The sequence below is a fragment of the Haliotis cracherodii genome, unplaced genomic scaffold (assembly GCF_022045235.1).
Source record: "Haliotis cracherodii isolate W230 unplaced genomic scaffold, xgHalCrac1.p SCAF_14, whole genome shotgun sequence".
Taxonomy (NCBI): Eukaryota; Metazoa; Mollusca; class Gastropoda; order Lepetellida; family Haliotidae; genus Haliotis; species Haliotis cracherodii.
Genome location: NW_027266269.1, coordinates 3511359 through 3583447, shown reverse-complemented (window position 1 = coordinate 3583447; position 72089 = coordinate 3511359). Strand labels below are relative to the sequence as shown.

The window sequence follows — 72089 nt, the reverse complement described above, 5'->3', positions numbered from 1 at the left end:
AAACTAACGGTCTCGATTGACGAGATAAGTGAGAAATTTACAGTTTATAACGGAACATTTTCAAGAGAAAAACAAACGCCATGAAGCGATATTAACTCCATAAATGACAATCTGGAACGTGGAAAGAACGTGAAAAGGATGTAAACAGTTTGTGAATGGGCCAGACACTTACAATAAAGGGAGACAATTTTAGGGGACGTCATTCTTATTTGACAGTATTTCCGTGAAAGTGTTATGTTCACTGCCGTGAAATATCAATTTTTCATGTTCACTGCCATGGAAATATCACTTTTCTCAACTTAAGTAAATAATACAAACTATTTCTCTCTCTCATTGACGGTGTGTATATATTCACATGTGGGGTTTTATTATATACTTAAAAGATGTATTTGATATGAACGTATCAGTGTTATTCGGAGATTAAATTAACGTGTTTGTTGTTGTCAAGACCATATAAACCACATAATTAATTGCGACGCAAAGTTGAACTTAAAATACTGAAAAAGAGTGCATTGTTTGATATTGTTTGGAATATTATTTCTGAATCGGCCTAAACGGCGAATTGAATTGAAAATTATATTTCATGTATGCCTTATTCTTCGGCGATGTACTCTGCTTGCTTGTCGTATCCAACACTTACCCAGCTCTAGCCCTCACATCCCCGTCATATCCATATCTTCCCAGCTCTATCTCTCCCCTCCCCTCCCCCGCCACATACCACACCCATCCAGCTCTAGCCCTCCCCTCCCCTCCCCTCCCCCGCCATACCCACACCTACCCAGCTCTATCCCTCCCCTCCCCTCCCCGCCATATCCCACATATACCAATCTCTATCCTTCACCTCCCCGCCATATCCCACAATGAATTCAGACACAAGTGTCCGTCTAAAGTACGTACACTTACGTGATATGATGTCAAAATGTACACACAATTTACAAACGTTACACTGATGTAAGTATGTGTTTATTCACATACAGTACATGCGTTCAGGGTTCCCCTTCTAGCCCCAAATCCCAAGCGCCCTACATGAAAACCCACACAGACCCGAACAAAACATTACATAAAACTAAACTGCTTCCCACTCAAGTTATCAAAGCTTCCCCTACAAATAGTATTGACAGCACTGTTTCTTTTGCACTTTCAATGTTATCGAAACATAGTGTTTTATGTTTCCTGTTTTGTAAAAGCCTATACAACGAAAATAATTCACATATCATTTATGTTTTGATACTAAAGGAGTGTTGATATTTTTTTATATCAAAAGACACGAGTTGAGATTTTATTTATCATCCAATGTAATTCTTCCAGCTTTTTCAGTAATAAACGTCTTAAATGTAAAAAAATACTTCTAACAACTTCAGTAGCAGAGCCATTATTGATGTCATTTGATAATGACATCAGGGTAATCAATGGTGTCAAAATGGTCTGCAAAGCCTTGTGATGCAATTTCATTGCACCAATATCTACAATGTAGATATCGCTTGATCTTACGCAAGTGATATATCTTGTGGGAGCCAGTTTTGGATGATGAAATATGTAAACAAATAAGCTATAGAGTGTATCATTGTATTGAGCCTTGTGTAATCCCTACACTAAACAAACCTGATCAACTTGGTAACATGATTCGTGCAAACGAGGCCGCCCACCAGTAACTATTTTCAGGCTCCATGCATCAATGCGAAACCAATTATTTCTCAATAAACTATTGACGAACGTCCCCATTATGCTAAGATAGTTTTTTGGTCCGAACAAAGGGACAAACATGGCCGCTTGTCATTTTGCGCTACATGATAAATTAGCTGGTTCACTAAAAACTGATGTTCATACACAATTTCTTTTGTTTCTTCATTGAGTGAAATTATGTCTTAGCATCTGTTATTTAAAAAATGACATTTGAAACAGATATCATTATCCACGTGTGTTTCCGTGTCGTAAATACAATATATTAGGAATAAAACGACTTGCGTAATGCATCTTCTATTTCTATTATAAGATAGACGACAACACACTTGACTGATAATCCATGAAGAAATAAGTGGCTGTCACAGCAGGCACAAAGACAAATTGTTGTCGGTTCATGTTTATAGAGACAAACATTAGGGTAAAAGAGAAGATTATCCTGCATCCATGATCAGCGAATCACATGATGTTACAGCCACAACAGTGATTTATATAATAATAATTACCTCGCGTTGAGTCACATCAGTTGACATTTACAAGCAGCAGTCCTCATGTCCAAACACAACTCCCTCAAGTTAGTACACACACCAGTTATCAAATGCAAGCGGTGGTTCTCATATATACACACAACTACATGAATTTTAGGTAACTTTCCAGACAGAACCACACTCCTCCTTCTGACACCTGTACTGCGTGATATGGGACACAGTCAATCACGTGATATGAATACCGTTAAACGAAGGTCACATTGTTCAAGATCAATGCAAGTGAATAATCTCCGCCTTTGTCACGGCGACCCAGTCGTCCGCGCCGTCAAGGTGTACCATTCTTTTCATATACAACCTTACCACTATCAATACCTTAAGTATTTGTTCTGTATAGAGAGACTATCTTCTGACAGCAGGTTAACGACGTTTCATTGAAAGTCAATCATGGTGTATTGGTTTCATGAATGGCCATGCTGACATAGCTACATTGATATGTTAATCTAAAATCTCTCTCGGGTGACATTTTCCTTGTGAGACGTTGAATAAAAATACTATAGTCCGTATAGGACGAGGGATTTAAGGCATGGGGTAGCAGATGAAGGAATGGATAAACTAAAACTAGCTCACTACTTTAACATCTTGAAGAAAAGATATACGGGGACCCAGATAGAAATAATCAATAACACTTTAAAAAATCATAAAGTACTTTTAACGTTTCAGCTTCAAATGTGCAGTTTAGTTAGAAGTTATTGTTAGATTGATTAGAAACACACAGGACACAGACACATGTGAATACCCAGTTTCTTCACTCACTCAATTAAACAGCATTAGTGGTATCCCGCACCCACCCAACACCGAACCACATGTATACCTCATTTTTGTATATATATATATATATATATATATATATATATATATATATATATATATATATATATATATATGTATACATGTGTGTTTAGGACTACTTAATGCCTATCTCATTGCGTCATGCTAAACCGACACATACTGAGTGAGTGAGTATGGTTTTACGCCGCCTTTAGCAATATTCCAGCAATATCACGACTGTGGACACCAGAAATGGGCTTCACACATTGTACCCATGTCGGAATCGACGAGTGAACGCTTTAACCACTAGGTTACCCGGCCGCCCCCGACACATAGTGGAAATGAACAGGAGTCTCACACTAGGCAACCCGACCGCCCCCGACACATAGTGGAAATGAACAGGAGTCTCACACTAGGCTACCCGGCCGCCCCTGACACATAGTAGAAATGAACAGGAGTCTAACACTAGGTTACCCGGCCGCCCCCGACACATAGTGGAAATGAACAGGAGTCTCACACTAGGCTACCCGACTGCCCCCGACACATAGTGGAAATGAACAGGAGTCTCACACTAGGCTACCCGACCGCCCCCGACACATAGTGGAAATGAACAGGAGTCTCACACTAGGCTACCCGACCGCCCCCGACACATAGTGGAAATGAACAGGAGTCTCACACTAGGCTACCCGACCGCCCCCGACACATAGTGGAAATGAACAGGAGTCTCACACTAGGCTACCCGACCGCCCCCGACACATAGTGCAAATGAACAGGAGTCTCACACTAGGCTACCCGGCCGGCCACGTCACATAGTGGAAATGAACAGGAGTCTCACACTAGGCTACCCGGTCGGCCCCGTCACATAGTGGAATTGAACAGGAGTCTCACACTAGGCTACCCGACAGCCCCCATCACATAGTGGAATTGAACAGGAGTCTCACACTAGGCTACCCGGTCGGCCCCGTCACATAGTGGAATTGAACAGGAGTCTCACACTAGGCTACCAGAACGCCCCCGACACATAGTGGAAATGAACAGGAGTCTCACACTAGGCTACCCGGCCGCCCCCATCACATAGTGGAAATGAACAGGAGTCTCACACTAGGCTACCCGACCGCCCCCATCACATAGTGGAAATGAGCAGGAGTCTCACACTAGGCAACCCGACCGCCCCCGACACATAGTGGAAATGAACAGGAGTCTCACACTAGGCTACCAGACCGCCCCCGACACATAGTGGAAATGAACAGGAGTCTCACACTAGGCTACCCGGCCGGCCCCGTCACATAGTTGAGTCTCACACTAGGCTACCCCACCGCCCCCGACACATAGTGGAAATGAACAGGAGTCTCACACGACGCCACGTGATCTTCCTTCACTAGACTAGCAGGGGCTGCAACATTTGAGTACTTGTATTTATCCATAAAAGAAATAGACAACTGCACAGAGAATCTGCCTTCGGCCAACCTTTAAAGATCCAACGTAGAAGAGGTTGTCAGCAACTCATGCTTGCCGTAAGAGGCGACTAAGGGGATCGGGTGGCAGGCGCGCTGTCTTTATTGATGCATGTCATCGTATCCCAATTGCGTGGATCGATGCTCATGATATCAATCACTAGATTGTCTGGTCTAGACTCGATTATTTGCAGACCACCATCAGATAGCTGGAATATTTCTGAGTGCGGCGTTAAACAACAAACAAAATAAAACCCTAGCACGGTTATTTAGAGCTAGGAAATCCTTGTCGAGACTTTCCTGTTTTCATTTTAAATATGGACAAACATTTGCTTGTTAAAAATGGCGCAACAGAAATCGCGTCCCCGATCTCTTGATTTGATATTTACGCTTCACTGTACGTGCCTTATGTTGTGATATATTGACTTGTCAAAGCTGTTGAGGTGACCTGGTTTCCCGGTAAAGAGATCGTTACCCAGGGCCTTATCAGCTCATAACTGTGTGACATGCGATCTGAGAAACTGTGCCTGGTAACACGACCATGTTAAACTCATACATAATATGAGCAGCGTTTGGAAGAGATTCAGGCAGCATAGATTCAGTCGAGGGCCATGTTATCAATGACACTTGTGGCTGCACACAAAAACACGAAGCTGAATGTTTACTTATGTCCATTAAGCATCAACCACGTGTGTTGTACTGTATGTCAATCGATGACGACCACATAATAGATTGCATGTACATAACAACCGTGAGTCATACGTAGAGGACTTGTCACCAATGTTTAAAAAGTCTAAATCGGACATATTCATGTCATGATATGGAGAATTTAAAAAAAAACACACCAGAAGATAAAGTCACCAATACACCGTTTAAATATGTGCATAAAATCACAATCATAAGTACATACCATTAAAGGTGAATTCTACCAATTCTGATTGATTAATGAACAAAATGATACCTAATATTTGGTAAACACTTTATGTACATTCCAATGACAGGAATTGATAATGATACCTTTCAGAAGACTAGTCTTTTGCCACTGGTGGGACAGGATACGTTCATCTTTTCGCGAACACCTGGTGTCGTTACTTTTTGATAAAAAATCATAAACACATACTCACGATATCATCGGAATTGTACAAGCGACTCTAATTTATGCTCTATGTGAAATGTCAGTGATATATTTTGTGTTCTGTTTGCCCGCGGTTTGCCAAATTAAAGCGAATGTAAAAGTGTATGTACCCCCACAAATGATGAACATGAACAGAGTGTCAGTGGGGGTTAGATTAGGATGGGAAGAGAAGGTCTTGAAAGACTGCTGTCAGGCAAGATCGATGAGTACTTAACATTTCTGTACTAGGACTGAGGGACAACTTCATTACTGTTACAGGTATCCGACTTTAGACATCAACGATATGAAACAGGTTGAAAACTGCGGATCTGGAATCAGGAGGGGACGTCATACGTAATATCTGTCTTCCGACATGTCCGAAAAGGTCTCCTTGAAGCGGTTTATATTGGATACAACATATCATCTCTATTTCTAAAATTTATTTGGTTAGGTTGCCTTGGAAACCAAACTTGGCGTTGTAGGGAGTTGCTTGTAACAACAGTGAATGACACTGTCGATGGGATTGTTTGTGAGCAGACTGTGAACTGTACACATAACCGTGAAGGAGAAACTGCACAGCAAGTTTCAGTTGGACGGACGGGGGACGTTCAGTTCAGGCATTTCCACGTACATGTATGTGCGATGTAACCCTAGATGTGGCAATGCCAATGACCTAGATTGTAGATAAGGGAGCTGCAGCCTCCTGTCAGACTATTCAGAAGGTACTTGACCCTGGAAATCGTAAAAATCCTGCCCAGAACCCTTCTTCGCAACAGTTACACTTAATTGTTGAAATACAAATTCTATATATGTGTTTAGGGAATGCCAAATGTTCAAATAAGCATTCAGTATTTATGTCGGACGTGCCACGGTTTTACTCACCAGAATAACATGAAGAAAGCTGGTTCCGACACCGTCACCCACACATCACCTTCACGCAAAGCATCCAGTTGGTCTGTAGCAATTCCCACTCTTTCTGTTGCTGCACTACCCAATTGAACAAGGTGACTCGTGCTAGAATACCTCAAATATGATTCTGCATGGTCACCATGTTAAGGTCATAGTGAACTGGGGTGGTGTCTCATGCACTACACGTCACTTTCCCCTGAACGCAGTAAACTGGATCCCAGACAGTTCAATAATGATCAGATCTGCTGTCGTGATGTTGACATAAACGCGAGTCACTGATAAGGTTGTTTGTCTTCGTCCCGCACTCACTGTGTGGTTGACTGGGGTGGAGTTTAGTTAACAACACACTGTGAGTTATATCACGGCATGCCAGCTTAGTGGGGAGGCATTTTGAGGAAGTTTAGCACTTTGTGAAACATATGAGCTGACACTGCAAGGATCACATGACAATCTGACAACGCCACAGCCCTGTGTCCTTCCTCATCATCATACCCACAATGTATCTCTTCACCTTACATCTACATCTAAACACCACTTCTCTATCCGTTCATCCTTACATCCACATCTGCCCACCCGTACATCCACATTTGCCCACCAGTACATCCCCATCTGTCCACCAGTACATCCACATCTGCCTCACCCGTACATCCACATCTGCCCACCTTTTGATCCACATCTGCCCACCCGTACATTCACATCTGCCCACCGGTACATCCACATCTGCCCACCCGTACATCCCCATCTGTCCACCCGTACATCCCATCTGCCCACCTGTTGATCCACATCTGCCCATCCGTACATCCACATCTGCCCACCCGTACATCCACATCTGTCCACCCGTGCATCAACATCTGCCTACCCGTACATCAACATCTGCCCATCCATACATCTCCATATGCCCACCCGCACATCCACATCTGTCCACCCGTACATCCACATCCTCCCACCGGTACATCCACATCTGTCCACCCGTACATTCAAATCTGCCTACCCGTACATCAACATCTGCCCATCCATACATCTCCATATGCCCACCCGCACATCCACATCTGCCCACCCGTACATCAACATCTGCCCATCCATACATCTCCATGTGCCCATCTGTTCATCCACATCTGCCGACCCGTACATCAACATCTCCCCATTCGTACATCCACATTTGCCCACCCGTTCATCCATATCTGCCTACCCGTACATCCTTATCTGCCCACCCATACATCCACATCTGCCCACCCGTTCATCCATATCTGCCTACCCGTTCATCCATATCTGCCCACCCGTACATCTACATCTGCCGACCCATACATCCACATCAGCCCACCCGTATATCCGCGTCACCCCACCCGTACATCCTATCTGTCCACCCGTACATCCACATCTGCCCACCCGCTCATCCATATCTGCCCACCAGTACATCCACATCTGCCGACCCATACATCCACATCAGCCCATCCGTATATCCGAATCTCTCCACCCGTACATCCACATCTGCCCACCAGTTCATCCATATCTGCCCACCCGTACATCTACATCTGCCGACCCATTCATCTCCATGTGTCCGTCCGTTCATCCAAGGTTTAGTTTGTTTGTTTCTTTGTTTGTTGTTTGTTGTTTAACACCGCACTCAGCAATATTCTAGCTATTTGACGACGGTCTGTAAATAATCCAGTCTGGACCAGACAATCCAGTGATTGACATCATGAGCATCGATCCATGCAATTGGAATAAGATGACTTGAATCAACCAAGTCAGCGAACCTGACCACCACCCCTTAGTCGCCTTTTACGGCAAGCATAGTCGCCTTTTACGAAAAGCATAGTCGCCTTTTACGGCAAGCATGGATTGCTGAAGCATCACAGAGTACAACAAAGTTATCCAGAAAAAGAAACAGACACTATCAGAAGCGTAACAGGTCAGGGCCCAGTTCCACAAAGCAGTTGTAGCGTTATGATGATCGTCACCCCCATACTTTAACAAAGGCTTACGACTATTATCGCTTTGTGAAACAGAGCCCAGGTGACCTTCCTGCATCACCCTCGCGAGGCCCATCAAGTAGGGCAAACAGAGTTGTCTCCCATTACACAGTCAGCTTCAAGTGGCATACCAACAAGTGTGTGTTTTTTCTCAGTGCTCAGATCAGTGTGTAGGCGTTATGGCTCAGATCAGTATGTAGGCGTTGTGGTGATGGGGAGGCTGGGTGGGCGTTATGGCGATGGGGAGGCTGGGTGGGCGTTGTGGTGATGGGGAGGCTGGGTGGGCGTTGTGGCGATGGGGAGGCTGGGTGGGCGTTGTGGTGATGGGGAGGCTGGGTGGGCGTTGTGGTGATGGGGAGGCTGGGTGGAAGTTGTAGTGATGGGGAGGCTGGGTAGGCGTTGTGGTGATGGGGAGGCTTGGTGGGCGTTGTGGTGATGGGGAGGCTGGGTGGGCGTTGTGGTGATAGGGAGGCTGGGTGGGTGTTGTGTTGATGGGGAGGTTGGGTGGGCGTTGTGGTGATGGGGAGGCTGGGTGGGCGTTGTGGTGATGGGGAGGCTGGGTGGGTGTTGTGGTGATGGGGAGGCTGGGTGGGCGTTGTGGTGATGGGGAGGCTGGGTGGGCGTTGTGGCGATGGGGAGGCTGGGTGGGCGTTGTGGTGATGGGGAGGCTGGGTGGGCGTTGTGGCGATGGGGAGGCTGGGTGGGCGTTGTGGTGATGGGGAGGCTGGGTGGGCGTTGTGGTGATGGGGAGGCTGGGTGGGCGTTGTGGTGATGGGGAGGCTGGGTGGGCGTTGTGGTGATGGGGAGGCTGGGTGGGCGTTGTGGCGATGGGGAGGCTGGGTGGGCGTTGTGGTGATGGGGAGGCTGGGTGGGCGTTGTGGTGATGGGGAGGCTGGGTGGGCGTTGTGGCGATGGGGAGGCTGGGTGGGCGTTGTGGTGATGGGGAGGCTGGGTGGGCGTTGTGGTGATGGGGAGGCTGGGTGGAAGTTGTAGTGATGGGGAGGCTGGGTAGGCGTTGTGGTGATGGGGAGGCTTGGTGGGCGTTGTGGTGATGGGGAGGCTGGGTGGGCGTTGTGGTGATAGGGAGGCTGGGTGGGTGTTGTGTTGATGGGGAGGTTGGGTGGGCGTTGTGGTGATGGGGAGGCTGGGTGGGCGTTGTGGTGATGGGGAGGCTGGGTGGGCGTTGTGGTGATGGGGAGGTTGGGTGGATGGGTCTAATGGTGATGTGTTGTTTGATGTTTAACGCCACACTCAGAAGTCCAGCACTAGGATGGCGGACTGTCAATAGTCAGCCAGACACTATACATAATGAACTCTGCGATATTTGTGTTAATAACAAATACAACACAGGGCACTGGACGAACATGGTTAAAGACAAAGCATTTATAGAAACTCCAAACTCGTTTAGAGGAGACTCTAGATCAGTGAGTCCTCATATCTTATGGTAACTAAAGACACGAATTCAACAAGTCCATGTCTATTTCAAACAGAAGTAAATAACAAATACTTTACGACTATAGGGAATAGTTTTAAAATGACAGAAACGTCCCCAGTGTGATAAAAACAGATGTTTTCTCAAGGTAGGCCATGATCCTATGATCGTGGGTTCGAATCCCAGATCATTATTCTTATTCGCCCACCTTATTGTAGTTGGTTCGTCTGACCCTACCCTGGCAATGAGTTTAACGAGACAGGTACGATTCATCTCAGTATTTTTCGTTTTCAAGGGGGCACGGTTGACCCAGTCGTATAAGGCGTCGCGATTCGCTGTGCAGAGTTGCGTCCCTTGGCCACGCCAGAAACCTATGATTGTGGGTTCGAATCTCGGTTCGCCCCGATAATGTTTTTAGGTTTGTCAGAACCATACCCGTGCTCGTGGGTTTTCACCGAAGTGGTAAACGTCCGAGACCTGCATCACTTCGGGCTTCCCTCCCACATTAAGCTGACACACCGTGATATAACTGTAAAGCTGTTAAAAGCGGCGTTAAACCCAACTCACTCACTCCTTTTTCAAGTACTCATTCTGCACTATAAGTTGAAAAACATATTTGAAAGTGCCACAATGCAATTCACAGCCTACACACGACTAGCTAAATTCACCAAGTAACATTGATTGACAGTGTAACTGACAACACGCGGAAACAAGTCAAGTATGGGACACTTAGTAAGAGAGTGAAACAATCTCCTTTATTATCTGTTTTTTGTGTAATGTCTTCATGAAAATTAAATTATTTCGCAACGAATGTAAAGCCTTGAAACGTAAATTGTCCCTACCTAACACGCAGGGTCGTTTCACCACCTTTTGTAATTGCGTTATAAAACGTAGTTCCGTGTATTCACAAAAGTAACAAAAAACATATTTGAGGTCAATAAAGTTAGTTATCATACAATTGCATATGATTATATACAACATCAGATTCAGCGATATTAACTCCATAAATGTCCTGTGTCATTATTTTGTGTTGTTAATGTGGAACTAACGTAAACATGAAGTTAACAGTTTTTGGAGGGGCATTAACGATAAGGGGGAGATACTTTGTCGTGTATGACAATAGTTCCGTGAAAGTGTTGTGTTCACTGCAGTGAATGTCAAGTGTTGAGGAAATCAAAATGTCACTTTTCTCAACATCAGAAAATTCAGTCTTTCACACTAATGATTATGATGATGTATATGCACATGGACTGTATTGATGCCAAAAAGTCACATCAACATAATTTCACTGACTAGAATAGGAGTACAACTGTATTGCAATAAGTAACATCCCCATATTGATTACATATCCACATTAAACTTTAGTTGTGTTAACATAATATGCGAGTATATAATGTACTCCAAGGTGAGCTGTCTCGTATCTTCACATGACCTTTTTGTTTGCTGTGACACAATGTCACTATGGTTACGTGACGTAATGCGAATATTTGTCTCCCGTTAATATGGTTTATATTTGCTGAAAAGCCTGTTGTAAACAAGTAACATCAAACGTCCCGATAGTGTGTTTCCTCAACTTCCTTACCTTAACACAAGCAAGGAGGAGACAGTTTTCACTTCCACGTTGTTTGTGGATTGAATAATACAATTACTACTTGCCGGGTGGTTTGTCAAGCTTGCAATCGTCCAAGGCCTTGGTGTCGCTGGTTTCTTGTCAATCTTGGCATGTGGTAGCAATTCAATAACGAATGAATGTTATCCGATCTGGGTGGATTTTTATAGGGCAAGAAATTGGGGAACGCATGTGCATTTCAATTTGCATGGATCCCACGCACAACGGGTTACCATGGCCGTTGTCGTTATGCGTTTGGGCCATCGGTTTTAAGGTAATGTCAGATTTTAGAAACTTTGACAAAAATTACCAAGATATTTAATTACAACTTTTCAGAGTGAAGTTGCTTTGGCGGTTCAGTATATAAAATTGCTATCTTATATATACGCTTTTATTTCTATGATAACATAAACTTCATAAATTCTGTCTAATGTTGTTTCACTATCTTTAAAATGCTAATATTTCGCACGTATGGTGATGATGTCGTCATGTTGCCAAATTACTGATAAAATCAGGCTAAATAAACAATTTAAATGATTCTCATGTTTCTTTTATATTTGTGTGTGTGGATGTTTATTGACTGTATGTGGATTTTCATATGTATATTGTTTGTTAGCATTCAATGTTATGCTTTAATACTATAATTGTATTATATTCCACATTTATTCCACATATATAGTACATTGCATATATATAGGAGTATGGTTATTGCTGCTTCAAAACAAGGGGGCTGCCTTGAGAGGATTAACACCCCGGGGTCACCCACAGGGTGCTGCTAATTTACATGTCTGTCACGTCTCTAAAAAAATGAATGAAGTAGAGATTATGATCAGATATGTAATTAATATAATAGTTACCAGAAGGCAGTAATTGTTCTTGTAATAGTAATATGACTTGACAACAATGCACCATGTTTATAATGTAACTTAATATTAGGATCGAGTTATCGCCCCTTGGTGAAATATTTCTTTTCTTTATGGCTAGGATAATACCGTCATACATCACTGATAATGAATTTCACCTTTGTGTGTGGAATATGGACATATGCTTAAATGAAACAAGTGCTTGCTTTGCATTGTATGGATATGTCTGTATATGAAACCTGTGTACTGTGTTCTTTTAATGTTACTATTTTGTACATAACAGTGTGTCATTATCTGTTCTACTATGTTTGTTTGTTTGTTTGTTGTTTTACGCTGCACTCAGCAATATTCCAGCTATATGACGGCAGTCTGTAAATAATCGAGTCTGGACCAGACAATCCAGTGATTGATATCATGAGCATCGATCCACGCAATTGGGATGGATAACCTGCATCAACCAAGTCAGCAAGCCTTACCACCCGATCCCGTTAGTCGCCTTTTACGACAAGCATAGTCGCCTTTTACAGCAAGCATTGGTTGCTGAAGATCTATTCTACCCTGGATCTTCACGGGTCTGTTCTACTATGTCCCTGTCACATTTCCCTTTCTCCATCCTCCTTGCTCTCGGTTCTCTTCACGCCTGGTAGTGCTTCTATACACGTGTGTGCCATTACATCCTATGTTCTGTGTCCTGTTGAATCACAAGTTTCTGATAACCAATAACATTAACTGGGGGTGCTTTTTTATCACATCCCTTTTGTATTCGTATTCTTTAGTGTGACAAAACACTAATGGTTAAAACGTTTCGCTCGTAACGCTGAAGACCCGGGTACGATTCCCGACATGGATACAATGTGTAAAGCCCATTTCTGGTGTCCCTCGCCGTGATTTTGCTGGAATATTGCTCAAAGCGGCGCAAAACTATAGTCACTCACTCACTTTAGCATCAACGTGTTTTGATCTGTTCGGATAAACTAGTAAGCGTATCATGCGAAGTAACGATGTTGCATTTTGTTCGTCATCCACATGGAGAAGTTTGTGAAGCGGGGGCACGGGTGGCCCAGTCGACAAAGGCGCCGCAATTTGCTGAGCCTAGTTGCCTCCTTTGGACACGCCAGAAACCTATGATTTCCGGGTTCTATTCCCAGTGTGCCTGAATTATGTTTCTAGGTTTGTCAGCACCATACCCGTGCTCGTGGATTTCACCGAAGTGGTAAACGTCTGAGACCTGCATCACTTCGGGCCTTCCTCCCACATTAAGCTGGCACGCTGTGATATAACTGGAATACTGTTAAAAGCAGCGTTAAACCCAACTGACTCAATTTTGTGAAGCATATCAATAATATCTGCCACATCGTATACACCAATGGAAATTTAAGGTGCGATCTCAAACTTGCAGATAAGCCAGTTATACTTCACATAATTAACACATTCAATGCACATTACACAGTTTGAATGTACCTCGAGCAAACAACACTGATAGCCGACTCCACATTTAGTAGGCACGACCCCTTTTCGAGGAAAGAGGCTCGACAATGACGTGCAGATCTGCTACTTCCTGGTTGGACATAGCGAGCTGCGTTCCCTTGTATTGTTCACACAGCTCACCTGAAAACTCAAAGTGAAGCAACACGGCGTAACTGCATAGGCCGTATTAAAAATCACGGAACAATAATGCACCACTGCATTGTAGCATATATCTGGTAAGTACAGTATATAATCATTACTTTAACACACAAACGTTACTTCATCATTTTCTCGTCTTCTAACACCGGACTTGGGACATGTACTGGGACAGGGATGTACTGGATTTACAAACTGATTAATATTTATATCTTGAGGCCGAAGGAAATGGTGGGACCAGCACTCGTAACTGTTCCCAATGTGCATAATAAACTTACGACTGCTATCGATCGGTCAGTCTTCATGGCACTGTGTCTTCCGTAATATGTTGATTGAAATGTGTACGTGTGTTGACCATACACCATCTGCAAATGAAGATGAACGTTATATTTCAGTTCACGTTAAACACATTGACTTTTATCCATTCACACCAAGTTATGTTGACACCGGTTGTGGTATCAGCGCATTGCAGACAGAAAAAAATGATAGAGCAATGCATTATCTATGAAAAATATGTCTGATAAGGGTATACGTGCATGATACATGATAACACGGTGTCACCTGGTTAAATATAGCACAAAGTAATCTGATGCAGGAGCGAGATTCAACGGTAGAGGGGCGTATCCGGATTTCCGCGAAATGGTGGCGTGCGGGTCAGTGTAGTCTTCGGTGTGATTGATGAGTAATATGTGTTGTGTACGAGATATACTAATGAATGATCACAAAGGGCGCCACTAGAAGGTGTTTTTACTGCAAAGAGTCAGTTATCATTGATACATAGAAGGCTGTGTGGTTAAAGAAATGAAGGATGATCACATATATAAGGTAATACATAATGTGTTACCACCAGATGGTGGTCTGTCCTTTAATATATCTAATTACCGAATTCCACACATCATTTCATGTTGGATGATTACACAACGTGATTGGTTAGTCTGTGTTGAAGCTATCGTCACTTCACACTGGTCCCTCAATACCTACCTGCCCTCGTCTCACGCACGCACGCACGCTGTTGTTGTTTTTTCTTGTTTTACGCCACACTCAGCAATATTCCAGGTATATGACGGCGGTCTGTACATAATCTAGTCTGGACCAGACAAGCCAGTGATTGATATCCTGAGCATCGATCCACGCAATTGGGACCGATGACATGCATCAACCAAGTCAGCAAGTCTGACCATGCATGTCATCGATCCCAGTTCCGTGGATCGATGCTCATGATATTAATCACTGGATTGTCTGGTCCACCTCCACCTCACTAGCTCTACCTCACACCTCCCATAGCTTTAACTCACACCTGACCATCTCCACCTCACACCTCACTAGCCCTACCTCACACCTCCCAGGGGCGGTCGGGTAGCCTAGTGGTTAAAGCATTCGCTCGTCACGCCGAAGACCCGGGTTCGATTCCCGACATGGGTACAATGTGTGAAGCCCATTTCTGGTGTCCCCCGCCGTGATATTGCTGGAATATTGCTAAAAGCGGCGTAAAACCTCACTCACTCACTCACACCTCCCATAGCTTTAACTCACACCTGACCACCCCCACCTCAAACCTCCCTAGCTCTACCTCACACCTCCTAAGCTCTAAATCACACCTCAAATAGCTTTAACTCACACCTGACCACCTCCACCTCCCTAGCTCTACCGTACACCTCCCGAGCTCTACCTTACACTTCCCTAGTTCTACCTCACACCTCACATAGCTTTAACTCACAACTGACCACCTCCACCTCACACCTGACCACCTCCAACTCACACCTCCCTAGTTCTACCTCACACCTCACATAGCTTTAACTCACACCTGACCTACGCCACATCACACCTCCCTAGCTCTACCTCACACCTCACAGAGCTTTACCTCACACACCCAGTAGCTCTACCTCACAACTCCCATAGGTGTAACTCACACCTGACCACCTCCACCTCACACCTCCCAAGTTCTACATCACACCTCACAGAGCTTTACTTTACACACACAATAGCTCTACCTGGCTTTAACTCACACTGTCTCTAGCTCTATCTTACACAGAGGCAGGGAGCTGTGAAGTACAAGTAGGGTCTACATCAGCTTTGCTTGACATTGCGTTTTCAATTATTATTATTTTTAATATGTTTGTTAAACATATAACATTGTTAAAGTCTGTATGCTGTGTATTAATGATCGCACCTACTTAGATTGACAAACAGTTGATAATAAACCGCATCCAGTTGTGTACTGACGCCAGTGTACTCAACCCGTCCCCATGCCCGCCTGTACAAGTATACTTGCGTCTGCTTATCTTGTGTCCTCTCTGCTTTGTTTATGCAATATCTGTTCAACAGTTGGGGTTTGTTATTGACACGGAAAGCAATCCAATGTGCATATTCGCATGTTGGAAGACAGTTCACAAGCAACCCGCTAGGCTTGTAAAAGAGGCGCTGTCAATGACTGCTAACTCATTGATGTATATTTTTTTCTAATATTAGCTAGTATTGCTCACATGCACCAATAGTTAAAGTGATGACATACATCCAGCTTGAGTACCGTACAGGAAACAGAGGCACCGTAAGTCCCCGTGATCCAGAGCGAGGTGGCCTCGCTTTGGTAACTGGCGGCCTATAGCCCATGTTTGAAAACTGTATAAAAGATAATGTTATGCCTAAATATGTTTGATAAATTATTTTTAATTTAACATGATTGTGTCCACGAATAAATAGTGGACATATCAATTTGTTCTCGCTGCAAAATGGCTGAAATAATGCCGATGCGACGTTACATTTTAACTCACTCACTCACTGCTTGTAATAGGGGGGTGGGGGTGGGGGGGGTGGGGTTGGGGGGGTGGGGGGTGGGGGTGCATTTAGTTCAGGACAGGCTGGCTTATATATCAGAAAATACTATTATCTCCAACCTGAGGTAACACAGACATCATGAATATATATTCGGAATATTTGTATATTAGATGGCCTTTAGTTCTGTTTGTCTCGTGTCAGCTACCTTTACCTCCTGTGGGTTTACGTGGCACATTTCAGGGAATTGACGACTGACTTGTGCGAGGTGTAATCTGTCCTTTATACAAACACATCTGCAGTTTCGGGATCAATAACACCCTGCACTGAGAGACGTGCATTTGAGATCCACTTGACCCAGATACCAGTAAAGTTAATATCAGTCCTGAATACGACCCACCTGTGTATATTTACAGTTCGGCTGAAGTTAAAACTTTCACTCCCATATTTCCTTGATACTTTGAGTGTTGATGATCCTTGATAAGCACTTGCAACCGAAGCCAAACAACGTTGGACATTGCTAATTCCAGGGGAACTGAAATTGAGGAATGGTAACATGTTGGAATACGTGTTTCTGTACCAGACGGAATTGGAATTTTCGCATAATATCAACCACCGTTCATATTTCGATCATAAGTATCAGTTTTTTATTGTTTACGCTTCAATCGCAACCGAATAAAGAACAAACAGACTGAAATAACTTGAATAAGCTAGGAAAACACTTTCTTATACATATTCATGCGTCCAGTACATATATATATATATATATATATATATATATATATATATATATATATATATATATACATAAGGAACGTGTGTCACTTCAATTGAAATAAGGACGTCGAAGTGTCGAAGTATTTCCCCTCTAGTGACATAATATAAGTTAACTGCAACGTTAAAAAACAAATCATTTCCTAAAATGAAGAACAACAGATGATGTTTAATTATATTGGAAATCCGATCCACATTGGCTGGGAGACCTATTCTAACCATCTTAATGATATGTTCAGGCTCGAAGCCTGATTCGATTTATTATTTGTAGTAATTATTATTTATTATTCCGCCGTTTTTTGTACCAGTCATAATTCAAGAACCAGTGACTAGACGCTTTTAGAATATCCCCAATGTCCCCAAGGTCCTGAAGCTGTACCAACATAAATATCAAGGCTCTAGGTTCAAGAACTAACGTCAGATTTTAATAAAATCAATTTTGTCTGTCTGCAGATGGATTTGTGATTTTATCACCGGGCGTGACCATGTAGATAGGAGCTCTTTAGTGATTGTGTGTTGACATTTCCCAGTGAGCATGACGAGTATTGGTGCTGTGTGTCGAGTTTCCTAACCTCAATATCTCAAGTTCTGTGCACATTGGCAGCGTATGTTGTCGGGGATCTCAGGTATTTTATTTCAGGCATGTATTACAGGACGCGAAATTGTATGAAAGGTCCAGGCTCCTTTGCACTATGAAATGCCAAGGAGCCCTATTTTAATATCTAATTGATTATGTTTGGTATTTTGAGACTATTAATGTTTAATATGACCTTATTCTTATTTTCATATACTAAAGTAAGCGCGGATCAATGCAATAACTTCACATGCTTATGAAGCTATGGGATGATGGTGTAGAACAGGAAACACTTAGATCGATATTAGGAGTGCGAAAATGTAAGAAAGAACCTGTTTAAAACGGAGACTAGCTTTATGTTTCTATATATTTGTATAAAAAATCTTAGCAATTTTTTTTACAGACGCTGCATCATCGCGTCGGCTCTTACAATGCATATACTTTACCAAGTCCTGCTGGTTTTCAGTGAGTATTGATTGGTTGGTTTGTTGTTTGTTGTTGCAGTCTGTAAATAACCTGGACCAGACAATCCAGTGATTGATATCATGACCATCAATCCACGCATTGGGGATCGATGACATGAATCAACCAAGTCAGCGAGCCTGACCACCCGATCCCGTTAGTCGCCTTTTACGACAAGAATAGTCACTTTTAACGGCAAGCATGGGTTGCTGAAGACCTATTCTTCCCCGGAATATTCACTGGCACAGTATTGGAAGACTCGGGCTGTTTCTGTAGTAACAGTTTAGTAATATCCACCTACTCAAATAACAAACTTTATAGTATTCCGAGATGATCAATTATCGCCTCATTGAACATCAACATTTATACAACGATAATCGAATATAAGACCACTTCCTTGTTCATGCATATGCTACTTTACTTTGATCATCTTCTATCTCTTAATATCAACAATGAATTGGGGCATGTTTGCAACTGAAGGTTCTTGTTTCATTTGCTTCAACGTCGTTTTACTTTATTCATCAAAGCACCATAAGCATTTTAATGTTTGTTTCTGTTTCAATGTTTCAGTTCTTGAAGGGTGCTGTCAAGACAGTTGTGAATGGGGGAAGTATGGTGAAAACTGCAAGCATGATTGCCCTCCAAACTGTATCGCCAATCCAGTAAGAAACCTCAGACACTGCCACAGGGGGACAGGGAAATGCTCTGAAGGGTGTGTTCCGGGGTGGTTTGAGGATCTCTGTGATCAACACTGCAGCAAGAACTGCTTGAGAAACATCTGTAATCGCCAAATTGGCATCTGCTCGTTTGGTTGTGATGGAGACAACACGGGGGACTTCTGTAACATTACTCCAGGTTTGACAACAATTTGATTCAAATCTGAAAAAAGTATATGATCATCTGCATTAACAGCTATATGTCGGCGGTCTGTAAATAATCGAGTCTGGACCAGACAATCCAGTGATTCACATCATGAGCATCGATCTGTGCAATAGGGATCGATGACATGCATCAACCAAGTCAGAGAACCTAATCACCCGATCCCGTTAGTCTCCTTTACGACAAACATAGTCGCCTGTTACGGCAAGCATGGGTTGCTGAATACCTCTTCTATCCCGGATCTTCACGGGTCCAACAGACTGTGTCTGTATGTGGATATAGTTGCCGCATACAAAACACAAAGCATCTAGTGTCTTATATATACCTATACAACTATTTTGGCATTCCTTGTATTCTTTCAAACGATCAAGGTGCGAATTTGACGGTATGAAACTGCACGATAACTAATTGTCTTTACAGCGACACCTCCTGAGGAACACACCACATGTGAGTACAACACACAAACCAAAACTCATATATATTAAGATTGGTTGAAAATATCATATGTGTTTGTTATTACTGACATAAATTGTAATTGCTCAGCATCTAACCATGCATGACCATATTTCGTCAACAGCAACGAGTGAATCCAACACAGAGAAAACACCGGACCTGGCTGCGATACTTGTCCCTGTGTTCCTCATCCTGGTTGTTGTCATCACTGTGGTGGTGATCATACTGTAAGTGTGTACCTGACCCTCGTTGTGGTGGTGTTCATACTGTAAGTGTGTACCTGACCCTCGCTGTGGTGGTGATCATACTGTAAGTGTGTACCTAACAATCGCTGTGGTGATGATCATACTGTAAGTGTGTACCTGACCCTCGCTGTGGTGGTGATCATACTGTAAGTGTGTGCCTAACCCTCGCTGTGGTGGTGTTCATACTGTAAGTGTGTACCTGACCCTCGCTGTGGTGGTGTTCATACTGTAAGTGTGTACCTGACCCTCGTTGTGGTGGTGTTCATACTGTAAGTGTGTACCTGACCCTCGCTGTGGTGGTGTTCATACTGTAAGTGTGTACCTGACCCTCGTTGTGGTGGTGTTCATACTGTAAGTGTGTACCTGACCCTCGCTGTGGTGGTGATCATACTGTAAGTGTGTGCCTAACCCTCGCTGTGGTGGTGTTCATACTGTAAGTGTGTACCTGACCCTCGCTGTGGTGGTGTTCATACTGTAAGTGTGTACCTGACCCTCGTTGTGGTGGTGTTCATACTGTAAGTGTGTACCTGACCCTCGCTGTGGTGGTGTTCATACTGTAAGTGTGTACCTGACCCTCGTTGTGGTGGTGTTCATACTGTAAGTGTGTACCTGACCCTCGCTGTGGTGGTGTTCATACTGTAAGTGTGTACCTGACCCTCGCAGTGGTGGTGTTCATACTGTAAGTGTGTACCTGACCCTCGTTGTGGTGGTGTTCATACTGTAAGTGTGTACCTAACCCTCGTTGTGGTGGTGTTCATACTGTAAGTGTGTACCTGACCCTCGCTGTGGTGGTGTTCATACTGTAAGTGTGTACCTGACCCTCGCTGTGGTGGTGTTCATACTGTAAGTGTGTACCTGACCCTCGTTGTGGTGGTGTTCATACTGTAAGTGTGTACCTGACCCTCGTTGTGGTGGTGTTCATACTGTAAGTGTGTACCTGACCCTCGCTGTGGTGGTGTTCATACTGTAAGTGTGTACCTGACCCTCGCTGTGGTGGTGTTCATACTGTAAGTGTGTACCTGACCCTCGTTGTGGTGGTGATCATACTGTAAGTGTGTACCTGACCCTCGCTGTGGTGGTGTTCATACTGTAAGTGTGTACCTAACCCTCGTTGTGGTGGTGTTCATACTGTAAGTGTGTACCTGACCCTCGTTGTGGTGGTGTTCATACTGTAAGTGTGTACCTGACCCTCGCGGTGGTGGTGATCATACTGTAAGTGTGTACCTAACCCTCGCTGTGGTGGTGATCATACTGTAAGTGTATACCTGACCCTCGTTGTGGTGGTGATCATACTGTAAGTGTGTACCTAACCCTCGTTGTGGTGGTGTTCATACTGTAAGTGTGTACCTAACCATCGCTGTGGTGGTGATCATACTGTAAGTGTGTACCTAACCCTCGCGGTGGTGGTGATCATACTGTAAGTGTTTACCTAACCCTCGCTGTGGTGGTGATCATACTGTAAGTGTGTACCTGACCCTCGCTGTGGTGGTGTTCATACTGTAAGTGTGTACCTGACCCTTGCTGTGGTGGTGTTCATACTGTAAGTGTGTACCTGACCCTCGCGGTGGTGGTGATCATACTGACCGTCGCTGTGGTGGTGATCATACTGTAAGTGTGTACCTGACCCTCGCTGTGGTGGTGATCATACTGTAAGTGTGTACCTAACCCTCGCTGTGGTGGTGATCATACTGTAAGTGTGTAGCTGACCCTCGCTGTGGTGGTGATCATACTGTAAGTGTGTACCTGACCCTCGCTGTGGTGGTGATCATACTGTAAGTCTGTACCTGACCCTCGCTGTGGTGGTGATCATACTGTAAGTGTGTACCTAACCCTCGCTGTGGTGGTGATCATACTGTAAGTGTGTACCTGACCCTCGCTGTGGTGGTGATCATACTGTAAGTCTGTACCTGACCCTCGCTGTGGTGGTGATCATACTGTAAGTGTGTACCTAACCCTCGCTGTGGTGGTGATCATACTGTAAGTGTGTACCTGACCCTCGCTGTGGTGGTGATCATACTGTAAGTGTGTACCTGACCCTCGTTGTGGTGGTGATCATACTGTAAGTGTGTACCTAACCCTCGTTGTGGTGGTGTTCATACTGTAAGTGTGTACCTAACCATCGCTGTGGTGGTGATCATACTGGAAGTGTGTACCTAACCCTCGCTGTGGTGGTGATCATACTGTAAGTGTTTACCTAACCCTCGTTGTGGTGGTGTTCATACTGTAAGTGTGTACCTAACCCTCGTTGTGGTGGTGTTCATACTGTAAGTGTGTACCTGACCCTCGCTGTGGTGGTGTTCATACTGTAAGTGTATACCTGACCCTCGTTGTGGTGGTGATCATACTGTAAGTGTGTACCTAACCCTCGTTGTGGTGGTGTTCATACTGTAAGTGTGTACCTAACCATCGCTGTGGTGGTGATCATACTGTAAGTGTGTACCTAACCCTCGCGGTGGTGGTGATCATACTGTAAGTGTTTACCTAACCCTCGCTGTGGTGGTGATCATACTGTAAGTGTGTACCTGACCCTCGCTGTGGTGGTGTTCATACTGTAAGTGTGTACCTGACCCTCGCTGTGGTGGTGTTCATACTGTAAGTGTGTACCTGACCCTCGCGGTGGTGGTGATCATACTGACCGTCGCTGTGGTGGTGATCATACTGTAAGTGTGTACCTGACCCTCGCTGTGGTGGTGATCATACTGTAAGTGTGTACCTAACCCTCGCTGTGGTGGTGATCATACTGTAAGTGTGTAGCTGACCCTCGCTGTGGTGGTGATCATACTGTAAGTGTGTACCTGACCCTCGCTGTGGTGGTGATCATACTGTAAGTCTGTACCTGACCCTCGCTGTGGTGGTGATCATACTGTAAGTGTGTACCTAACCCTCGCTGTGGTGGTGATCATACTGTAAGTGTGTACCTGACCCTCTCTGTGGTGGTGATCATACTGTAAGTCTGTACCTGACCCTCCTTGTGGTGGTGATCATACTGTAAGTGTGTACCTAACCCTCGCTGTGGTGGTGATCATACTGTAAGTGTGTACCTGACCCTCGCTGTGGTGGTGATCATACTGTAAGTGTGTACCTGACCCTCGTTGTGGTGGTGATCATACTGTAAGTGTGTACCTAACCCTCGTTGTGGTGGTGTTCATACTGTAAGTGTGTACCTAACCCTCGCTGTGGTGGTGATCATACTGGAAGTGTGTACCTAACCCTCGCTGTGGTGGTGATCATACTGTAAGTGTTTACCTAACCCTCGCTGTGGTGGTGATCATACTGTAAGTGTGTACCTGACCCTCGCTGTGGTGGTGATCATACTGTAAGTGTGTACCTAACCCTCGTTGTGGTGGTGTTCATACTTTAAATGTGTGTCTGACTCCAGGTGTTTGCGTTCCATATTATTCATAAATACACATAAATTTGAGTTCCAGGTTATATATGTGATGTGCATTAACGCTTGCATTAAGTTGTATAAACAATGGGGGTTCTGCCGCAACCCCACCGGAGCCAGATTTATATACCTATAGCAGTTGTAACAATTTACTATAAAGTTTTAGCAAATTTTAACAAATTTTACCTAACACCTAACAGTGACAAGCACGCTATAGTCTGTATTGGTCATGTTGTGTCAGAAGCGTGAACACTTATCAGTGACTAGCAGGCTATAGTCTGTATTTGTCATGTTGTGTCAGAAGGGTGAACTCTTATCAGTGACTAGCAGGCTATAGTCTGTATTGGTCATGTTGTGTCAGAAGGGTGTACACTTATCAGTGACTAGCAGGCTATCGGCTGTATTGGTCATGTTGTGTCAGAAGGGTGAACACTTATCAGTGACTAGCACGCTATAGTCTGTATTGGTCATGTTGTGTCAGAAGGATGAACACCTAACAGTGACTAGCAGGCTATAGTCTGTATTGGTGATGTTGTGTCAGGAGGGTGAACACTTATCAGTGACTAGCAGGCTATAGTCTGTATTGGTCATGTTGTGTCAGAAGGGTGAACACCTAACAGTGACTAGCAGGCTATAGTCTGTATTGGTCATGTTGTGTCAGAAGGATGAACACCTAACAGTGACAAGCACGCTATAGTCTGTATTGGTCATGTTGTGTCAGAAGCGTGAACACTTATCAGTGACTAGCAGGCTATAGTCTGTATTTGTCATGTTGTGTCAGAAGGGTGAACTCTTATCAGTGACTAGCAGGCTATAGTCTGTATTGGTCATGTTGTGTCAGAAGGGTGTACACTTATCAGTGACTAGCAGGCTATAGTCTGTATTGGTCATGTTGTGTGAGAAGGGTGTACACTTATCAGTGACTAGCAGGCTATAGTCTGTATTGGTAATGTTGTGTCAGAAGGGTGTACACTTGTCAGTGACTAGCAGGCTATAGTCTGTATTGGTAATGTTGTGTCAGAAGGGTGTACACTTGTCAGTGACTAGCAGGCTATAGTCTGTATTGGTCATGTTGTGTGAGAAGGGTGAACGCTTACCCTGACCCTGATCGGCCCCTATCCCACAATGTTAATTCACTAATTATATTATTTTAAGTGAGTGAGTGAGTATGGTTTTACTCCGCTTTTAGCAATATTACAGCAATATCACGGTGGGGGACACCAGAAATGTGCTTCACACATTGAACCCATGTCAGGAATCGAACCTGGGTCTTTGGCGTGGCGACGAACGCTTTAACCACTAGGCTTTCCGAGTAAAACACACATCACAGATTATTAATAAGTAACCTTATTCATTCATGAAGCTATAACTGTTTTATTGCAACAATGGTGTAGGCAAGTGTAAACATTCGCTTCAACCCAAATGGTCGCGGGAGGGGAGAGGGCTAGCATTAAATCTACACTGGGCTTTTATTCAGTACCAAATGGCCGAGTTCGATTCCAGACAAGGCTCTCTCACTCACTCACTCACTCACTCACTCACTCACTCACTCACTCACTCACTCACTCACTCACTCACTCACTCACTCACTCACTCACTCACTCACTAGTGAACTGACGATAAACCTGCAAAACGTGGCAGCTTGCAGTATTGTAGATTTTGAAGGACACATTTGCTTCAATAGCCAATCTCAGTTACATGTGTCTTTTAGGGTTCTTTACAGAAGAAAGGTGAATAGCGGAGAAACCGTACGGGCTCATGGCGCAGTGGCATCTATACTTCCATGCTGGAGAACAGCTGCTAATAGGTAATCAAGCAATATGAGGTATACATAATATAACGTGCATATGTGAAGTGATAATCGCCTGATTTCTATAAATAGTATTAATGATCAGCGGATTCATACCTTTCTTATAATCTATATTTTTTTTATTTCATTTACAGTGATGGTGAAGATGGCAAGTATTCATCATTGTTATGTATCTACAGTACAGTGCATTGTTATCTGTGTCTAAAAAACAAAATATATACAAACCAAAGTCAAAAGAAATTTTGACTATTTAAAATTATTCCTAAGAAAATTTAACATAATTTGATGACTTTAACATTTTGTGGTTGATCAATCGTTATTCCAGGAAGTGAAACTTACTGTATTGAATTTCACGATAAATTGAGTAAATAAAATAAATATTGTTGCAGAAGCAGAGAAAACTATCTATGGAAAGCCCATGTGGACATAACGCATGTTAAATCTTCAGAAAATTATAAGAGTTTATAGTTATGAGCGTATGATACTATACACGTGGTCAGGGTGTGGACGCTTGAAGTGTTTCCTGAAAATGACATTTATGTATTATCAGTAAAATAATCGATATATATATATATATATATATATATATATATATATATATATATATATATATATATACCATAAGGTTTAACACATGTGGGAAATGCTGACAGGCTGTACTGTAGCTCTGTTGTTTCCAACTGAAATATCTTTGTTACGTGAAGATTTACACATGATTATGTTACAACACATTTGACAATACAAGTTGTAGGTTAAATATGCTTGTTCTAACCAATATTTCCAATGTTTTAGATCCTTTTTTGACAGAGCAAGGTCGAGAAGGCTTTCGCAGTGAGTATGAAATATATATTGGTGTATTTGTTGTGAAAAGCGACTTATATCGGATAAGTGTCTTATGCATACATAATTAATATATATTTCACTGGGGTCACAAACAACACACTTTGACAGGAATATGAATAGGTCAAGTTGTTCGTAATTTGAGATTGTTAGTGCTATACACTGAAAAACGACTAAGTATACCTTTAGATATGTGCAGCAGTTAATAAGTATTACTTTTGCGTATCAGTCAATGCATTAAGTGATTTGTGAACACTTTCGGAAAATATAACATTTATACTGCAAAGTGTATCTATTCAAAATAGACTACATCATCGTATCAAGTAGTGATTTACGTTCAGCTACTTTGCATATTTAACACACTACGTTTTAAAAGTGGAAAATTCGTGGATGATGTCAACCTGCTGGTGTAACTTATTTAATTATTACTCAGACATTACTCCAGAGGATTGAATAACCTGCCTATACAGTCTTTTTATATAGGTATGTTTTGAAGATCTTTTTAATGAAAACAGATCAAGGTGATTAAAATAATAAACGAGGAGTGGTGGATCTATGGCACTATAACTGTACAATAAATGTAAACATGTACATCTTACAAACGGGGGTTAAAGCGTTCGCTCGTCACGACGAAGACCCGGGTTCGATTCCCGACATGGGTACAATGTGTGAAGCCAATTTCTGGTGTCCCCCGCCGTGATATTACTGGAATATTGCTAAATGCGGCGTAAAACCATACTCACTCACTCACTCTTACAAACGCGCATAACAGGTAATGGTGATTCTTTTACGTTGTGTTTGATTGTTCAAACGTCTGTTTAGATGTGCCTGAACGGAAGATAGCAGATATTCAAAGGGTGTTTGTTGAAACTGAAAGCTTTAAGAAGATGAAAGAGAGATTGGAGAGGCTTGGACACGTGATAATATGTGGTGATCAAGGAGAAGGTAAAACATCCATGGCCCTGATGCTGGGAGCTGAATACATGAAGCAGGGGTATGAGCTGGTGCTGGTTGAGGATGTAGATAAAGTACAGCTGTCTGATTTTATGGAGAAAAGCAGAGACATGTGTGTCATATTTGATGACCTGTTAAAGACAGTCAGATCATATATCGACGTGCCTCGTCTCAGGCACTTTCTGTATGACCTGCATGTGCTCCTGGCACAGTGTGAGGCCAGGTCTGAAAGAAGCTATTTCATATTTACTGCAGAAACCAACAACTTGGAGTATGCACTGTCAATGCTCAAAAACCACCAGTTGTTCAAAAGTTGTTCAGAGAACATACTGACAAATACTACATCTCTTTGTTATACACACGAGGAAAAGGAAGCGATATGGATGAAACACAAACGTCATTACAATTGTAGAACAGACGTTCAAGAGAACACAGTTATTGCATTTAAGGGAACAAATGTCGGTTTCCCTCTGGTATGCAAACTTTTCTCAAGATACGCTGGCTTTCAAACATGCCATGAGCGTTTTTTCGAGAACCCTCTGGTTTGTATAAAAGAGGAACTTCAAACGATTATCAGCCTATTGGACGACAAGTCAGCTGCTCTTATCCTGCTGCTGCTGTGTGAAGGACAGCTGAACATCAGCCAGCTCGAGGCTGCATCTGACCCCGGCCTAGAAGCTCACTTCAAGGCTGTTTCAAGTATTGTGAAGACGGCAGCAAGACAGGGTGTTGTGAAAGCTCTCAGAACCTTCTGTGGTACAATTTGTACGGAAGGAAACACCACAGCGTTTTCCCATTTGATGATTTATGATGTCTGTGCTTCTGTTATGTTCAGTATTGAACCAGAGTTTATACTTAAACATTGCAGTATTAAGTTCCTCCTTGAACATGTGCACGATGAAAAATCCAACATTACTGCTGTTAGGGAGCACCAGCTCATCATTTCTACCTCAGGGGCTCACGAAGGAACAATTGTTGACAGATTGACTGATTCTCTTGTCAGTGGTGCTTCAAGTGAATATATGCTGCATCCCGTATGGAAAACACGAAAAATTGCTGACAAATTATCCCAAATGACAAAAACTCCAGCTACCTTGTCTTTTGAAGCCAAGCACAACATTCTCCATTACGCCTGTATCACTGGGAACAAGGGTATATTGAAACGGCTTGTTCCTCAGTGTGGCATCAATAGGCGTGGGTTGAACGGCTGGACACCACTGATGTATGCGGTTGTCTCTGGACAGGTGGACTGTTTTGACTTCCTTGTGAAAAACAAAGCTGACGTCACTTTATGTGATAGCAGCAAGAACAATTTGATGCATTTGGCATGTCAACATGGACCATTGCACACTGTAAAACACGTAAACAAGGTGCTCAAGGAACTTCCAAAGAATTTGTATAGCAAACGGTATCTTAACGGTCAAGGATTAAATGACTGGACACCAGTTATGTGTGCAGTGCTCTCTGGGGAGAAGGATATTTTCAAGTTTCTTATAAAATTGAAAGTTGACTTAACATTAAGAAACATCAACAACAACACTGTGTTTGATATTGCATGTCAGTGTGGGAATAGCTTCAGTGCTGAATGCCTGGTCCCCTTCACAGATAAAAAATAATTGTGTCAGAGACACAAGAACATGTGTACATTTGAGAGGAATGAAGCGTTCGTCCTCCTTGTATCCACATTAGTACAAATAGCAACAGTTTGACATAAGCATTCAGGAAAAACCCGGTCAGACACCAGAGATGGAAGCATCTGTGTATGGAGAGATGGATGCTGTCAGCCCTATCAACTGTAAGGGAAACCAAGGGAGTTCAGCAATTATGATCACACATTTGCATATAAAACTTACTCTTTTCAAATTGCTTTTGTCAAGGATGGCGATTATAAATCTACTGGCTGTTTGTGTAACTCGATATGGAGTTTTTGAATTTGTGGTAACACCTCGTAGCAGGTATTACAACGATTGTAACTCCTCGCATCATTGTAAACCCTTGATGGAACAAAAAACTACAAACAGCCTACGAGACGCGTGTGCAAATTTCGTGCCATTGCCAGACGCACGTGCATATTTCGCACCGTTGCGAAACCCACGTGCTGAGGTCACAGGTTTCATTGAACAGAGTTCACGACTGCAGGCGAAATTTCATCTCCGATACAGGTTATATACTTGAGGGTTTTTATTACAGTTATTTAATTAAAAACGTTGTCTATGCTATGAGTCGGTTTATAAGTTGGACAAACCATGTCTCCTCGAGCTTACCAGAGATTGTAAACTCTCACACTCGGGAACGTCCTTCATGTGAGGGTTTACAGTCTCTAGTAATATCTCAGAGTCATAGTTTCTCCTTCACATATAACACTGACTGATGATCATAATGATGACAGCCCTAAGCAGAATCAAAACCGCTTACGATCTGCTTGCACCGAAGAGCGTTTTGCAATCGGTGACTGTCAGTCCTAAGAATAATAATGTCCTTCATGCAGCATGTCAAGGTGGTAATGTAGCCATGAAAAGGAGGTGATTAACAGGGTTGACCTCAACATTAAAGGGCAGGAATGATCAGACGCAACTGATGAGGGCAGTTTGTTGAGGCTATACTGCGGTGTACGTATGTCTGGTGTCCCGAAAAGCTGATACAAAGATGGACACACTATTCTACATGATGCTAGTTGGTATGATCAGTTTCATATGGCGCAATGCATTATTTGCTCTTTTGAAATCACAACTTATGACAAGGTTGGGTTGACAGTATAATATGACAAAGTGTTTGAATATCTCAGATGAAGGGGTGAAGACTTGTCACTAGATGCAAATTTAGGGAATGATATGTTGAAGCTCGCTCGTGAAGTAGGATGTTGACAAATCATGGAACAACTAGAACCAGCCAGGAAGGACAAACCGTGGACTCAACTGAACCATTCACGCGTTTTCTACCGCTACGAAGACTATGTCGTCACACCAACGCTGTAAGTGTCAAAAGCACTATAGTGAAAACATACAACAGCAGGAACCAAAGTGACCAGAGTGGTGAGACTTTATCAGCTGACATGTGCTCCAATCCCATAACATCAGTGAAGGGTATGACTGTATATAGATCATGATGGCTACTGGTGTCTCGGAAGGGAGATCTGTCTCTGGTCTCTGGTCTCTGGTCTGGAACGTTTCTATCATTTCATGAGAAATCATGTTTTTCGGATGTAAACTCTGAATTTCGTTGTGGATGGGTAATTAATGGTCTGTTCTGTTATATTTCTTCCTTGAGGAAAGAGAAAGATCAGACTCGGACTCGGTTTTCTACACACCGTGATGTGTAAAACCAGATAATCCGTCAATAGAGTAAGTCCTATAAACAATCTTATAAGCTATTTTTAAAGTTGAGTTCAAGTCTAACGTTGTGTTCAAGATTGTTGCACATGCAAGACGTGCTCTACGGGCAGGTGCTTTAGACTAGACGACGGAGGCGGTCCGTTATATAGTTAGCCATTAGAACGAGATGCATACTCGTTCAAAACCAGGTAGGAAATCAATTAACTGAGAAGCGAATAAAATGGTCCTATTGGACTCCTTCATATTTGTACATATTGCATACTACAGTTTACATACTATCTTAACCATATATAGCTTAAAGGTGATAACTTTAAGCAACTGATTATGAAATATTTGCTTATTTGTTTACACACTTTGGTCTTTGTGTATTTGAAGATGTATGTCTCCTTTGTATTTAATTATCCATTGTCACACTTTAATCAGTTAAGAACGAATAGTCCAGCAGTCTAGTAAATTGGACACTGAAATAATCTTCCTTATTAAGCTGTTTTTGTTCATTTTCTGTTTAACACCACACTCAGCAATATTCCAGCTCTGCATGTATATGACAGGGGCGCTCTGGATCTTTGATCTACACATTTCGAATACGATGACCTGCACACACCAAGTCAGCCAGCCTGACGACTTGATCTTGTTAGTCGCCTCTCACAACAAGAATGGATTGCAGACGACCAATTCTAACCCGGATCTTTATAACACCAAGATTTCAGATACATCAATACAACCCATAACGATCAGAGTAAGAATTGGTCTAAAGCAAACCATGCTTGTAAGAGGCAACTAACGGGATTGGGTGGTCAGCCTCGCTGACTCATTGCTGTCAATCACTGGAATGGCTGGTCAAACTCGATCATTTACAGACCGACTTCATAAATCTTGAATAGTGCTGAGCTAAACAACAAACGAGCAGATACATCAATGATATGCAAGTGCTTATTACCTTTTTCATGTTTAATATATAGAGCTTAAACATACATGAACTAAATCGTTTCGTGTTGTATTTCGCGCATACTATCTTATATTCCGCGGACTTGTGTATGAAATGTACAAGATATATACCTCTCTATCCTTTCAACTAACAACATATACAACAGAAAGCAAATGGGACATATTCATGTTATTTCAATCTATAATTTACCTAATAATAGTAGATACACCTGTATGCATATATCTATCTCCGCAGGACACACAGGTTTTTTTTCGTCTGAAATATGGTGAAGAACATCGAACGATGTGCACGTGCAAACTAAATGTCTGGACACATGAAAGCAACGCGCTCCCTTCAGACGCTGCCATTCAGCAAAGGTGCCTCGTTTCAACGAACTTTGGGCATGGTGCAGGGGGAACGTCATGCATTGACGTCGCCAGTGCCTGCCAGGTGGACCCCTCAACAATTAGTAGACTGGTTGACTGACGTCAGCAAACAAGGAATGTCTGTGACCACCCACGACCTTAGTTTAACAATGTTTTGGTTTGGTTTGTTGTTTAACGCCGCACTCAGCTATATTCCAACTATATGACGGCGATCTGTAAAATAATCGAGTCTGGACCAGACAATCCAGTGATTGATATCATGAGCATCGATCCACGCAATTTGGATCGATGACCTGCATCAATCAAGTCAGCGAGCCTGACCACCCGATCCTGTTAGTCGACAAGCATAGTCGACTTTTATGGCAAGCATGGGTTGCTGAAGACCTATTCCACCTCGGATCTTCACGGGCAGCCTTAACATTGTAAATAATATACTTGATAGAAACCATACCCAATATTCCCCTCAATATATTATATCTTACATATCATGTACATACCCTCCAATGACATTGTAAAGGGTGTTTTGGTAGTTTCGTTTAAGGCACTACCTTCCAAGTTGCGCCGCTCAGGCCATGGTCCCTGCAATATATTATATCTTACATATCAGGTACGTGCATTGTAAAGGGTGTTTTGGTAGTTTCGTTTCAGGCACTATATTCCAAGTTGCACCGCTTAGGCCATCGTCCCTTCAATATATTATATCTTACATATCAGGTACGTGCTTTGTAAAGGGTGTTGTGGTAGTATCGTTTAAGGCACTACATTCCAAGTTGCACCGCTCAGGCCATGGTCCCTTCAATATATTATATCTTACATATCAGGTACGTGCCCTCCAATGGCATTGTAAAGGGTGTTGTGGTAGTATCGTTTAAAGCACTATATTCCAAGTTGCGCCGCTCAGGCCATGGTCCCTTCAATATATCACATCTTACATATCAGGTACGTACCCTCCAATGGCATTGTAAAGGGTGTTGTGGTAGTTTCGTTTAAGGCACTACATTCCAAGTTGCGCCGCACAGGCCATGGTCCCTGCAATATATTATATCTTACATATCAGGCACGTGCATTGTAAAGGGTGTTTTGGTAGTTTCGTTTAAGGCACTGCATTCCAAGTTGCACCGGTCAGGCCATGGTCCAATTAGTTTCGAATCCAAGATTCGTCCTCATAATGGTCATTGTTTTTTTAACACCACATCCACGATCTCCATGAGCAACATGTCGTGATGTGTCTTGATACAACTGAACTACTGTTTGATGTAAAACTGATCTCGCTCACTCATCTCGCTTATCCCACCAGAAAGAAATATGCCAAGAAGCAAATATAATCTGCAAAACGATTACAATTTATTCCTGGAGAAAGTCAAACACTATCTGGCATGTGTATGTTAAACATGATATAGATGTTTCTATATTAATTACAGAAACAGAACTGGGTTGCCTATCAGTATAATGAAGAAGTCTCCGTAAACAGTAGTGTCTGCAAGGAACTGGACTTGTGTATATCCGGGGAAACTACATGTATTCTTGAAAGTTGGACCGGTGAAAATCCGGGGTAGAATAGGTCTTCAGCAACCCATGCTTGCCGTAAAAGGCAACTACGCTTGTCGTAAGAGGCGACTAACGGGATCGGGTGGTCAGGGTTGCTGACTTGGTTAATGCATGTCATCATATCCCACTTGCGTGGAGCGATGCTCATGATGTCAATCGCTGGATTGTCTGGTCCGGCTCGATTATTTACAGATCACCGTCCTATAGCTGAAATATTGCTGAGTGTGGCGGTAAATAACAAACTTAAAAGTGGGCTATGCTCTTATAAGCGAATCTGTAACCTGTATCTCACTGTAACAACATTACGAGTGTTGTTTCAATGTAGTCCTCCAGATCACAATGACAAGTATGCCATTGTCCTTCCTGATTCACGTTCAAACTCTGTACGATTAAGGATCTTATTCAACAAAATGTAAGCGAATCTCTCTGTACATGGAGGCTGATAAATCATCTCTTGAACAACAGCGCATTTAACTATCACTGCAATATATCACTGAATTGCATTCAAATCAATCAAACCTAGCATACAATTGTATTCATAACCCTCTGCATGGAAACCTCTTTTGAAATTTGTCAAACTTTGTTCAGAATTCAGAATGCATTTCAAACCTTTCACGATTGAGTACTGAATCAACTATGTTTGACAAAAACATGCATGCACACTGATACCACAAGGTCACCTGACATAATCGTGACGTGTGAAGGTTGATAAGAGGGGGGCGAAACTGGATTGCAAATGGACGTCGAGAAGGTAGCGTGTTGACAGTGCGGGAACTAGCAGTTGTCCCTTTCGTTATTTGGGTGAGTAGTATGTGGTAGCTTAGTCACACCCATCCCTTAAAACATGATACTTGAAACTATGATTAAAGTTCCCCTCCTCTCCAGCATCTTATGGAGTTGAATAAAACTGAAAATGCACAAGGAAACACTGCCCAGTTTTACATCCCCCTGGTAAATATCTGCACGGTGGTATTCCATTCTGTGATGATCGCCTGGACAAGGATGTGCCAGTATGAAAGCCGATGTATAACTGCGAAACATTAATGACTGAAGACAAGATATATATAGATTACTTTATTCATCATGTTTGATAATGGACTATCTGAAACAAGATCGCACAAAGTCACCTGAACCTGAAGTTTAAAGGTTGATAGAGAGGGGCGTAACACGATTTCAACTTGAGAAGGTTGTGGGTTTGGCAGTGTGGACACCAGCAATTGTCTCTGCATTGTTTTGTGAGTACTGAGTTGAAGGTCTGATATGTATTCTCTTGTGACCATTTAGACATGAATCTTATGAAAAAAATCGGAATCATGAGATAATGTTGTATTGGATTTGAAGTTGGTGTTGGCCTATCCGAGAAAATACATATACTCTGCACAAAAATTAACGAAAGGTGATTTTAGATGTATATATTATATATATCATATAAATAATCAGTGTCTGGGCTGATATCCTACGCAATCCTGGTATTGCCGTAGTTGTTGACGTTGGCGTGGATCCTGTTTCACGTAAGTGACTTAGCCGTATGAACCTATCATGTGTGGTAGTGATACTTGATCGGCCGGATCTGGGAAGCTCCCGTGTTGTCCCGCGTCTGATGACGGTTCCAGTGCTTGGTGCTACTTGGAATGACCTTGCGGCGACCAAAGATGATTCTTCAGTTTGCAGTTGCCCGATGGCGTTGTTTCGTGGGACTATTTTTTATAGCCCAACAAGTGATTTTGGACTTGCGTGTGTGTTTCAGCGACAGGCTCTCACGTGGTTGTGTTTTTTTTCGATTTATCCATTTTTTTACTGAATTTCTGAAGTGTCGCATTCATACCACACAAATAAATCCCGATCCATTCAGACATGGAAGATTTTTTTTTGGTATGGTATCGGCAACACATTTGCAGAGTATATTTACTAAATGCATTATTCGGTAAATACTACGCATAGTCAGTTGGCCACCAGGGAAAAGAGGCTTTGTTTAGATTTTCGTTCCCACATTTTCCTGTGTACCTTAAACCTTTTCTATTGCATAAAGAAGGTATCTGTACACAATTGTAATTGGTTAGTAAGCTTGCAAGTGTGTGCGTGAGTTTGCATGGGGTCAAAATTGCATAAATTGAACGATAAATACATTATTTGCCAACATTGGTTGTAACATTTTTATTAAGCCATTAAACTATCCAAATTATGTCTTTGATTACAGGTAATATGTTCGGTTATCTGAATTTGGTAAACATTTTGTTTCATTTAACTGTTATTCTAATTCTCATTGTGTTTGATTTTGTATAGGATCGTACAATGGTTCAGGCAGATTTTAATACTCAGTTTTAGTGGTTTTATTGTCACAATTCAAAGGAATTAGTGTTTTACCTACTCACAAGATTTGAAAATGAAGTAAAAACCCTGATTTTTACCAATGTTCCCATTGATAATTAGAATAACAGTTAAACGAAACAAAACGTTTGCCAAAGTCAGATAACCGAACACATTACACAAGTTGTGTACATTTACCTTCTTTATGGAACAGAAAAGGTTTAAGGTAAACAGGAAAATGGGGGAACGAAAAACTTGTTTTTCACCCCTGTCCAAAAGACACAAGTTACATTGAGCGGTATGTATTATAGCAAAAGTCCACAGCTCAATATGCCTTTTCCACACACACAAACACACGCACGCACTCAAGCATGCATGCAAACACGCACGCACGCACGCACACAAACATATACGTGTTTCAGTTGTATTCAATGAGTATAAACTGATATGTAAAGAGGCCAATGTCATTCTTATTTAGTATGTCTTATGCATTGGATCTCGGATTTGGCCAACAGTTTCTTCCATATAGGCTTTACAACCAAATGATGTGCTGTGTGACAAAGCGTACACTGGTTGTGAACAAGGCAACATTGACAGATTATCTCAAGAACAAAGCTGTTGGCACCCTGACTTGGGCCACCATGATTTCAAATCTGAATCCACAGGATTTCATAGAGCATATACTCTGCGTGAATTGAAAGCAGATTTGCACCAGTGTCTATATATGGCAACTATAGGTCTATGGTATGCATTTGTGGTATATTCCAGTGCATAGTTATATTATTAACAGGATTAAGAATCATGCGCTGCACTGAATTTAGTAAGTCAAGCAAAATTCAAAACAAGTGTTTGGACACTGGTCCAAGTCATTCTTGCTGTGCCAAACTCGCAACCTCATCTGTGACTGTTCAAATGTGCACTTAATGGCAAGAATACATGGTATTCATTTATTGCATTAGTTTCCTGCTGCAAAATAACTTATGTAAGAGAACTTTTGTATTTGGAAGTAATTTTGCTAATTAGATCTGCCAGTCAAAATTGCCACTAGCTCATTGCTAAATTCAAAGTTCCAATTATTCCATTTTTTTTCTTTTGATAAAGGCACTTGTTGCAGATGACAACACAACTCTGTTGCAAGTTCATTTTAAATTAACATGTGGCTATCACTGGCCATTGGTTCCCGGGCTTAGCATTGACCAATGCCTAAATATGCATAGAATCCATTCTATGAAATATCAATCCCATCTTCTTGAACATGTAGCATTTCTACATTGTCTGATGTGGCGATATGAACTATTTTTCACTTGATGTGAAAGTGAAGTCACCTTGTATTCAATAATAATATAATGTATTATATCATATGGCCGATAATTTGCTTGCACATTTAGTTATATATATATATTATGTAATATCCATTTATTACATCCCTTTAATATATTTGCCCCATATGGACTGGTTCGCTTATCCAACAGGCAGCCACACCACACTCCTCTCAGCCACCTTGTTATTACAGGCCAGGTATCCTGTCGTGGTTATCATCATTGCGTATTAAAGCTGGTTGTGTATATATATCATATTTCAAATGTGCTGGGGATAAATATTCCCTTATTTTGGGTTTAAATGTATATTTTCATAATATCCATTGGAGCGCATATTGTATTACAATCTAAAACCCGGTCTGTTTTTTGCAGGATCTACACTTGTGAGTCTGCCAAAACCATGCAGATACATTACCTAGCTCTGCTGATATTCAGTGAGTATTTGAAGACAAATATTGTTTTGAAGTTACAATATTTAAATATCACCCTTACAATTTCACAATCTCGGACTCTTACATGTATGAATGTAAGACCACTTGCTGACTATTCTTTTGAATTTGTGAAACCAAGCGCACCTGACAAGTTCATTCCCTATCACCATAATATGATCATCCTTCTTCTGTTAGCATTAACAATTCAATGGGGGCATTATGCGTGTGAGTGTAGATACTTTATTGACTTACCTCAAGTTCTTTTTACTTCAAGAAAGTGGTTGACATTTACAATGTATTCCACTCTGAGCTTCTCGTTATACGAGGTAAATAGTTGAGTTCTATCTAGCATATTCTGAACAGCCACGAAAGGCTTAACTACGCTTTCACATAGCATACACGTATTGATTATGTCGACTTGTTTCGTCTATACAGTGCCCTCCAATCAACAACTCTATGTATCTTCATACCCGTCGACTGATTCCGAGTACATCTCAAACCAAATGAATATAACGTTCAGTTGGGCTTAATGACACATGAGTCATATGGCCCATGTGTGTCGTATATTCATGCATATCTAGTTCTAATTGTAACTATTCTGGCAATATAGATGTTAGAAATGTTTGCTCGTTCAGGGAATCAAAATGAAAAAGTATTAGGGAACCATTTGATAAAAGGGGCGGTCGGGTAGCCTAGTGGTTAAAGCGTTCGCTTGTCACGCTGAAGACCCGGGTTCGATTCCCGACATGGGTACAATGTGTGAAGCCCATTTCTGGTGTCCCCAGCCGTGATATTCCTGTAATATTGCTAAAAGCGTCGTAAACCCATACTCACTCACTCATTTGATAAAACCATGATCAATATATGGGTAGAAACACATACATGCATAGCCTGTACCCTCCTGTGACAATATTCAAATCCTCAATGCAGAGGCATCATGTTCCCTAACTTAAAATAACAGGAGAAACTGATTTATTGATTTCGTCACCTTTCAGTATGATGTAAGGTAGAGCAAATATGAATATGTAATACACAGTTTATATTATAAGTGCCAAGCTGTAGTTTTATTTTACCATTATGTTTCCTTAAAATGAGGCTCAGTGATACAATAACACGCCCTTGGAGGATCCCGTTTGACCACATTCAATAGATTGTTTCTATTCAACATTTAGTAGTTGAAGCATACGGAGAAGACAGTTGTGGATGGGGGAAATATGGAGACAAGTGCGACAAAGATTGTCCTCTGAACTGTATCTCTCATCCAGTAAGAAACCTCAAACACTGCCACAAGAAGACAGGGAAGTGTTCTGAAGGGTGTGTGCTGGGGTGGTTTGAGGATCTCTGTGACCACGCTTGTACCAGGAACTGCTTGAGAAACACCTGCAATCGCCAAAATGGCATCTGCTCGTTTGGTTGTGATGGAGACTACACGGGGGACTTCTGTAACATTATTCCAGGTTTGACAACAATTTGATTCAAATCTGTATTAGTTTCTGCTGATCTGAGTTAACGACATTCTGTTTCTGTTTTGGGATATTATTGCCACATTTAAGCAGAAAACATCTGATTTAATATTGACCATGGCAAAGGTATTCTTAAGATGTTTAACATTCTCGCCATATTATTTGTGATTGTCTCTGAACAAAGATAACTTATTGAACCGAACCTCGGGTAGATATTATGTAAATATAAGGTTGAATGTTATTACAAAACCATGCAATTAGTATAAATTGCAATGCATACAAACTTGCTGATTTGTTGGACGTTATCTGAGGAATATCATAGGAATAAATATGAAGTCTAGGCTTTATCCTTACTCAAATGTGTAATCATTGTTTATTCGCATTCCTTCTTATGTTACTATCAGAATGTAAACTGATCAGATCAGGTATGACCTCCAAACAATCGTATATTTGCCGCATAACTGTATATCTTATTGTGATATGTCAGATCAAGTTATAGTTACATACGGTTATGTGTCATAAATGTTATTTTATTTTTATCAAACGATGAATATACGAATTTAATGTTATGAAACGGAAAGAAGGTTATCTGATCAAAGGGGTGTATGGAATATTTGTGAATAATAGACATGAATAACGCTGATTTAAAAAACAAAAAAATGCATCTGCACAGGCACCTCAAGGACACCTCCCAGGGAATACAGCACACGTGAGTACAAAACGCTAACTAAGACTCGGGTATGAAAAGATAATGCTGACAATATTTTTCATGATAGTTATTGCTTCATTTTATTGGTTTCTTGCATAAGCTGTACATGAATAACACTGAATGTATTTGTGTCTGCACAGGCACGTCGGCAGCACCTCCCAGGGAACACAGCACACGTGAGTACAACACACAAACTAAGACTCATATGTGTTAAGATAATGTTGAGAATCATATTTGCTTGATATTACTGATTTTACATTTGCGTCTTACGTGAGTGACTGTATTTTGTAACAGACACATCGCCAACAGAGACAACACCGGACCTGGCTGCGATACTTGTCCCTGTGTTCCTCATCCTGGTTGTTGTCCTCGCTGTGGTGGTGTTCATACTGTAAGTGTGTAACTGACTCCAGGTGTTTGAGTTTCAGGTTATTAATCAATGAACATGAGGATATGTATATAACACTGTTTTGTTTGCCAACATAATCACTTAAGTAAATGGGGATGCCACTACTCAGATCAGGTCAGGTCAGGTCAGGTCAGGTCAGGTCAGGTCAGAAATACTCATTAATGGGTCAACTGGCAACTAATGGTTTCTGACATCTATGAAGGGTGTGAACACTTAGGGCGGGGTTGATAAATCGTCAAAAGCTCCTGGTTAGCAACAGTGTTTACAGGTCTTCATGTTGTTGTCACAAACGCCAGTGTACATTCGTCATGTGCACTCGAAAGAACCCACTCATCCGATGGCAGATGGCCAGATGGTGGAAATATAATACACAGATGTCAAGACGTGGGGTGTAGTATAGAAGACGTTATTTAGTTGATGCTCCTCTGTTCACTAACCAGGGAATGGGAACCCGATATGTGAGGTGGATGTGAAAACCCTTTTTCTCCGGGTAGTTGAAAATGATAATTGGAATGCACACGTATCCGCTGGTTGAGGAACATTTGACAAAAGCATCGTGATATGTGCAACATATATACTCTTAAAAAACTCGCACAAGTAGTTAGTAGTTCATTGAACCTAACTACACAAAAATCCGGTAAATAAATTGGATATGTTATTGGAAAATGTTGATGGCCTGATATTCGACAAACGGTGCGTCAAAATAAAGCCATTGTCGATTTGCAATGTCTAAAACGGCATTGTTTTGACACTTGAAAACAGCAAAGAAAATGCACCTGAAAGTTATGGTATTCGTTAGTCGTGGTAGTGGCTTTAAAAAGGCAAGGATAAGCCAATAATTTTTCATTCAATTGCCAACATTATTCAAGATCGAAAATGCCGAGACTGCTGCCGACCGGAACATCGCCATAGGACGTATGCAATTAGGGGAATCGTGTCATCTTAAGCACGCCACTTCAACGTCCACCACAGCATAATTTGCCGTCTTTGTGACCGATATACACAGTTCAATACCACTGCAGGCCGTCTTAGAACCGGCCGACCAAGAGTTACCACCTCTGCACAGGATCGCTACATTCAACTGTTCCACCTACATCATCGCAATGCTACGGAGACTGCAGGACGCATCCTCATGGTGTGAGGAGGATATCGGATCAGGCTGTCAGGAACCATCTTCGCGAGGCTGGAATCCGACCCAGAAGACCAACTATCGTCCCTGTTTTGCCATAGATCCATCAAAAGCGACGCTTGCATTGGTGCCATACCTTACAACCTTGGACTTGGAAACTGGAGAGCGATCTGTGTGGTTTAGCGATGAATCACGATTTCTTCTTCACCAGCGAGATGGAAAACAACGTGTTTATCGTCGTCGAGATGAACGTTTTTCCCCACAGTGTATACGTGAATTTGACAATTTCGGTGGCGATAGTGTCATGTTGTGGAAGGCCATATCCTACACCACGAAACCCGACTTGGTTGGCAATTTGACAGCAAATCGCTACATGAATCAAATTCTTCAACCTCACCTTCTTCCAATCATTGACCACCAGAGGGAGCTGTTTCAACAGGACAACGCTCCACCGCACACAGCTTGTGTCACGGTCGACTACCTTCATCATGCCAACATCAACGTTTTGCCCTGGCCGTCGAGATCTCCGGATCTAAACCCAATCGAACACCCCTGGGATGAACTCGATCGACGTGCACGTCATCGTCAGAACACTCCGCAGACACTCCCACAACTGGCCAACGCGTTACAAGCAAAATAACGCAGACTTCTGGAGGACAGAATTCGTATACTTATCCAGTCAGTGCCGAGGAGATGCAGAGCCGTGATTGCTGCCAGGGGCGGTCACACGAGATACTGAGTTCAACACAACCTTGTGGCCTAATGTTATATGACAATGAACAATTCAATGCTTTTGTAAAACGACAAGATGAGACGATCGAGCTCCAAAATTTCATATTTGTGTATGATATTAAATTAGATATATCAACTTTTTTTAGGTACATAAATCTTCTAAATATACCATATGAAATCATGATAACTCAATATGGAGGATTACAATAGTTGGGTTACATTAAGAGTTTTATGCTCTTTGGGTTTCTTCAAGGACTTTGAAACATTGAGCTGCAACGTGACACAGTTGCGATTTTACAGTTAGTACCTATAGCTGCAGACCGCCTCCGTGGTCCTGTGGTAGAGCGTCCGCCCGGAGAGCGGAAGGTCCAGGGTTCGATCCCGGGCCGCGTCATACAAAAAGACGTTAAAAGATTGTACTTGTTGTTACCCTGTCTGGCGCTCGGCATTAAAGGGCTAAAACAAGGACTGGTCGGCTCGGAGTCAGTATACTGTGTCTGAGTGGGGTATTCATGTTAAACTGCGGCATGGTATCTCAGTGAGCTAGCACTATAAATCGGCATCAGTCCGGACTAGTACAAGCAGCCACACACACACATACACGTGCATGCACGTCGCTATATAAGTGCAATAATCTTGGACGCGACGTTAAACCCAATTTCACCTCACCTCACCACCTATAGCTGCATGTGTATTTGATGATCTGTTACAGGCGAAAACGAAAAAGTGGGAAAAACAGACGAATTCCCGATGCACTGGCAGCTATAATTCCTCGCTTGAGAAGAACTAATACAGCTAGCAGGTAACACAAACATATAACGTGAGGCAGTGTGTCATCATCATTAAGTACGCCCATGTGCAGTAGAGCAATTATCAAAATAAAACATAATGCAAATATGAATTCATATTCGCTTCATTGCTTGATCTATTGAGTATCAGCTGATTCATACATTTGATGTAATTGCTTCCAATGTATATTTCTTTGTTCCATTTATAGTGCTGATGAAGAAGGTAAGTAAACACATTTGTCATCTAATATTCAACTAATAGTCACACTATTTTAATATTTGTCTGAATATATGAGAATTGCCCAAGTCAAAAAATAAAAATAAAAATGTGAATGCATTGGCTTTTTGGATTGTCCAGTCTTTTTCTCAGAGAGGCTATGTTCATAGTAGGCATTTTACAGACCACAATAAACGTTGTTTGACACACACTGAGACTAACATCATTCAGACAGGCAGTTTCATTCAGTAAAAGGCCTCAGGACTCAACTTGATACCTATAAAATAATGATCATGCATGCGCAATATATATCCTATGACAATTGGGTGACCCTTATGTGGAACTAAACATTGTTTTTACCTTGAATGATAGAAATATAGTGTTATGATGTATGACATTTACTAGGATATTTTACAATGAATTTCGTCCTCGATTCAGAGTAGGAATCACAGACATGAACATTATGCAATTCATTGTCAAGAGCAAATTATCATTTATCATTCAAAACGGCTCCCAAGGGAGATATCCTTGGGTGAGATCTACACTGTAGATATCACTGCAATGAAATTGCATCACAATTTTTACAGACCACAGTGATGTCATTGGTTACCATGACGTCACAATCACATGGCATCACTAATGGCGCTGCTACTGAAACTGTTAGCAGTACTTGTTTACACTTATGACAGTGCTTGTTGCTGTCTACAAACTGAAACATTTGGAAGAATGATGTTGGATGATAAATAAAATATCACCCTCGTTCTGTTGATATCAAATATATCAAATATATCAACAGTCGGGGATAAAAGTGGCAAAACTCATCGGCAAGCCTCGGAGTTTTCCCACGTTTATCAATTCGTGTTGATATTATCTGTTTAAGCTGGCATGCCATACACGGTATTTCATTATAGAGTTTCATAACAACCAGTTAGAAATTGCGCCAGTTAAACTGTCACATGTGCTCATACAATTCTTAACTTTATTATGTCGTTTGAAATTAAGTTATGTGGATACATACTATCAATTCGAATAGTGGCTACATATTGAGTGTGAATAAGGATAACATGTGTTGGCAATATTGACGTTATTTTAATGCCTATGTTCCTACGTTTTATAATTCGAATGATGCTGGTATCAAAATAATCTCCTTTCTGCTTTACAAGAAGATTTACAAAACAGATTTGACTGTCCAAAGTAGTTAAATATGCTTGATCTGACGATCATACATTCTATGTTTTAGAGCCGTTCTTTACAGAGCGAGGTGGAGAAGCCTTTGCCAGTGAGTGTGAAATATATAACAGTGTCTGTGTCGCAAAAGGACACATATATCTGATATGGTATTCTTGGCCAAGTGTCCTTGTCGATTATCAATACAATCACTGTAGATACAGTCAGTACTATTTGACAGGAATAATTATGTATAGATCATAAGTTCCGTAATATGCGTATGGCAACCCAATACACTGAACAGCCACAATATATACGATATACTTAGCACCTCATAAGTGTTATATTTGAATATTAGTCATTGCATTTAGATGAAGTGATATTATTTTCAGCAAGCATTAATGTTGCAATGTGTATCTTTTCTAAACTCGCCTAGATCAATGTGTTGTGAAGTGAATCATCAGTCTGCATATGTATTGCAATGTGTGTTACTGTGAATATTCTCTTAACACAATTGTTTTAACTATTTGATCAGCATCCAAGAGAGACGATGATTCCATCTGCAGTTTTGTGGACGATGTAAACCTGTTATCTGGTAAGAACATAATAGCTTTTTTCGCAATTGGTATATGTATGAATAATATGTTTGCAAGTATATCGTCATGCTTGCATGTGCACGAGCATGTAGTACATTTGTACCCAGAGGAGTCTGGTGAATGAAATTCAACTGATTACATATAACTGTCTTTTATATATGTGTCTTGTAGATGTAGGTATAAAAACATATTTCTCGGGCATAACAATGAAACACAGATAACTGGTGATGGTGAACTTATCATTGTTTAAACACGTTTATGTACCTTATCAGATGATCATGAAGAGGTCATAAGGGATATCAAAAAGGCGTATGTTGAAACTGAGACCTTCAAGAAGGTGAAAGAAAAATTGGAGACGTTTGGCCATGTGACAATAAGCGGTGCTCCAGGATCTGGTAAAACATCCATGGCCCTGATGCTGGGAGCTGAATACAGGAAGCAGGGGTATGAGCTGGTGCTGGTTGAGGATGTAGATAAAGTACAGCTGTCTGATTTTCTAGATAAAGGCACAGACATGTGTGTCATATTTGATGACATGTTTAAGGCAGTCGGATCATACACGAATCCTTTTAGTCTTAAGCACTTGTTGTATGACTTTCAAGTGCTCCTGGAACAGTGTGGTGGCAGGTCTGAAAGACGGTACGAGTGCCTGCAGCAAGAACCAAGTGAGGACCAGAGAAAAGTCAATCAACGAAACATGTTGCTCGTATTCACTGCAGAAACCGACAATCTTGAGTGGGCAATGTCAAAACTGGAAGGCCAACGTGTTTTCCAAAGCTCATCACATGTCAGACTAGGTTTTACACGTGAGGAAAAGGAAGCATTGTGGCGGAAGTACAGATATCTGTATAAATGTAGAGCAGAAGTTGATGTGAACCAAGTTATGTCATACAAAGAAACAACTGTCGGTTTTCCCCTGATATGCAAACTTTATGCAAGATATTCTGGCTTTCACACACATCATGAACTGTTTTTCGAGGACCCTGTTGTTTGTATAAGACATCAACTTCTTACGATTATGAGCCTATTGGATGAAAAGTCAGCTGCTCTCATCCTGCTGTTACTGTGTGAAGGGCATCTGGACATCAGCCAGCTGGAGACTGAATGTGGCCCAAAACTAGAGGCTCACTTCAAAGAAGTTGCATGTATTGCAAAGGCATCAGCAAGAAAAGATGTTGTGAAGTCTATCAAGAGCTTCTGCGGTACATTTTTGACAGAAGGAAAGATAACAAGGTTTTCCCATTCTGTGATTCATGACATCTGTGCTTCTGTCTTATTCAATATTGCACCAGAGTTTACCCTTAAACATTGCAGTATTAAGTTCCTCTTAGATCATGTGCAAGTTCAGCAAGCCAACAGTGGAACACTTGTTGCAAGAATGGCTGCATCTATTGTCAGTGGTACTTTCAGTACATACATCTGGCATCCCATATGGAAAAGAAAAGAAATAGCTGACATATTATCACAGATGGTCACGGATCGAGCTGCCTTGTCTGATGATGCCAAGGACAACATTCTCCATTACGCCTGTTTCACTGGGAACAAGTATATCCTGGAGCGACTTCTTCCTCACTGTGACATCAATAGGCCTGGGTTGAATGGCTGGACATCGGTGATGTATGCAGATGTCTCTGGACAGTTGGACTGTTTGGACATCCTTGTGGAAAACAAAGCCGACATTACTTTAAGTGATATCAACAACTACAATTTATTGCATCTGGCGTGTCAACATGGACATAGGCTCACTGTAAAACGTGTAAACGGGGAAGTAAAGACACTTCATGTTGATTTGGTTAATGCTCGAGGATTAAATTATTGGACGCCTATTATGTGTGCAGCGATCTCTGGGAAGAAGGTTGCCTTAGACTATCTTATCAAAGACAAGAAGAAGTTTGAGATCATGAAAAGACACAAACTAGATTTAACCTTAAGAGATAGTAACAACGACACTGTGCTTCATCTTGCATGTCGCTTTGGAACCATGTCCACTGTAGACGGTCTACTCCCCCACACAGATATAAATAGTCGGGGCAACAATGGACAGACCCCAGTAATGTCTGCAGTATTGTCTGGAAAGAAGGCAACGTTCGACCTTCTTGTGTCAAACAAAGCTGACACCACATTGACTGATGATGACAACAACAGTGTCCTCCATTTGGCTTGCCACGTTGATGATGTATCCCTCATAGAGCAAATCGTGCCAATGTTTGACATCAATAGTCGGGGAAAACATGACTTGACACCAGTGATGAAGGCAGCTGTAAATGGAAAGAAAGATGCATTCAATATCCTGAATACCCTGAAGGCGGACCTCACACTAACTGATGACAACGACAACAATATCCTCCATCTTGCATGTCATGGGGGAAATGTCTCCATTGTTCAACTGTTACTGCCAAAGTTTGACATCAACAGTCGGGGAAACAACGGATGGACGCCAGTGATGTGTGCAGCTGTCAGTGGAGTTGAGAGTGTTTTCCACCGGCTTGTGTCACAGGGGGCTGATCTCACACTGAGGGATGACTACACCAATCATGTATTCCATTTAGCATGTATAGGTGGAAATATTTCCATTGTGAAACATCTATTGTCAGGGACAGACATCAATTGTCTGGGAAACCATGGGAGAACAGCTATAATGATTGCAGCTTTGCTTTCAAAACCAGCTCTTTTCAAACTACTGTTGACAAAGAAGGCCGATATCACACTGACTGATGATTATAAAGACACTGTCTTGCACCTTGCGTGTCAGGGTGGGAACCGTTCCATTGTGAAATATCTGATGCTAAAGTTTGACAGCAATGCTCCTGGAAGACATGGGTGGACAACACTTATGAATGCAGCTTGGGCTGGGAAGATAGAAGTGTTCAACCTACTTTTCGCAGAGAAAGATGATGTGCCACTGTCCAAAGACAATCTTGACAATGTCCTGCATTTGGCATGTCATGGTGGAAATACCGCCATTATGGAATGTTTGCTGTCGATGTGTGACATTAACAGTAAGGGAAACAAAGGGCGGACACCAGTTATGGTTGCAGCATGGACGGGACAGAAGGATGTGTTCGATTTGCTTGTGAGGAAGAAGGCTGATCTCACTTTGACTGATGACTACACAGACAATGCTCTACATCTGGCATGTCAAGGAGGGAACACAGCGATTGTGGAATCACTTCTGAAGACAGTGGACATTAATACGAAGGGACAGAACGGCTTGACACCAGTGATGTATGCAGCTAGGTCTGGACAGAGGCATGTGTTCACTTTGCTTGTGTCACAAAAATATATGCTGAAATGGCTTGATGATTCTGGGAACAATTTACTGCATTTTGGTTGTCAGGGTGGAAATCAGTTCATCATAAAGTATCTCCTGACCAAGTTTGACATTAAAAATTCGCGAAAAGACGGATGGACGACAATAATGATGGCAGCTGTCAGTGGAAAGAAGGATGCTTATGACCTGATTGCAACAAGAGGGGGTAATCCATCACTGACTGCCCCTGATAATGATACTGTTCTTCATGCAGCCTGTCAAGGTGGTAATGTAGCCATTGTCAAGGCGGTGATTGGCAAATTTGACATCAACACCAGAGGCAGAAATGATCAGACTCCACTAATGAGGGCAGTATGTGGAGGCCATGTTGCTGTGTACAAATTCCTGGTATCTCATAAAGCTGACCAATCTCTGGTAGACAAGGGTGGACACACTCTTCTTCATCTTGCTTCTCAGCATGGTCAGCTTCATATGGTGAAATACATCATAGACTCTGTTGACGTCAACACTAAAGACAAGGCTGGTTTGACACCTGTCATGACGTCAGCAGTTTACAACAAAGTTACTGTGTTTGAATATCTCAGAAGAAGAGGCGCAGACTTGTCACTGGTTGACAACGTAGGGAAGGATGTGTTGGGTCTCGCTCGTGGAGCAGGAAGCAGACAAATCATAGAACATCTGGAACATCTGGAACCAGCCAGTACGGCCAAACCATAGACTCGAATGACGATAGCATGTTATGGCAAAGTGTTTACTCCCACTAAGATATTGCCGATGTGACGTTAAATCTTAACTCACTCACTCACTCTCCAGCTAAGAAGACTAGATTGTTACACCACTGAAACAACTCTGGAGTCACTTCTGCACAAATGCTCAAGCTGAAAACATAGAACAGCAATTATCCTGACCTGCACCAAGGATGTCATATAACATCTAGATTCTTGTACCGTATGGCTGTACATGGCTATGAAAGTGAGGATGGCTACGTGTGTCTCCGATGGGAGATATCTCTCTGGTCTCACACATAGTATAATGTGTCCTTACTCTTGCTCGATGGGACAACAGCAAGTGGATTACCATGATCAAAGAAAGCGGAAATGAAAATATTGTATGGATATTAAATGTATGTATAAGACATGTCAATCATTAGTGTGAATATTATAAAATAATGTTTAACCTCTGACACAATGGACCTTCGAAAATATCCGATCTGTGTGTACCTGCATGTTGTTGTAATATATGCAAATTAGCCCTCAGAATGTGCAGAACCTACGAACATAAATATACATATTCCTTTGAAATGTTCTCTTCACTTTCATGGTTTTACAGTGTTATTGTTTCAATCACATTGCTTGTTACATATTTGATTTGAAATATTCATAACATACAGCCAATGACAAATACATATTTTAAATATATATTAAATGTTTCATTGTTTTACTTTTTGTATGGCCCTGTTCCTCGTATATGTCAGATGAATGTGTTGATCAGATGATGAGATAATTTTAAGATGATACAAGGAAATTCATCGTTTACTAAACTATTATTTTCACGAGGACATTGTGCTATGTGTGTTTCGATTTCAAAGAGAACTGTTTCAATTCAATTTATGTTATGTTTACATCATCTATCACCAACTATGGACTTGATTCAGCAAAACACTTTAGCTGTTTTGGGAGCATATGCAATACTACTATTTGTAGACGGGACAGTTTTGAATTAAAAAAATAAAAGTGATGTCTTGTTTGAACGATGTTTATAGTATCTGCAATTAATCAACTCCATCAAACGACTGTATGCAATTCATATGATTAACCGTTTTACGACATAGTGTCAAGGGCATTTGTCTATTTTGGAATCAGAACCGGGTTTGGACAACCGAACGGTTTAATCATCTGCCTACACCACTGTCTGAAAATAATCTCAAAACCAGATATAGAAATCACAGCACAAACAACAGATGAGGCAGAACAAGCATTCCGTTTTTGATAAACCTTTCAGTGTATAACCAGACATTGTCTAGTAAATATATATGCACAGGATCCGTTTTGACTTTTGAGACCTCAGTCTTTGGCAATGTTTTGCAGTTTCATGTCGTTTAGATAATTTCTTTAGGATCCAGGTTTCATGTGTTTAGGCAATTAAAGGCTTGTTTTGCTATATTCCTTCACTGACCTGATGAAGCAGAAAGCACACACTCGGTGGCTGCCTGCCCATGATAACGGTGCATGCATTCATAAAATCTGATCATATGTCACATCAAAAATATGATCAGTTTATTGAAACGTGATTATGCTTCCTTTAAACGAGTCACCAAGGTGTTTGAACAACATAGAAACCTGTTTAAATGTGACATCCTAGAGGATGTGAAACAAGTTGGGGTCCAATGTCGCGTTCAAGGTTATTGCACTTGGATGTGTGTGGGGAAGTTTGTGGCTGCTTGTATTACGCGCAGCTCACTAACTTGTTATGCCTCAGATTCACACCGATATCCCACTCAGACACGGTAAACCGACTCCGAGCAAACAAGTCCTTTTTTCATCCCCTTAATGCCGAGCGCCAGGCGTCTCTTTGGTATGAGGTGGCCGTGGAGCAGGCAAATGGTGCCTTGCCCCTAGGAGGCAATATTTTACGGTACTGCCGATGTGACGTTAAATTTTAACTCACTCACTCACTCACTCAATATTTTACAGACGCTTCTCTTTCTATCTAAGTCAATTAGAGTTATCATTTCTTACTTTTGTTCATACTTCCGGAAAAAGCACATGTTTGAAAACGAGTAGTAAGTCAATTAACTGTTAATCTTCTGATTCAGTTTTTTATTTCAAAATTATCCTATCACACTCGGTCATAAATGTTCATATGGTATACATCAGTTTACACGTCATCTTAAGCATATTAATGTAGGCACGCAGCTTGAAATGTGTCACCTTATTCCCCTCCTCTTATGCCATCCCGTAGTTTTCGTACACACTATTTCCTTAAAAATAGATAATCTACACTATTTAACAAGCAATGCTCCCGAATTTACTCTCTTCTTTGTTTCATAAGAAGATTTTGTGTACCTGTCAATTACATTGTAAAGAGTCGATGTTTTGGTCCAAAGTTCCAGGTTATATGTCATTTTAAAAGTGATATATTTGAATGTTCGCCATCTCAGAAAGTTTTCCATTTCTGTCAAAACATTTCCTTCCTCAACTGTGCCCCTCACTATCACGCATGATAAACAATTACACGAGGGAGTCATATACAGTAACTTTCTATCATTAACATTTTGGGTCAATGTGTCATGAATGAAAATAAAGTAATATAAGTTATCGGACCTCTACTTAGAAAAAACCTGTGTACGATTCTGGCCATTCCTATTGCTAACATATCTGCCATGTTTTGGTCTGGTGCATTTGGCACAAAGTAGGCAGACCAATGGGCACTACATGTTCCTCTAATCTATTTTTGTTCCTGAGACATACGCATCGCCAAATTTGGCCAAGAAGTGTAACTTTAGCATCAGATATATCGGTGATCCTATATCGCTTCATGAAATGTTATGGTTGAATAATCCTCTCACACCTTAGCTTGGGATTAAAGCGACCAGTGAAACCACCTTTTCTGTTGCATATGTAGATCTATGCATGTATGCATATATATGTATATATCATTACCATCTGGGTTTTTTTTTGGAACGTTTGCATGGAACTGTTTATAACAATTAAAACATTTTTGTCCTGTAGGTTCATACCAATGAGATTATGACATTGCATCATTATAGTGTTTATTTCTCTCAGACAAACAAACCATTGGTACCAACTAAATCTTTCTAACATCAGGTGCACGGGTAGCCCAGTCGTCTCAGGCGTCACGATTCGCTGCGCAGTGTTGCGTCCCTTTGGCACTCCAGAAACTTCATGATTGTGGATTCGAATCCCTATGCATCCGGATTATGTTCCTAGGTTTGTCAGCACCATACCCAGGCTCTTAGGTTTCACCAAAGTTGTAAACGTCTGAGACCTGCATCACTTCTGGCTTTCCTCCCACATTAAGCTGACACGCCGTGATATAACTTGAATACTTTTAAAAAAACTCACTCACTCACTCACTCACTAAATATATGAAATAGCTAATTACATGTAATCACCAAAAGTATAAAACTACATGATATAACTGGAATAATATTAAAAGCGGCTTTCAGCCCAACTCACTCACTCATAACGTGACGTACGTTTCTTGAACAAAGTCCATACACAGTATGAACTGTCATTCGAAGAGAGAAAAGTGGATTAAGGGCCCTGCCGGAAGGAGGATTTGGGAGGATACGGCGTGGGTCCACTGAACATATTAAGCATAATTTCCGTCCAATTTGGAAACATTGAAACATCTGGGTATTTTGAATTGCATGATATAATCAAGAAACGACATGGTATTGGACACCTGACATTGGTTTCCCACCTGCACCTGATTAACTTGGAACTGTTGCATTATGCCCATGTGATGACTTCAATTGTACACAAATTACAACGAATGAGGACACTGCCAGTGACTATAAATATGGTGTCATAAAGTTGCGAAACAAAGGACTGATAGGTAGGCAAGTACACAGGCCAAACTTACTACACATTTAACACAAATATGTCATTAACTAAAAAGGGTCAATGAGTGAGTAACTGAGTATGGTTTTACACAGCTTTTAGCAATATTACAGCAATATCACGACGGGGGCTTCACACATTGTACCCATGTTGGGAATCGAACCCGGGTTTTCGATGTAGTGAGCCAATGCTTTCACCAACCTGACCACCCTAAAGGGTCAGTGGTGTCATACCGTTACAACATAATTCCACGTGACCGACTGATTGTTTATCCTTCTACACTCAGCAAATGACATCACGTCAGACTTAGATTATCAAAAATGACAAACCAGATTTGTGGAAGAGCACCACTCAATGAAGCAGATGAAGGCATCCAGTCTACACTTTATGCTTTTCCAGCGAGTATTGAATACACTGAGTGTCCCTTTTGCCACGGGACGCTAAGCTGAAACTACTTATGTCACATGTCATTTCCACTTCCCTTGTCGTTTTAACTCTAATATATAATTCAAGTATATCTGAGCTTTAAAAAAGTTGACGCCAGGGCCATAGTTCGTGCCATCACTCCTTTAGTCATGTTGAAGGTATCACACGGTATCAAAAACTCTCCCACCAGGTCCTCCATTTATCTGTTGAAGGGTTCAACGTGAGCATTATCAGATGTTGGTACAACCTGTCTGTGCCAGAGTCCGAAAGAATGAAAGCCTGACCATATCAATTGTGGCCACAATCGACTGTTGCCCTGAAGTAAGCTGATTACAGCCAAGGCATATATCTTCATGTCCAACCTATCGAAATGCTGCCATGCGCCAGCTCCGAAAAAGATGATAGATTTTGGTTGTCCCATAATTTCCTTGACATCTCGCCTCATCTTTGGAAAGTCCTGACTCCGTGGATAATGTCGCAACACCACTGTTACTGTCCCGTTACAGAGTGTCGGGAAATAGTCCAAAACGCTCGACAGTTCCCAGAACATGCTTTTTTAATATCTGTAACAAAATATGACGTGTGCACGTTAATTTAAGTTCAATTTTTAAACAAATGTATCAACCAGAAACTCGGTTTAATCATGGGGTAAATAAGCAATCGTCTCTCGTCAAGGGCTTTTGTAAAATTGAAAAAAAAGACCAGTTAGATACATACCTATCGGGTCGAAGTCCGCCATATTGCTTATCTCCCTTGAGTATGATGATGAGGGCGAGAAACACCATTCTGACAATGGAGTCCCCATAGAAGTGATAGGTGCCTCCCCGGAGGAGCTCGCAGGCAGCGTTGGGCGAAAATGTTTTCACTTGACATCTGACGACATTAAAACAAGACATTACTTCAAGAAGGAGCTAACAGGAGCAATTGGGCAAGGAAATTTGCAATCGAAAAAGATATTCTTCCCAGCCATTTCTTGGCGTATGCTAATGTAAAAAAACACAACTATAATTAAATATGACATCATAAGTGCAAAGAAGTTTGAGGAACAGAATGGACAAAAAGAACATGGATGATCTGGTCTTTATGTCTTTTTTCCAAATTTGACCAAAGCTATGTACCATTCAATTCCTTATTTTGACTTTACCATATGTTCTTGTGTTTGTTCAGATGGTTTCGTGACTTGTCGTTGCATGTGTTTATGATGGAAACCACTGGTAGACCAGGTATAATCACGAATTGATGCTTTTGACATCATCGGAATCGGACAACTGACCCTAATTAGTCGGTCTTGGTCGATTGTCATCAAGACAATTACGACTGGAATATTTCCTTTCATGCAGAGCTTACACCCCCAGACAAGTATGATTAATGATATATAAAACAAAACCCTTTCAGCTGTGTTTATGAATCATTATTAAATAGTAATGGTACCAGGTGTTCGCAAACAGGTAAGCGTATCCTGCCCCACGGGTGGCACCCGTGACAAACATATGCAAAAACATGGGAACATATGGCACAAGTCAAAATGGGGAATTGCATCGGACATGTGTTCATGATACTTTGTTTTAGTCATCATCCTTGTTGTTTTCTTGTAGTGCGAATACTTTTTAAATGAGAAGCATCAGTCATTCGGCAAACATTTGTTGTATGACGTATTTCCGCAAATGTTTACCTGGCATCGTCGGGACTCCATTTGGAATATTCAGGATGTATCTGGGGTCGAAGGTCATAGCAGTTTTTACACATGCATTCCTGAATTGTTTTCATCTGACACTTGTTGTCATAGCAACACGGGCTACTTCCTCTTGGGTCACACATAACCCGGGTCCAGCTTGCCATTTGTTCTTGAGACATCACTTGGTAGTACCCTAGGTTCCCGCATCTCTTATCTGGCAATTCGAATTGATCGCTTCCATTTACAGCGTAGAGACCTTGCAGTAAAAATGCCTCAATCTCTTCTTCCTCTTTCTTGATCAGACGTCGTGTGGCCCACGAACCACTCAGCATATGTTTTAATACACTGAGACAAGTATCATGTCCCGAGTGTGTCTGTATTCCTGGCAGATAAACTCTCCTTGGTTGGTAACTCATGTACACTATCACTAAGGGCTCAGCAAGAGGAGTTTACGTTTTAACGTGACGCACGTGAAACCCTCTTTCATGGCGATCACAATCTGAAGCAAATACATAACCTATGAAAAGTATGGATGAATTAAAAGAAACAAGACCCTTTCTAGTCTCAGCATCATTATGTACAATCAATTTGTTAAGATTTGGTTTGTGCTGTTATAGTGTTGCTATTTTTATCTCATTCGTCAATTTATGTGTGTATGTATGTGTGTGTGCGTGCGTGCGTGCGTACGTGCGTGCGTGTGTGTGTGTGTGTGTGTGTGTGTGTGTGTGTGTGTGTGTGTGCTACACATCTGTTGCGAATTTACATTTTAATAATTTCAGTGTTATGTTGTTTGACAGGCATGACTTAGAAACTGACGGATGACAAAGAAGAAATGATTGATGGAGAACAACTTCTTTATTTCAAATGTAATCGAGTATTTTATCTCTAACTGTATGTAGCCGCATATTATATGTTATCACAAACTGTACGTAATCTCGAATTGAACATAATCACTAATTTTATGTAATCATTAAGTGTCTGTAATAACTAATTGTAAGTAATCTATGTTTGTATATATTCCCGAAATCTGTGTAATCACTAGATGTATGACATCATTAATTGTATGTAATCAATTTAGGTGTATGACATCGCTAATTGTTTGTTATCACATAATGTAATCGCTAATTATAAGAAATTACTAAATGTATGTAATCGGAAATTGTATGTAATCACTAATTATATCTAATCACTAAATATATGAAAGGTGCCGCGATTCGCTGTGCAGAGTTGCGTCCCTTGGACACGTCAGAAATCTTTGATTGTGGGTTCGAATCACAGTTCACCCCAAATATGTTTCTAGGTTTTTCAGCACAATACCCATGCTCGTGGGTTTCACCGAAGTGGTAAACGTCTGAGACCTGCATCACTTCGGCCTTTCCTCCCACATCAAGCTGACACGCCGTGATATAACTGGAATACCGTTGAAAGCAGGGTTTAACTCACATCACTCACTCACTCACTCACTAAATATATGAAATAGCTAATTATATGTAATCACCAAATGTATAAAACTCATTATGTAATCCATGATCGAAGATAATCTCGAATTGCAATCCTTAATTGTATGTTATCACTTATTGTACGTATTCGATAGGTACATGTAATCATTTATTCTATGAAATCACTAATTATATGTAAACCCGATTTTTTTATATAATCACTAGATGTATGGAGTCACTCATTATGTAATCTATGATCAAAGTTAATCTCGAATTGTAATACCTAATTACATGTAATCACTAATTGTATGGAATCACTTATTGTAAGTGCTCGCCAGTTAAATGTAATCATTAATTGTATGTCCATTTTCTGTCTTAATAGCTTATGCCTAAATCTTTGTTCTTTCTCAGATATCGCTAATTATATGTGATCACTAATTGTATGTATTCACGACTTGTGTGTAATCTATGATTCTAGGTAATCCCGAATTATGTATAATCACTGGATGTATGAAATCATCAATCATTTGTAATCATTGATTGTATAAAATTGGTAATTGTATGAAAACTCAAATTGTACGAAATAGCTACTTTTATGAAGTCGCTAATAATATGTAATCACAAATTCTATGAAAAAGCAGCTGATATGTAATTACATTTTTTTGAAAAAACTATTTATATGAAATCACTTAATGTATGGAATCACTAAAAAAAAATCACAAACTCCATGTACTCCCTTAAAGTATAAAATCGCTAATTGTATGAAACCACCATTTTATAAAATCACTAATTGAATGTTATCAAACATTTTATGAAATAGCTACTTATACTCTATCACTAAATATATGGAATTACAAATAATGTAATCTATGATTGAAGGTAGTCTCGAATTGTAATTACTAATTGCATGTACTCTCTAATTGTATAAAATCGCTAATTGTATGAAACCATCATTATATTTAATCACTAATTAAATGTAATCACAGATTTTAAAAAAATACATACTTATATGTAATCACTAAATGTATTGAATCACTAATAATGAAATCTGTGACTGAAGGTAATCTCGAATTGTAATTACCAATTGCATGTACTCTCTAATTGTATAAAGTCGCTGATTGTATGAAACCACCATTTTAGGAAATCGCTGATTGAATGTAATCACACATTTTATGAAATGACTACTTATCAGTAATCACTAAAAGTATGAGATCACTTATTGTATGTAATCGCTAATCATATGTAATCACTAATTGTATAAAATCGCTAATTCTATTAAATCTCCAATTGTATGAAATAGTTAAATTTATGAAATTGCTAATATGTAATCACAAATTCTTTGAAAAAACTACTTATATGTAATCACTAAATGTATGGAAACACTAACATTGTAATCTGTGATCGAAGGTAATTTCGAATTGTCATCACTAATTGCATGTATTCTCGAATTGTATAAAATCGCTAATTGTATGAAACCCCCATTTTATGAAATCACTAACTGAATGTAATCACACATTTTATGAAATACCTACTTAAATGTAATGACTAAGTGTATTGAATCACTAATAATAGAATCTGTAATCGAGGGTAATCTCGAATTGTAATCACCAATTGCATGTACTCTCTAATTGTATAAAATCGCTAATTGTATGAAACCACCATTTTGTGAAATCGCTAATTGAATGTAATCACACATTTTATGAAATACCTTCTTATATGTAATCAGTAAAATTATGAAATCACTTATTGTATGTAATCGCTAATCATATATAATCACTAATTGTATAAAATTTCTAATTCTATTAAATCTCCAATTATATGAAATTGCTTATTTTATGAAGTCGCTAATAATATGTAATCACACATTCTTTGAAAAAGCTATTGATATGTAATCACTAAATGTATGGAATCACTAATAATTGTAATCACTAATTGCATGTACTCTCTAATTGTATAAAATCGCTAATTGTATGAAACCACAATTTTATGAAATCGTTAATTGAATCTAATCACCCATTTTATGAAATAGCTACTTATATGTAATCACTAAATATATGGAATCACAAATAATGTAATCTGTGATTGAAGGTAAGCTCGAATTGTAATAACTAATTGCATTTACTCTCTAATTGTATAACATCGTTAATTGTATGAAACCACCAGTTTATGAAATCGCTAATTAAATGTAATCGCACATTTTATGAAATACCTACTTATAAATTATGACTAAATGTATGGAATCACTAATAATGCAGTCTGTTATCGAAAGCTATCTAGAATTGTAATCACTAATAAAATCGCTAATTGTATGAAATGCCAATTTTATGAAATCGCTAATTGTATGTAATCAATAATTGTGTGTCCTTGTTCTCGCTAAATAGTATATGCCTAAATCCTTGTTCTTTCTCAGAAATTCTTTGAATATGCTAACGACATATAATGAATGGAATGTTTTATGGAACGGGTAAATGCGTACCAGGACGGTATGATACTTAGATACAAGTGGGGCGATTGGTGGATAAACAGACAATAGTGTTCATTTGAAGCAATGCGTCCTTAATCAGTGAAATTACAGGACTTCCAAAATACACACTCGTCATTAAGCGGTACTGATCCATTCATGTTTATGTGTTTGCCGTATGACAATGTCTATCTGACCATCCCTTTGAATAAAGAGCTTATTAGATTGATGCTAGGAGTACATACTCACCAAACTAAAAAGTTCACCAACACTGTGCAGTTGATCTTCAGTCGTGTCCGCACGGGTGGTTGGCCGACAGTTAATCCGTATGATGTCGGCTATAGTCTGTTCTGGTGAACGGTGGCCTGGTGAACTCAGGTCAACCAAGCACCTTAGTCGGTACACCAAAGACACTCATGCTTAACACATCATACGGATTAACTGTCGGCACATCAATGACACGGCTAGGTGGGGCGACCCTGTATGGGCAATAGATTACCCTTTATGAATTTTCCTCCAATATTTTTCAGAAAAGTTGTGCGGCGACTGAAGGGTTTGTTTGTGTCACGTTTAACGCCGCACTGACCAATACCCCAGCTGTATGACGGCGGTCTGTCAATAATCGAGTGCTGACCACACAATCTCGTGAATGACATCATTGGCATCGATCCACGCAATTGGGATCGATGACATGCATCAACTAAGTAAGGAAGCCACGGGTATGAAGGGTTTGAGTTTTCGATAGACTCTCTATGATCACCTATCATGTCAAAGTTGTGAAAACATCAAATGAGCGTGCTGAACTGAACTGAACTTTTATCACACGCATGTATAGGAGTCACAATATGTATGCAGTCAAAAAACACATTAATTTTTCAACCTTTGCTTAAAACGATTCAATTGATGTTTGTATAATCTTTGTAAATGTGTTATCGTTCTTAAAGATGACGCCATTACATAGATAATTGGGAATCAAGATAATCTGTAACATTATCACCAATTTGGAAGGAGTCGTTCTCAAAGAATTGATTTTAAGCTTCCAACCAACACTACACCTATGTGATGATTCTAGCGTATTCTGGAAATCTAAATGGCGCGTTGGTTTCGTTACCGGCGTAGTGTTGAATGGTTTACATCCCTGCGGTGTGCAAGGTGTTTATGTGAAGAATAAAACACGTTCCGAGGTTTTTGGTTGAAAATGTAAACCCGCCTGGGAGGGAAGATCCTTAGGGCAAAACCGAGGATAAGTGTTTTATCTGACTTATACACCGACAAAGTTAATTCTAATTGAGATACGCAATAACGAGGATCTATATATGCGATATAACGAGACTATAAACGCATCCGTGAGCTACGTTGAGTGACGACTACAGGTGTCATGCACGTGCTGTTCGTGCACGCACGCATTGCCCGTAAGCGTCTCCGTCATAATGTGGACAGCTTACAGTCGAGTTTATTTAGTGGCAAGATGTGGGAGAGAGAGGAAGGTGGCGATTTATTTCTCACACAAACGAAAACTAAAAATGCAGATGACTGTGACTGTGAAAGAGTATTGCGTTTTTGTATTTTTTAAATAAAGGGTATGAAAGTCCTGGGGACTTACTGTGGAAGAACCAGGGACTTGATCTGAAATATGTAACTTTTTATTACGATGAAAATCAAGTCCCCGGGTCTTCCACTGTAAGTCCCGGGTTTTCTACGCAAGTTGAACCTCATGTGGATCTTTCTCAAGTTTGAAGAAACCTAACGATCAATACAAATGAACACTCTGAGGTTGATAAGCACAGTGCATGCCTGAGTGAGTTTGGTTTGTGGTATAGTTGTATTTCAATGATGTCACGGCATGCCAGTTTAAGTGTGTGGGAAGCGGGGCTGTATGCAGGTTTATATGTTTACCACATTGGTGAAACCCACGAGGACAGGTATCGAGATATACCGGGAATCATAATCAGTGTGATTCTGGAATTGATAACCGTGGTCTTAGGATTCTGACACACCTACGTGTTTTAAATGTACTGAAACTGTTGCAGACTGCTGAAGGCGAAATGCATGGCCTGTTATATTGTCCTGTCCACAATGGCGTCGTAATTAAACACATGTTTCAGGATAAATAGTAATTTGTAACTTTGCTTTATTGTATACACTTGTGATATATTTATAGTGTAACGGACAAAGCCTGCTGTGCTATTTTAATAAAGAAGTCAGTCCTATATAATCGTGTTTAATATAAAAATCGCTAGAAGAGTGTATTTTTGTCTTTACAATAAAAGTGAGTACGTAGTATGTAAGCATACCATATATACCCCATAAGGTGAGGCTCGTCTATTTTACGTTATAATTTGTCTGTCTGACTGTCTGTCTGCACAATAAATTACGGCACCACATCTGGGGGCACGGGTGGCCCAGTCGTCTAAGGCACCGCGATTCGCTGTGCAGAGTTGCGTCCCTTTGGTACGCCAGAAAACTATGATTGTGGGTTCGAATCCCGGTTCGCCCCGATTATGTTTCTAGGTTTGTCAGCACCATACCCGTGCTCGTTGGTTTCACCGAAGTGGTAAACGTCTGAGACCTGGATCACTTCGGGTTTCCTCCCACATTAAGCTGACACGTCGTGATGTGACTGGAATACTGATAAAAGATGCGTTAAACCCAACTCACTCACTCACTCTATCACATCTGCAGGAGAATGCACGACAACACGAAGCGACGTGACACGTCGTCGCACTCACATCGCGTCGTGACATAGTGATCTTGATTTTATTATGTTTTCATTCTGTCATCTTCCGTTAGAATGTAAGACTGACCATGTGAATGCAATGAAATCTGTGCAAAGTCCCCTCCCACGTAATATGACTGACCCCCACTAACGATATCCCCCGCCCCAATCCTTACAGACGTATTCCCCGGGGACAATGGGACGACATGAGTATTGCTGGGAGGGGGTGTACGAGTGATTCTCAATATACTTGTACAATAGGGCTGCAAAGGCGATACTTATATTCTTGGGAATGAATTGGAGTGGATAGATAGGCGAGCGTTTGTATCGGTTGTCGATGACGAAGATAATACATCTGCTTTATATAATGGATTCCATTTATCCCATACCAACTCACCCCAGATGTAATTGTGAGTTAATTATTCAAAACATGTACAATTCATACAATCAATACATTTGTTCTTTACAAGGGGGTTTCTGATGATACAAGTCAATCAGGGATCAGGTTGATTGATTTGTACATAATACAATGTACAAAAATATAATGTTCTGGGAAAAATACAAATCTACAATTCAATGATTTATTGTATGAAGTCACAATGGCCCCTCTACGTTGAGGCATGGCTCTGACTTTAGCCAAGAAGTTGGAGCCGTTTTAATCTGCAATTTGGCGTGTATGTAATTCAGAATTGTCGGCCTCGTTCATGCTAGTTACAGAACCGAGTGATGGCTCTGACTTAAATCGTGTTATGGATGTATGTTGCCTCTTTAAATATGCATAATGACATATACATGCGTCAGTTTGGCGAAAACGTTCAGAATGCCCAGTGAATGACTGGCTCAGAATCAACTACAAGAACAACAGTGTGATGTCATCCCAATTGGTTGATATGCATGGATCAGTGAACGAGTGAGGGAGAAAGACCCACGCCGGTTGTAACAATATTCCAGTCAGAGTTTGGTCTTAAGCGGGACAAACAAACAAACAGTTAAACCACCCTTCTGCTCTATCAGTTTTCAATGGACTTTTGTCTGCCCGTTCAATGCGTGACTGAAAGGAGATTTAGCATGTCAAACGCCGTGCACAACTCACCGACCTAAGCTGAGATTATCTGATAGTCTTGGCTGCCACAAATATCAACGTATCTCTAAATACAGATTATGACAAGTTATTAGTCAAAGTTGATCGCATGTCCAGTCAACTTTTAAACAGTGTATGCACATTTAATTTTCCATCATGATGTGATTTTATGAGCGTTAGATAGATGGTGAGTGAGTGAGAATGGTTTTACGCCGCTTTTAGCAGTATTCCAGCAATATCACAGCGGGGGACACAATAAATGGGCTTCACACATTGTGCCCATTTTGAGAATCGAACCAACCCGGGTATTCGGCGCGACGACCGAACGCTTTAACTACAAGTCTATCCTACAGCCCCGGATGATATATGAAGTCACGCGTGGTTGGGGTGAATGAGAGAATGACTTGATTTTCACGCTCAAAAGCCATCAGACTTTGCTTCAATCAACTTTAAACGTGGAACAACCACCAACCTTTATTCACTCTAGGTGACCACCAGCGTTGGTAGATTTACAATTCGTTAAAATATAAGGTTATCAAATAACATATTTTAATCATAGGGGGCACGGGTGGCCCAGTCGTCTAAGGCGCCGCGATTCGCTGTGCAGAGTTGCGTCCCTTGGGCACGCCAGATACCTATGATTGTGGGTTCGAATCCCGGTTCACCCCGATTGGGATTGTTCACTAGCCAATATATTATAATTAGCAAATATCGCCGTTGGCGCTTATTAGAGCGGGGCGCTTATTACGTCGAATGCGGTATTACATTTCTATTCAGAAAATGTGTTATGCAGCAGCAGCAAGTGACATTGTAGGTGACCATTTCATATGTTTGAAAACTAATAAAGACAAGTGTATTTTTTTTATAAATTTTTTTTAGTTATTTACTTATTTATTTTAATTTTAACGGGTCGACCTATTTGTTTTCTTGATCGACCAGTCTATACTACACACACACACTAGGATTGGTGTTATGTAGACTGTATTGCTTTAAAATATTCGTGTTTTCCTGATGTTATACGTGACAAGTTTTCATAGCAGTCCTATTACTGCAAATGAATTAGTCTCAATCGTTTCATACTTGTTATAAACAGATTTCATACAGAACAAGGCGCCAGAATGAGATACATTGGTGACTAAAAATATATGTCCTTCAAGTCGTATTATTATGTTCAAATTTAACAATTGAATTAGGTTCTCAATTATACTTAAACATCAGGTATATTTGGACTGATGAAACCCTTTTAGTATATTTTAAAGATATTTTGTTTTGATAACCTTATTCCATTGGTGAAGTCGATTGTTCTCATTCGTTGGTTCTCTTAATGTGATGATGCAGATATAATAACGTTCAGATTGCCTCTGGGTAGGTGTATCAGGATCTGCTGATAGCCCTTGGCGTCTGTTGCATGACATCACACCCAGCAGTGACCCGGCTATATGACTTTAAATAATCAAATCTGAACCAGGCAATCCAGTGATCGATATTATTATCATATGTTATTTAACTCCGCACTTAGAGAAAGTTCAGCTATATGACGGCGGCCTGGAAATGATCGTGTCTGGACCAGACAACGCAATGATCGATGCTATGAACAATTGACTATTGTTTTATGCCGCACTAGGAATATTCCAGCTGTACGGCGGCGTCTTGTTAATGTCCGTTTCTGGACCAGACAATCCAGTGATTGGTATTACGAGAACGGTTCACGCTGTCTTGGTACGTCAACACTGACGGCTCAGCCTGACAACCCGGTGATTTAAATCGCATCCTACGATCAGACAAGCTCTGACCCGGAATCACCACGAATTCCTCGCAGTCCAATCAGACACTGCATCGTTACAGACGAGGACGCACATAGAGCTCACATCACATAGTTGATTGGTTGGTTTGTTGTTTAACGCCGCGCTCAGCAATATTCCAGCTATATTACGGCGGTCTGTAAATAATCGAGTCAGGACCAGCCGATCAAGTTATTAATATCATGAGAATACGATCCACGCAATTGGGATCAATGACATGCATCAACCAAGTCAGCAAGCCTGACCACCTGATCCTGTTAGTCGCCTCCTACAACATACATAGTCGCCTGTAACGGCAAGCATGGGTTGTTGAAGACCAATTCTACCCCCGGATCTTCACGTGCCAACATCACATATATGTGGGGGAATCGTGTATAGGTCTTCAGCATGTTTGCTCGAGAAGGCAACCCTCTGGCCCATGGTCGAAACATAGGCGCGGGGAAAAGGAAATTAGACATGCCATTCTGCACCATTACCCATGAAGGAAACTCTACAATAGCATTGCAACATTGGATAAAATATACACAGATTGTAAGTGCAAGAGTGTAACCAGTCTAGATTATATTTTATCCATCGAAACAGATTGAAATTCGAAGTAAAGGTAAAGTAGCTGTTTAAAATATACGAAGGGACCTCTTAAAATCAGCGGGACACCAGGTGTTCGCGAAAAAGGTAAACACGTCCTAACATACCGCAAGCACCGCCATTCACTCAAGAAAATCATTAAAGCATATGTTTGTAAAATATATTTTTTACGCTAAGATTCGACCATTCACTCAAGTCAGTACTATATTGAAGATTCTACCATTCAAGCAAGGCAGTCCTATATTGTAGCAAGCAATAGTGTATGCAAGGCGTATTTTGTCCCGATTCTGCTACTGCCTCTATTGTTTTATGGTTGCTTATAATGTATGAACAGAGCTATTCAACTGAATAGGAAATATAACAGCCAGTAGGACTTACTTTTAGGTAACGTACTGGCATTCCCTGTTGGAACTTGTCTTTCCAGTGTACCCTTAACATAATTGTCACAGCGTGTTTGCCCTTCACGCCAAATGGAATCTGTTTCGGCGTATAATCAAGACTGGTTACTCTCTTGCATTGACGTTTTAAATTTGCTTTGACTGGGTACATGTTTTTGATAATTTACATATCGACGTCATATGGCAGGAATGTTGCAACGTTCAACAAAAAAACAAAGACATTTCGGTAACCATTCTTTATTTCCAAATATGATATAAAAAAAACAATGAGTCAGTGAAGAAACTTATAAAATTAATTTTTACACAAACAAAACCATAGATGAAGCAGAATACATGCTGAACAGCAATCAAATTAACCGGTCATGTTTACATTGTGTAACTGTGTGACCTTGCCCATCGAATTAAAAGCACAGTCGGAAACACTGCAAGGATTGCTCTGGACCAAGTCTGAATGTTTTCAGATGGAAGTTTCTGTTTGTGTCTTTGTTGTTTAACACTGCACTCAGCAATATTTCAGGTCTTCAGAACCATAGAATCCAGAGATTGACGCCATGAGCATGAGTGCTCTCACGAAGGGTTCACCCAACAACGAACATTGGATTTGTTTGCTGGGTATACCTTTGCTCTCACCCGACCTATATATTCAGCACCAGCAGTGCGGCAATTAAGATCTTGATACTATTAGTCCCAGCTCCGAAGACACCTTCACCGCCACACTGGCAGGCCGGGGTTCCACAGAACTGCGGCACACACTTGGTGTTCCAAGTACACTGTGACGGGTTTTTCTTGTAGCAGCAGTCGACTGGGCAGTTGTCGGTAGTTTCTCCTGCATCACATACTCCGTTGTAACAGGTGTCCGGCATCCTAGAGACATCTAATGTGAAGTTTAACTCATTCACTCTGTATCGTTCTTCGCAGTAGTCCGTGAAACACTTAGTGAACACCCAACACGTTCCTACCACATCCAGTATAGGTGGAGGTTTGCATTTCACAGCTACCTGGGTCTGGCCATCACACCCTCCACAACGGTAGGAATCACGTTGTTTACCGTTCCCGCCGTCATACCCACCAGGTTTACAGTACGATTCCGTGGATGCTCGCTGGTAAGTACGCCCAGCGCAGTAGGGTTGAGGACCTTCATCCAAGTTGTTGCAACAGGTGTAAAAGTGGACCTTAGAAATTCCACCCATCCAGAAGTTCGAGCACTCTCCTTCCGGTGGATGATCTCCGGGCCTCCTATTGACCCGTACATGGCGAGGAGCTGATTGAACGCTGACCAGTACTGCAAGGACGATAACCGCCAATCCGACCATTGCTTATTGGTAATTTGGTACCAGGAACTGTCTTGTGAACTGAAGGATAATAACATGGTTCAAGTAATACTTATGTTTTATTTCATACATGATAATCGTAACCAGATATAATAATAATAACAACAACAATAATAATAATAATAATGATGATGATGATGATGATGATGATGATAAAGCGACGAAGCCATTACTATATCCAATAGAAATAGCTGCATAAAGCAGAGTCGATTGTACAATTCCGAACAAATCATGGGCAACGATAAGCAAAGAGAAGCGACAAAAAACACACACCCAAAATGTGTCCGGTGGGTGCCATTATTTGAGCCAGGCTTCCAAGTGTGTGGTGTTTTATTACAGCTCTCAGCTCTACTCTTTCGACAGCATCTCAACCAACATGTGTTAATTCATAGTTCATGTTATAATCAAAGAATTAAAGAAAATGTGATATCTGATGTTGGAATGATAACACCCAAGTTTGTGTTTGATTCAGGGAAGTATCAAGTAGTTCCGTGTTAGTTTATGTGTGATGGTAACCAGACATGCATGTGTTTTAACAAATATGAATACAAAACAACATACTGGCAATGAGCCGAGAATATTTTATGTTAGGTAAAGGTTATTTCGAGGTTAAATGTCGACACAGTGATCCAAGGCGTTTTACCAGAACCACAAATTTGCATGACTGGTGAATGTTAAACGCCTAAGACCTGCAACACGTCCGGCTTGACAGTCCACATGAAGCTGACATTACGTGTTTATGTAACTGGAATAGTGTTAAACCCATCCCGCTCACTCAACATTACGTGTTTATGTAACTGGAATAGTGTTAAACCCATCCCGCTCACTCAACATTACGTGTTTATGTAACTGGAATAGTGTTAAACCCATCCCGCTCACTCAACATTACGTGTTTATGTAACTGGAATAGTGTTAAACCCATCCCGCTCACTCAACATTAGGTGTCACATCTTTACTCTAACCTTGAACCTGGAAATGTTAAGTTGTAATTGGAACACGGTGTTGATTATTTACGGTAATGCTAGCTAGAAGGAAAGGACCACTTGTCTCTGGTCATTGAACACGGATGTTTGCCACCATTAAGGCTGAATCCTGGAAATTGAAATGACCTTGAGAGAAGTCCAGAGGTTATTGTGAAAGAGCGTAGATGATACGAAAGTGAAAGAAGGAAGATTTAAAAACAAGCCACGATATGCCGTATCTTTATAGTGTGCCTAGTTACATTACCCAATCATATTTCAATAAATAACTGAACGAATGAACGAATGAACGAACGAACCAACGAGCCAACCAACGAACGACCCAACGAACCAACAAACGAACCAACGAACAAATAAATACATAAATAAGGTTGCCAAACTAGGAGGATGTTATTGAAATGTGTACTAAGATCGTCGAGGAGGCAATGCACTGATGCTCACGTTGATTTACCACACGACAGAGTGAATATTTATCACAGTGTGACCCACGTGACTTTAGAATTTAATTGACATACTTATATACACGTACATATGTTAATAGGACCGCCTCCGTGGTATTGTGAGAGAGCGTCTGCTAAAACAAGGACTAGTCAGCGCGGAGTCAGTATACTGTGTCTGAGTGGGATAATCATGTTAAACTGCGGCATGGTATGTCGTCTTTTACAAGAGTGTAATACTTACATGATAATATGTTATCGTTCAACAATGTGTCCGTGGCGATGTGTGTCTGTTCAAAACATACTGATCACACAGTCCACGTAACTGCCGCTCTTCTCAGGGAGAAACACATCCGGAGAGTACACATATGTCCTGCATCTAGTCAAGTACAGGAAAGTTATGATGACCTTGTGCTACTTATAAGTTGTGAAATTATTACACGTCAGGCGTTAAATATACATTTTTTCATATCAGTTATAACAGGAGCACATTGCAGAAGTTTGCAAAACTCGGAGTTCTGATTATACAATCAAAACTTGATCAATGAAGTTTATTCAGCAAAATGGGCATTAAGGCAAGTTGTAAGTGTTATCTAACCCGAGTCCCTGATGTTGTGACAATCTACCCGAGTCCCTGATGCTGTGACAATCTACCCGTGTCCTTCGATGCTGTAACAATCTACCCGAGTCACCTGTTGCTGTGACAATCTACCCGAGGCTACTGATGCTGTGACAATCTGCTCATGTCCCTTGATGCTGCAACAATCTACCCGAGGCCCCTGATCCTGTGACAATCTACCCGAGTCCCTGATGCTGTGACAATCTACCCGTGTCCCTCGATGCTGAAACAATCTACCCGAGTCACCTGATGCTGTGACAATCTACCCGAGTCCCTGATACTGTGACAATCTACTAATGCCTCTTGATGCTGTAACAATTTACCCGAGGCCCCTGATGCTGTGACAATCTACCCGAGTCACCTGATGCTGTGACAATCTACCCGAGTCCCTGATACTGTGACAATCTGCTCATGCCCCTTGATGCTGTAACAATTTACCCGAGGCCCCTGATGATGTGACAATCTACCCGAGGCCCCTGATGCTGTGACAATCTGCTCATGTCCCTTGATGCTGTAACAATCTACCCGAGGCCCCTGATACTGTGAAAATCTACCCGAGGCCCCTGATAATGTAACAATCTACCCGAGTCTCCTGATACTCTGACAATCTACCCGAGGCTACTGATGCTGTGACAATCTGCTCATGTCCATTGATGCTACAACAATCTACCCGAGGCCCCTGATACTGTGACAATCTACACACGTCCCCTGATACTGTGACAATCTACCCGAGGCCCCTGATGCTGTGACAATCTACCCGAGTCTCCTGATGCTGTGACAATCTAACCGAGTCCTCTTATGATGTGACAATATGCTCATGTCCCTTGATGCTGTAACAGTATACCCGAATCCACTGATGCTGTGACAATCTACCCGAGTCCACTGATGTTGTGACAATCTACCCGAGTCCCCCGCTGCTGTGACAATCTACCCGAGACCACTGATAATGTGACAACCTACTCGATTCCCCCGCTGCTGTGACAATCTACCCGACTCTTTGATGCATTGACAATCTACCCGAGTCTCCTGATGCTGTAATAATCTACTCAAGTCCCCTGATGCAGTAATAATCTACTCGAGTCCCCTGGCACTGTAACAATCTACCCGAGTCTCCTGATGCTGTGATAATCTACCAGAGTCTCCTGATGCTGTGACAACCTACCCGAGTCTCCTGATACTGTGACAATCCACCCGATTCTCCCGATGCTGTGACAACCTACCAAAGTCCCCTGATAATGTAACAATCTATACCCGTCCCCTGATACTGTGACAACCCACTCGAGTCCACTGATGCTGTGACGATCTAACCTGGTCTCCGCCTGCTGTGACAATCTACCCGTGTCTCCTGATGCTGTGACAATCTAACCGAGTCTCCTGATGCTGTGACAATTTAACTGAATCTCCTGATGCTGTGACAACCTACCCAATTCCCCTGATAATGTAACAATCTATACCCGTCCCCTGATACTGTGACAACCAACTCGAGTCCACTGATGCTGTGACCATCTAACCTGGTCTCCGCCTGCTGTGACAATCTACCCGAGTCCTTGATGCATTGACAATTTGCCTGAGTCCCCTGATGCAGTAATAATCTACCCGAGTCCCCTGGCAATGTGACAATCTACCCAAGTCTCCTGATGCTGTGACAATCTAACGGAGTCTCCTGATGCATTGACAATCTACCCGAGTCCCCTGATGCTGTGACAATCTAACCGAGTCTCCTGATGCTGTGACAATCTAATCGAGTCTCCTGATGCTGTGACAATCTAACCGAGTCTCCTGATGCTGTGACAATCTACCCGTGTCTACTGATGCTGTGACAATCTAACCGAGTCTCCTGATGCTGTGACAATCTAACCGAGTCTCCTGATGTTGTGACAATCTAACCGAGTCTCGTGATGCTGTGACAACCTACCCGAGCTCCCTGATACTGTGGAAATCTATACCCGTCCCCCGCTGCTGAGACAATCTAACCTGGTCTCCGGCTGCTGTGACAATCATCCCGAGTCATTAATGCATTGACAATTTACCCGAGTCCACTGATGCTGTGACAATCTCCCCGAATCCTTGATGCTGTGACAACCTACCCGAGTCTCCTGATGCTAAGACAATCTACCCAAGTCTCCTGATGCTGTGACAATCATCCCGAGTCATTAATGCATTGAAAATTTATCCGTGTCCACTGATGCTGTGACAATCTCCCCGAATCCTTGATGCTGTGACAACCTACCCGAGTCTCCTGATGCTGTGACAATCTACCCGAGTCCCCCGCCGGTCTCTCACATTAACACTCACAATGACACATTTTCGGCACTCGGATAACAAATGTCACCATTTTTTAGACATGCTTTTGTTTAAAGAATATTTTGTGCAATACTTTTTTAAATGTTTAGTGGAGTTTTGTAGCTTGTGGAACATATGCATATAAACAACACAGGTCAGATATTCTATGACAAGCACTGTAACCGATCTCTCATTGTGACACTTTTTGTACCAAAATGACCAATTTCTGGCACTCGACTGACAAATGTCACTTTTAATAGACTTGCTGTATTTTAAAGAATTATTTGGTGCTATTAACTTTTGACTGATTAGTGGAATTTTGTAGTTTGTAGGAAACATAAAAACGATCAACACTGGTCGGATATTATATGACAAGCAAAGTCACCGGCCTTGACCCATTCTGTCTCAAAATGTCACATTTTTGGCACTCGGCCGACAAATGTCACTTTTTTCTAGACTTGCTGTAATTTAAAGAATATTTGGGTGCAATAACCTTTTGACTGTTAAGCCGAGTTTTGTAGTTTGTTGAAAATATTAAAATAATCAACAATGGTCGGATATTCTATGACAAGTTCATCAACTGGTCTCTCATCTTGACACATTCTGTCTCAAAATGGCACATTTTCGGCACTCGGTTGACAAATGGCGCCTTTTTCCAGACTTGCTGTATTTTAAAGAATATTTGGTGTTATAAATTTTTGACTGTTTAGTGGAGTTTTGTAGCTTTTGGAAAATATGTAGGTCTCATGTTAAATCTGCGGGTCAGGTGAATGTTTCATGTAAAACACACAAATGTCTCCGCTGTTCTGAAAGATGAATCCAGCATGAGCCACGCCCTTAGCTTCTTGATGCTCTTGTATTGACCCTGCAGATAAACTAGGTAGCTGACATTCAAGCTTGTTCGGTGATGAAATGACACAAACAGCATTTGTGCAAAGGTCTGGCATTCTGCTTTTAACTCAAGTGAAGTCAAGTATTTGACACTCTCAGCGACACTGTTCAAAACGAGAGACATTGCATCTTGCTTCTGCCCTCAAACCAGGAACCTGACTCGAATTAGTTCATGTGACGTATATACACTGGTTCTGCACTGATGGCTATATATATACTTGACATTAACGAGTAACAATGGCAGGAAAACGTACAGCAACGATAATGTAGTATTGCTGTCCTCAACTACATCGGCAGATTTTTACTGAACGATTAAACTTATAAAAATGTGCTTTTCTGCGGGGAGAATGGCTGCTACTAAACTCAAGCAGCAACACCTTTTCCATAATCATAATCACCCTAAAAGTTTAAGTTTCTAATATTTCCATGGAAATCGAAACGGGAAATTTAAAAAAAAATCAGAATCTTCAAACTAGCAAAAGGCACAAGTACTCATTGTGGTTAATGTGTGTAGCAAGTGTGG

At 41.3% G+C, this 72089-nt stretch overlaps 4 protein-coding genes and 2 pseudogenes across 4 annotated transcripts; 3 read left to right on the top strand and 3 right to left on the bottom strand.

Moving 5' to 3' along the window:
- Positions 1 to 8630: 8630 nt before the first annotated feature.
- Positions 8631 to 11751, bottom strand: LOC139461340 (uncharacterized). The gene is made up of 2 exons (XM_071242956.1): positions 11721 to 11751; positions 8631 to 9724 (listed from the first exon to the last, which is right to left on the bottom strand). The coding sequence occupies exons 1-2, from the start codon at positions 11749 to 11751 to the stop codon at positions 8631 to 8633; spliced, it is 1125 nt and encodes a 374-aa protein (XP_071099057.1).
- Positions 11752 to 25278: 13527 nt separating this feature from the next.
- Positions 25279 to 28998, top strand: LOC139461339 (uncharacterized). The gene is made up of 3 exons (XM_071242955.1): positions 25279 to 25327; positions 26123 to 26161; positions 26993 to 28998. Exons 1-3 carry the CDS (start codon positions 25279 to 25281, stop codon positions 28738 to 28740), a joined length of 1836 nt encoding a protein of 611 aa, XP_071099056.1. The 3' UTR covers positions 28741 to 28998.
- A 422-nt stretch (positions 28999 to 29420) lies between these two features.
- On the top strand, positions 29421 to 30099 carry LOC139461337 (uncharacterized; annotated as a pseudogene).
- A 6973-nt stretch (positions 30100 to 37072) lies between these two features.
- On the top strand, positions 37073 to 49114 carry LOC139461336 (serine/threonine-protein phosphatase 6 regulatory ankyrin repeat subunit B-like). Its single transcript, XM_071242954.1, has 11 exons — positions 37073 to 37143; positions 37317 to 37378; positions 38548 to 38832; positions 39512 to 39547; positions 39688 to 39723; positions 39842 to 39938; positions 42530 to 42619; positions 42815 to 42828; positions 44063 to 44101; positions 44525 to 44584; positions 44858 to 49114. The coding sequence occupies exons 1-11, from the start codon at positions 37073 to 37075 to the stop codon at positions 48571 to 48573; spliced, it is 4506 nt and encodes a 1501-aa protein (XP_071099055.1). The 3' UTR covers positions 48574 to 49114.
- Positions 49115 to 52909: 3795 nt separating this feature from the next.
- Positions 52910 to 55030, bottom strand: LOC139460458 (uncharacterized; annotated as a pseudogene).
- Positions 55031 to 65387: 10357 nt separating this feature from the next.
- LOC139460457 (uncharacterized) lies at positions 65388 to 68105 on the bottom strand. Its single transcript, XM_071241943.1, has 2 exons — positions 68018 to 68105; positions 65388 to 66377 (listed from the first exon to the last, which is right to left on the bottom strand). Exon 2 carries the CDS (start codon positions 66336 to 66338, stop codon positions 65661 to 65663), a length of 678 nt encoding a protein of 225 aa, XP_071098044.1. The 5' UTR covers positions 66339 to 66377; positions 68018 to 68105; the 3' UTR covers positions 65388 to 65660.
- Positions 68106 to 72089: the final 3984 nt, after the last annotated feature.

What these genes read in the sequence shown, in the direction of transcription:
- LOC139461340 (XM_071242956.1), bottom strand. Translation starts at nt 11,751, where the DNA reads ATGGCCCAAACGCATAACGACAACGGCCATG. An exon ending in GCATAACGACAACGGCCATG is followed by an intron (nt 9,725 to 11,720) that starts GTAACCCGTTGT and finishes GACTATTGACAG; the next exon opens with TCCGCCATCCTAGTGCTGGA.
- LOC139461336 (XM_071242954.1), top strand. Translation starts at nt 37,073, where the DNA reads ATGGACTGGTTCGCTTATCCAACAGGCAGCCACACCACACTCCTCTCA. An exon ending in CCTAGCTCTGCTGATATTCA is followed by an intron (nt 37,379 to 38,547) that starts GTGAGTATTTGA and finishes TTCAACATTTAG; the next exon opens with TAGTTGAAGCATACGGAGAA. An exon ending in CTTCTGTAACATTATTCCAG is followed by an intron (nt 38,833 to 39,511) that starts GTTTGACAACAA and finishes GCATCTGCACAG; the next exon opens with GCACCTCAAGGACACCTCCC.
- LOC139461339 (XM_071242955.1), top strand. Translation starts at nt 25,279, where the DNA reads ATGGCGCAGTGGCATCTATACTTCCATGCTGGAGAACAGCTGCTAATA. An exon ending in TGGAGAACAGCTGCTAATAG is followed by an intron (nt 25,328 to 26,122) that starts GTAATCAAGCAA and finishes CCAATGTTTTAG; the next exon opens with ATCCTTTTTTGACAGAGCAA. An exon ending in AGGTCGAGAAGGCTTTCGCA is followed by an intron (nt 26,162 to 26,992) that starts GTGAGTATGAAA and finishes ACGTCTGTTTAG; the next exon opens with ATGTGCCTGAACGGAAGATA.
- LOC139460457 (XM_071241943.1), bottom strand. Translation starts at nt 66,338, where the DNA reads ATGGTCGGATTGGCGGTTATCGTCCTTGCAGTACTGGTCAGCGTTCAA.